The following is a 72,089-nucleotide window of genomic DNA, read 5'->3' on the forward strand; positions in this document are numbered from 1 at the left end:
TTTTTTCTCACTATAGTTTACCAACGCAACTCATCCTTTAGCCACTTGTAAATATTAATAAATTTTGAGGGAATCTACAGTGTGTGCGATTTGACTGATATTCGCCGTTTTTTTCTGTTTTTGTATTATAAGTCGATATGTATTGAATGCAACTACTTCCCCACAAATATTTTCTTGAGTGTATATGCATATATACAATATATAAATATATATATTTTAGCACAGACATATACAAATTTGTAAATACCAATAACTCAAAAGTGTCCTTGAAGTATTTATGAGTATTAAAAAACAAACATATAAATGAATTCAGAGCGCATGCTGCCCTTAAGGCGAATCTCAATTTCAAGTTGTCGGACCAGTTTTTCACTTCATATTTAAATATATGCACCTTAATGCGCGCTTCTGCATCTACCAGCTTAATTCTTATTGTCCTTTTTCAATACAATTTTTTTTTTATGTACAGTGCACTCGCGATAACAAGAACGCCGCTTAACGTGAACACTGCTATTTGACTTGGAATAGTCTATAACGTGAACACTAAGCTTAGGAAGCTTTGTAACCTGGCCGATGTCTCTGCTATCCACAACTTTGAAAATACCACCTTGATGAAAAAGTTCCCGGAATATATTCAGAGAGTTCAAAATGTAAGTTGATTCCTCAAAAGTGTTATTATCGTCTTCAAAGTACTTTTCATCAACTGCACCGAGCTTATGCCGGCGTTTAATCGAGCTCTCGAAACATTTCTGGAACTATCAAATATTTTCGGCTAGAATGCTAAGGGATCGATCAACGAGAAAGGCAGTACATCTTCGCGCATTTGGAGAAAGAAAAAGGGGACGCCCGAGGAAAAGGTAGCTAGAAGATGTGGGAGCTGATCTTAGGAAAATGCGAGTTAAATGTTGGAGGGAAGTGGCTGTAAATCGAGATCGATTGCGAGAGGCTAAGAAGGAAGCAATGTTCACCAAAGACTGCGACGCTAAGAAGAAGAAGAAGAAGATAAGAAGAAGAAGAAGAAGAAGAAGGAGAGGAGGAATAAGAGGAGAAGAAGAAGAAGAAAAAGAAGAGAAGAAGAAGAAGAGAAGAAGACGAATATTTTCGGTATGGCCATCAGAATCGTCTTGGATTGTTGCATTACTTCCTTTCGACTATTTCGGCTGTTAAAACGTGTTCGATCGATGAAACTGAAAAAAATCACAGGGAGCCATATCAGATGAATTCAATTGGATGGATGGTTTCGTTCTTGCTCCAAAATTCACAGAAAACGATGGTACTGTTCACGGTGCGTTATCATAGAGCAAAATCCACGAACTCCTTTCCCAAAAATCCTCTCTCTTTTTTTTGGCCAAATTGCTTCTCGTAAAAGTCTCATAAGGCCCAAATTTTTATTACATTGAAATATGTTTGGTATTGATTACTATATTTTTGTATACCCTGTTTATTTTATAATATTTTTTTATATCAAAAGTTGTACGTACATATGTAAAATCACGAAATGAAGAAAACACTTTTGCATTGGATTTGAACTCTCGTAAATGTGAATAATTTAGCAAACGTAGCCAGTCTTTGTTTTATTTAGTTCATGTTTTCGCAAGGTCGCTGTATTTTTTTTGCAACCATACATTTACATACTAAATAAAGCCAAGACACTACGCTTTTGCTATACAGATTAAAAAGTCTCTTGAACTCCCAACATTCTACGAAGATTAACTGATTACCCAGCCATCCCATTTCGTCATAAGAATTTTTCTACTCAAGCGCTTGAAAAAAAAAAAAATTATTACGGCTAAAAATGTGTGCTTTGTGAGCAGTATTAAAGCTTTTTCTAATTCATAAGCTTAAAGCTTAAAGCGATAAAGTAAAGTAGCATCCAGACGTGGTCAGCAAAATACTTTCAGCAAGTCTGTTAAGATGAAGATTTTGGAAAAGTAGTTGCAGGAGCTTATTGTGACTATGCATGTAAAGTAGATGTTTTGTGAAAGTGAGAAACTATTTTTAAAAACCAACTTTCTCCGTTTCTTTTTTGAATACTTCTTGGCTGTTTACGGTGCCATAGTCAATACTGTGATGTGAGAATGATTGTATATATTATTACGCACATTTTTTTAATTTTTATTTTCATTTTTATTATTTATATTTTATATTATATTATTATTTATAATTAATTTTTTTTCATTCGAATTGTTCGGAATAATTTTCCCTATTTATCGGATGTTCCAAACGCATTCCTTTAATGCTGTCTGTGATTTTGAATTAATAGGAAATATAAACTTTTATTATTTTCAGTTTCTTTCAGAAGAAGCACGATTTATTCTTTCTATTATGTTTTGAATGCGTAATGAATAAATAAACGCTGGAATTATAATGAAAAATAAAATGTTACTGCTGAAGATGTTTGCGGTTATGACACAAAAATTAGAATAAAATTATTCATGGGTAAATAAGTCAGTTTGGGGAAAAATTTTCTGGGGACTGCTAATAAAAGGCTTGCGAGGCGAAGGCGATACTTTTCAAAGTTTTGTCGACGTTTCTTAAGAGTATATGGATTTTCTTATGTGTGAATGTGTCACCGTTTCTCTCCACTCATATACGTACATTATTGAAGAAAAGATTTCACCTGCTAGAAATTACTTAGGAAATGGACATGTTGGTCAGATGCCAACATATTTTTCTTCTTCTTAACAAAGCGCGCCAGTTATTTCTTTCTCGTGCTAACCGGCGCCAATTGGATACACCAAGCGAAACCAAGTCCTTCTCCACCTGATCTTTTCATTGCAGAGGATATTTGTATTCTGAAAATTATAAGATAAAAACCCTAAAGTCAATATCGAGCCCGCCAAATTTGGAAAGAAATTGTCTTTACTTAATACGAAGTAATTAATATATCACTTACACAAAATTGGTCTCTCTGAGACCATCACCTGTCCATTCTGTGAAGTGGTCACTGAAAATTCCGAACAAATTCCTTGTGAATGTCCTGCACTAGGCAGAAAAAGACTACAATAACTTGGTGGTATTGCCATGTATTCATGTTCAGAGAGAACGTAGATTCGAATCTCGGTGAAACAACAAAATTAAGAAAACGTTTTTTCTAATAGCGATCGCCCCTCGGCAGGCAATGGCAAGCCTCCGAGTGTATTTCTGCCATGAAAAACTCCTCATAAAAAAATATCTGCCGTTCGGAGTCGGCTTGAAACTGTAAGTGCCTCCTTTTGTTGAACAACAACGACGCACGGAGAACTTTTGGTACGAAGAGTTTATTTTTGATACTTTTTATTTCAAGATGGCAGCACAAAGTAAATTACATGCAATTTTTTATTATTGTAACAGGTGACCGTATGTAATTTCTTTGCATTCGTAAATCAAACCAAAATTTCTAAAAAACCAAAAACAATTAAATTTTACAAAAATTTTAAAATCTACAATATTTTTGACATGTTTTGGTTTTTAATCAAACATTTTTTTTTTCAATTAAAAATCTTTATAGCCGTACTTCGCTCTCAATTTTTGTATTAATGAAATATAAATTCTTTTAAAATTTGGGGAACTCGAAATTTATTTTACATGCTTACTCTAATACATTTTTTTCTCATAATTTTCTATGGAATCCGGATCTGCTAGGAACGATGTCGAAAAAGTCGTTCCATAAAAATTGACCCACCCTAATATACATATACAGAATAATTGAGATATCGGGCTGAGAATTTTTTGCTGATGTAGATTTGTTTGCCATACATAAGGGCAACGATGGTATGAGGGTTGTCTTTTACATTTTGCGCTCAATTATAAAAATACAGTAAAATAATAATGGAAATAGCTTTATTGTTTTTCAAAATATTCTCCTTGGAGGTCAATACACTTCTGCTTTCACTTGAATCATTTTTTAAAGCACTTTTGCCACTCAGAAGTAGATACCTCCAAAACGAGGTTTTTAAACGCTTCAACCAGCTATAAAAGAAGTGTCTACGTAGCCAAATACGCATGACGTAAAAAAAATTAAATATGAGGTTCCCGTGTCGCACAGTGCTATCACAACGGATCTATAGTGTCAAGGTCGTACAAACCGACTACCCCCATAACCTAACCTAACCTGCATGGTCAAGAGACTTCACTTAGTTTGGCCAAGATATTTATACAAAATTCTACACAAAGTGAACTGAGAGATCTCCCCCTTTCTTCGAACTCCTTCGAAAGGTCTGTGAACAGAGCGAGCTCCTACATATGTATGTATATAACTCTCGATACAGAATTTCCGCAGTAATTAAAAAAAATTCTTTTGTGCACGCCCCTTGTTAAAAATATCCGCTCTGAATGATATTTTGGTATTGCCAGATCATTAAAAAATTTAAGTGTGCATTTTAATTAAATAAAAAATGCCCCTATTGAATCTTGCTTTACATTTATATATATAGGGGTTTTCAGTAAGAGCGCTTCAACTTTTGAACTTTTTTGAATAAAACACAAACGGTTTGACTTTTTTAACTAATTTTTTTTTTATTATCGAGTTTGAACATATACATTTAAGTATGAAATTCGATTTCTTTTGCATGACCACCGCGTGCACGTTTTATGAAGTCCAATCGTTGAACCCAATTTTCGACCACTCTTTTGCATAAATCGGCCGAAATTCCAGCAATTTCGCGTTCAATATTGGCTCTGAGCTCACAAATCGTCGCCGGCTTGTTACTGTAGAAAAATGACTTCACATAACCCCAAAACGGGACGGCTTGTTAAATGGACCGTAAAATGGCCGTAATGCTCTTAAAGTAGCAGCAACAGAACGATTATTTTCATAAAAAATTTGCACGATTTGCAATCGTTGCTCAAGTGTGTAGCGTTCCATGATGAAATGTATACTAATGAAGTTTACAAATGACAAGCGAAAAATAAAAAATATTGCGTCGTTCGCCCTCCCTATCGGAAAAAAGTTGAAGCGCACCTATTGAATAACCCTATACATATTAGGTGCGCAACTAAGTTCCCGCTGTTTGTCAATAGATGCCGCCAGCAGTGTGTGCTAGTCGATTCTAACATAACCTAAACGTCATAAACCAAGCTTAGACATATGGTAAACAAACTGCTTCGACATATTAGTGATTTTGTTTTGGTATCATACGAGTATACTTTTGATTTTGAGAAAATGTCTGATTTTCTGCCGAATAATCAAAATTTGCGGGAAGTATTGAGTTTCCTCTTTCATTCGAAAAAAAGCGGCAGCTGAAGCGCATCGAGAGCTACAAAAAGTTTAGGGAGATGCTGCTTTAAGTGAAAGAACGTGCCGAGATTGGTTCCGCCGCTTCAAAGACGGTGATTTTAGTGTTAACGACCGCCCGCGTGAAGGGAGGCCAAAAACCTTCAAAGCCGCTGAATTGGCTGAATTGGAGGCATTGCTCAATGAGGATCCGTGTCAAACGCAAGAAGAGCTTGCTTCAGTATTAAGAGTTACCCGCCAATCCATTTCCAAGCGATTGCATGCTTTGGGAATGATTCAGAAACAGGGGACTTGGGTTCCTTATGATGAGATGTTGAACGTCGTTTTTTCGCCTGTGAACAACTGCTTCAGCGCACAGTGCGGCCGATTCCCGAAAAGCTGGCGAAAACTCAAAAAATCAAGTAATTGATTCAAAATTTCTTACTCGGGGGTTGTCGGGGTCGCTGATTACGAATTTGATCTTAAAATTTTGGAAATCCACCCCCTTCCACCCCTATTGGCCACCCCCTCACGTGAAATAGCGTATATTCTAGAACATAATCAAGATGCATGTAAATTTATATGTTTTCGGGGTCGCAAGGTAGCAAGTGGTAGCAGCTGAATCTTGTTTTATTCAGTAACCATTACTTTTTTGAGTAACCTTTAATAGGTTTCAAAGCAGCATATGACGGCGTTGTATTACTATACAGTTTGAAAACTCAAATTTTATAAAAAAAATTGCAAAAAATGTATCTACGTATTGCTGCAGCTAAAAATTTTGTGTCGAGGTATTGATATGTACTAAAGATTTCTCGTATTTTACTAACCTTCCGAAGATGATTCCATTTGGTTTTGTTCAATTTACTCCATTACAAAATCTTTCAAATGTGTACAACTTTCACCATTCATCGACAGTAATACGATGCTCAAACGAAGGCCACGTTGCGACTGAAAATACAGAGGATACTTAGGGTACAGGACGTTGCTATGAACGGTTTTCACTACTCAAGGCATTACTGTAGCCAACCCAAAGACAAAAAAACTCTATCTAGAAACTTTTTTTTTTCGACTTTTGGCCAGCTTTTTGGGAATCGGCCGCACTGTGCAGCGTCAAAAAGGGAAGGGTTTTCTTTATTGCATCGTAAAGGATGATCAAAAATGGATTCATTACAGCAATCTAAAAAAGAGAAAGTCATAGGGACTGCCCGGTAATGCTTCTACGACGTCGTCTCGGCCGAATATTCACGCTGCGAAGGTTATGCTATGTATTTGGTGGGACCAACTTGGTGTTATTTATTATGAACTATTAAATCCAAGCGAAACCATCACTGGTGATCGGTATCGACTTCAATTGATGCGACTGAGCCGAGCACTGCGCGAGAAGTTTCCGCAATACGCCGAGAGGCATGAAAAAGTGATTCTACAGCATGACAACGTTCGGCCGCACTTTGCCAAACCCGTTAAAATCTACCGGGAAACACTGAAACGGAAAATTCTACCCCACCCGCCATATTCTCCAAATCTCCAGATATTGCGCCGTCCGATTATCACTTGTTCCGATCGATGGCACATGGTCTAGCTGACCAGCAGTTCCATCCATATGAAGACATCAAAAAATGGCTTGACCCGTGGATAGCCTCAAAAGATGAACAGTTTTACCGCGATGGACAATACTTTCAATGATTCACTTGTAACCATTTTTTCAGAATAAAGTTATATTTTCATGAAAAAAATCAGCAATAACTTAGTTGCATACCTAATATAATACAAATATAGTAAAATTCTGCTAATGCCTGAATTTTCTATTTTTAAATAATCCATAAAAAAATGGCTTTCTTACTTCAAATATTCCACAAAATTTACTTAAACTCTTTTCTTCGAAAAAAAAATTTTACATTTTATTAGTAATTTTTAATTAATTCTAATATCACTGTAATCCACCGGGTTAAGCAATCGTAAAGTACATCAGCTTAAAATTATTAAAGATCATAAATACATACATAAAATATGTATGCGCATACATACACAAGTAGTTATAAAAAACTTTAAAAAGTTATTCAAATTGATCACAAGTCGAAGATTTAGTTTTTATGGCAAAATAACTATTCTAAATACTTAAGTAGTATTTTATCAAAAATATTCTTTTTTTTTACTCTATGCTAACTACTCCCTCTCAAGCATTCCCTAAATTGTCATTTAGTCAATAACATAATAAATATTCTTTGTACAGCATTTAAGAAAAAATAATTAAATACATATTTATGCACCGTTAGTAATTATAAGAAGCAAAATTGAAATGCTTCACCAAGAATTGACTCGCATATTGGATGATCACATTGTTGGAGGATCGCAGCGAGAGACGATGACGTATCATAAGATATGCGGCGAGCGTAAAAATTATATAAAAAATCACCAAACAGCACACCGAGAACAGATAGTTGAGATTCTCGAAGCCAAGAATCATAAGCAAGAATTGCGATTTCCTAAACATACAAAATATTTCGGTATCTGGACAATGTAGATCCTCTCGATCGTAACCATACAGAGCGACTACCAGGCCTTCCATGCCGTGACGCAGATAGCTCAGTTGCATCAGATAGCGCATCAAAGGATGTATATAGACAGATTTGCCATAACCAATGCCATAGCAGGAGAGTAGAATGAGTGGCACCGCAACTACTGGACCCATGAACATGGCATTCTGAAAGAGAAATTTGTGATATGGATTGATAACTTGAATGATGAAGAAGTGCAGCGGCGAAGTTACTTACCACCAAACTTAGACGCGACGATATTAGTAGACCCAAGCTCTCCGAAGTCATGGCGGTTAGAAACGCGATTAAGAAAAGCATACAAAAACGGAACAGCTCTAACGGTTGACCGGACATTAGATACACCATGATGAGGTAGATGGTGGCCAGCAAGAACATAAAAGGCAATTTGGAACAGATCAAAGCGGCATAATAGGAACTGAGATTATACCACTGATTGAAGTATTCGCGTTTTAGAAATTTCATCTCTGTGGGAACTGGAGAAAAAAGAGGAGAGGCTTAGTTTGAGGTAAAGACGAACGAATAATCGTAGTCAAGTCACAAAAAAGCTCGACTTTAAAGTAACACCATGTTGAGTTTATTTCATAAAATGATGTGTAGGAGGAGAGGTGTATAGGAGGAGAGGTTAAAAAGTGCACGAAGTGGAGGCTTTGGAGAGATAATGACTGGGTTTTTCATGCTTGACGCTACTTGGTGATTAAATTCTACTATAGCTACTAAGTTTCAGTCAAATTGGCGCCTTCAACTTTGAGATATCGCCTGTTTAACAACTCAAGCGAAAATAAAACATTAACTATGGATAAAATGGAATTTCGTGCAAGGAAAAGAAGACAAATCATTCTGAAAGAGGTGCTATCTATTTACGGATACCGTTCTTCTTGATTAGCGCGATAGCCGCTTACGCGATTTTGGCCGACTTCGACAAAGCGCGCCAGCCGTTTGTTTCTTGCACTAACCGGCTCCAGTTGGAAACACCAAGTGAAGCCAAGTCCTGCTCCACCTGATCTTTCCAACGCAGAGGAGGCCTTCCTCTTCTTCTACTACCACCAGCTGGTACCGCACCGAATACATGAAAAATCGGAGCATTTGTATCCATTCGGACGATATGACCCAGCCAACGAAATCGTTGGATCTTTTCGCTGTGCTATGTCTATGTCGTCGTAAAGCTCATACCGCTTATCGTTCTATCGCATGCGTTATTCGCCGTTGCCAACGTGCAAAGTTCCACTAATCTTCGGATAAGGTCATCTTCCAAGATTCTGCCTTTTACGTTAGGGTCGGCATTATGTGAGCCTTGTAACGTGTTACTTTTGTTCGTTGAGAGAGGACTTTACTACTCAGTTGGCTACTCAGTGCAAAGTAGCACTTGTTGGCAAGAGAGATTCTCCGTTGGATTTCAAGGCTGACACTGTTATCGGTAGTGATACTGCTTTCTAGATACACAAAATCTCTTACAACCTCGAAATCATAACTGTTGTGGGTGCCGAAACGCAAGAGTGTCGATTGTTTGTTTGAGAACAGCAGGCACTTCGATTTGTCCTCGGTACGAGGAGCCTTACCCAGGAAATATATTGATTCATAACTGACACAAATCATTCAAGCAAGGCTGACACGCAACTGAAGTCGATCAGCGCCCAGGTCGTTCGATTGTGGTGGTGCTCTCAGTCGATATGGAAAAAACAGAGACCGAAGATGAAACTCGGGTTTCCGAAGCAGAAGTCCATGCAGTAGGACAAAAGAACACATCATCTAAGGAAAAAAGGTAACCCGCCCATTTCCAATAATCATGTTGCGAAGTCTGTCTTACCGAAGCATGGTTGACTGATCTGAGAAGAGTTACCTGTATTCATCTTCAACTTAACTATCCCTCCCCTTTCCACCTCATTCCCCAAACTTTTTTGCCGCCCTTCGCAAGCTTGATGATGTTACTTTTAAGTTCATACTTTATACAGACTATGCTAACTTTCTAGCTTAAAAGATGTCACCTACATTGTAACAATACAGGCATCATCGGCAGATATAAATACGCAATAATTATCGTAAAGACAAATCCAAAATTGAAGAACGCCTTAGAGGCATCATCGCCAATGCCTTTGTAAATTCCACCAACAATCAGCCCCAAGACGATATTCATGTAGAATTTCAGCTTCATGTAGGACTGGAATGAGTAGAGAATAGTTAATAATTGAAAGCTAACAGCTATCACTTCCCTTTACATACCTTATCGCGCCACATCTGCACCATCATGCGCATCAGCAGCAGCCGGTATTGCATCCACCACGTGGCTTTTTGCTTCAATAGCTTCGGATTGATTTCCTCTTCGAATTGTTCCAACTCATCGAAGGACGAGGCACCGGAGGTGGTATCTGATTTATTGGTGGCATTCGATGTGAGTTGCCGGTATTCTTGATGTAGCGACCAGCGATAAACCTTGCCATTTTTTACAGCAGCAACCATTGGTTCATGGTACTGGTTGCCATATTCATGGCAGGCAACTTCGATAACTGCAAAAGAGAAAGAATGAAAATATTTTTAACTTAGAAGCTAAACATTATTTAATAATTTGTATGGGCACTCATATTCCTAGCGCTCCAGATTAAAGTATGCTTTGAAACTCACCAAAGTCGGCAGGATTGTAAGTACGCGGACATGTCAGTCCAATTTGTTTCATGTAAGGCACAATATTTGCGCCCGCTCCCTGATAAATGCACTGCCCCTCGGCTAATATGTAAACCTTGTCGAACATATCGAACACTTTGGCGGACGGAGTGTGAATCGAGCAAATAACTGTACGTCCAGTGCGATGTGCAATGCCGCGAAGGAGTGTTATGCACTGAGAACTGGAGATGTCGTCGAGACCACTGGAAAGAGAGGACAAAAAAATAATAATAAACAAGTGTAGAAGAGCCTCGAGCGAAATCTTGTTTTAAATACCCGGCTAAAAATTGTAATAGATCTAAAGTTGGTGTCCAATGAGAACAATACATTAGGCGTGCCTTGAATAAGCTTTATGTGGTGTTCCTGTGAAGTGGGTACAAATTTGAACTGACTAAAATGAGAAATATCTTATGGCAAAAAACAAAACAAAAACATTTTTTTTTGGAAATTTGCCATTCCCTAGTGAGGAGCAGCCGCTACTAGAAGCAACTTCTTCGGTAAATTGATGATCTTATGTACGTAGTAGGTTTTGAATTCTGTGTTGAAAATTCATAAGGTGTGACCATCTTAAGACTACTTAACGATTTTTAAGAAATCAACTGATTTGCTGACGTAACAGGGGATGTGCTCACAACAGAGGTCGGTTCAAACTGCGATTGTGTTGCTGATATAAAAAAAATTCAACACAACCAGCGCTCACGTTATTTCCTTGCCTTTTGAGAAACGACTGATTGGAAGAGTTTAAGTTAAGTTAATGAGCTAACGCAATTCTTCTGCTGAGCTTCCTATGCGTGGCAGCTGGAGTGACTATTACAGTTTTGCTTCGCTTAGCAAGCCTACCGAAAACCTACCTTGCCCTTTGAACCTACCGAATCATGCTGAACCTATTCGGATGTGGGTGGTCACTACCTGCAATTTCCCTACTTACCGATCAATCGGTAAATCGAATAGCAAAATTTGTTTCGAAAGTGAAGCGATTACCATTAACAGGCTAAGCGTACATAATCGATTAGTTGCTTGCAGTCGATCAGTTGATGTATTCGCTTATTCAGATTGTGGTTTTCACTTTCACTTCTCTGGGTCCTGCTGCTTGTCTCTCTGGTGAATGAATTACCGGGTAGATGTATGCAACAGGTGGCGCTAAAGTAATCCTCCTATAAGAAAATGCTATAAATTTTGCGATTGGCCCCTAATGTCAGTTCTGTTTTGACATTTGTATAGTAAACACATGCGAAATACACGTTAATAAACAATGTTACGCTACACTGCTCCAGAACGCGGAATATTGCTGACTATTTATTTGACCAATAATCGGTCGGTGACTTTGGCACAACGTGAATTTCGTCGCAGATTTCCTCGCCGTCCAACGTCTACTGGTGAAACACTGCGACGTTTAGCCGCTCGCCTCGAAGAGACTGGCACAACACGAGATGCTGCCAGGCGTGGCTGACCCCGGAGTAGCCGTTCTGCAGAGAATATTGCTGCTGTAGCCGAGGATGTCATGGAAGCGTCGTTGACATCGACCAGACGACGTACCACGCAAATGGGTATCAGTCGACGGTCTTTACAGCGAATTTTGGTACAAGATTTGAAGATGTTTCCGTACAAAGTCCAGACGGTGCATCAGATGTTAGCTGCTGACCGCCAATCGCGTCTAACATACGCTCAAGCCATCCTTAATCACCACCAAGAGGAAGATGATTTTTCATTAAAAATAATCTCCCGTTTTGGCGATTTGCACTGGCCAGCAAGATCGCTCAAAGGGCTTAAATGGCAATCAACTGCGGCGGCGGCCATTTACATGACATCATATTCTCGACTTGATGTAAAAAAAGTTAAAAGACCAAATAAAAATAATCCACAAGAAGAATCAAAGTTTTTCATTTTTTTTTAAATTACCGCCAAAAAACATCGCAAGGTTACTTTTGCGACACCTTGTACATACATATGAGGAACTAAAAGTTTCTGCGCCATCTTTTGATGTTTATTGAATGTTGAATATTTTGGTATGGTGTTTTTTTTCAATTTATTTCTCAGGATAAAACGTGCTTAAAAAAATTTGTTTCGAATTTTGTTTTTTGATTCACAATTTTTTGGTTTTTATACAATAATTTGTGACAAATTTGTTTGTTAAAGTTTATTTAAAAAAAAAATATCCTTTAAACATTTTTTGTTTTGGAAAGGTTTTTTGGATTTTTTTTTCTAAGAAAATTGTTTTTGGCCCTTTTTTTGAGTTTTGATTTTACTGTCGTTTTTTTAGTAAAATCGCAGTCATTTTCCTGCTTTAAATTTTTTTATTCAACATTTTTGGAAAATTTGTTGCTTTTGTAATTTGTGACAATTTTATTTGTTAAAGTTAATCTTTTTTGTGAAAAATTTTCCTTAAAAATGGTTTTTGGAAATTTGGTTTTGTACTTTGACAATACTGTTTGTTAAAGTATATTTTTTAGAAAAAAAGTGTGAATAAAAAAAATTTTTTTTACTGGGTTTTTGAAAAATTCGTAATATATTCCAGCCTAATTTTTTTTTATTTATGGGTTCAGAATTTTTGAAAAATTTTTTGGTTTTTGTAATTTGTGACAATTTTTTTGTTAAAGATTTTTTGTTTTTTTTAAAAACTATCTGTAAAAAAGTGTTTTTTGGGAATGATGATTGGAAATTTGTTTTTGTAATTTGACAATTCTGTTTGTTAAAGAATATTTTTTAGAAAAATACTTTATATTTTTGTTTTTAATTTTTTTGGTAACTTTTTTTTAAAGTGACTTTTTTAGAAAATCACAGTATTTTTCATCTTAAAAGTTTTTATTAAAAATTTTTGGAAAATTTATTATCTTTAAAAACTGTTTTTGTTTTGGAAAGGTTTTTTGGAAATTGGAATAAGGGATACATTTATTTTTTTCTAGATTTTATTTATTTTTGAAAAAACGAATTATTTTGGAATTTAAAAAAAAATTGTATTCAACATTTTTGAGACTTTTATATATATATTTTTATTTAATTTTTATCTGAATAATAGCCGTATAGGTTATTTTAGTAAAATCGTAGTCATTTTCCAACCTTAAATTTCTGAATTTATTGAACCTTATAAGAGAATAATTCGAGTTCTTTACACAAAATTCTCATCAAATTTGTGCAACTAGCGTATGGGTCTGAGTATGAGTCTGGGATTCATGCGCCCATTATTGGCCACAGTACCAGTATACTCGTGTATACAGTGGACCGGACGAATATAAGACTAGTTTGTGTTGCCAGTTTTATTGAACGTTCAGTTTTAAATCATTTGGCAAGCAATAAAAAGTATGCCAAAGTTTTATTAAAACAAATAAATTTTTGATATGCATTGGCTAATAAGATCCGTGCACGTCATTGTAAAGATCAGATTAGTAACCACGGATCAGAATTTCTATTTAGTTGCCTCCAATTTAATTGACAATAGATAATCAAGATCAAAAGACGAAGATGATAAAGGATGTTTCCTTTTTTGCATTATTGAAAATTATCGTTACACGGAAGCAGGCTATAGTTAGTGTCCGATTTGGTTGATCTTCTTTACTAATTTACTTTACGTCAAGAGCAAATTGTCTATCAAGTTTTGTTTACTTATCTCACTTTTCACTCGGACTATCTTACACATGAACTCATGGATGGATAGGCAGACATGGGTGAATCGATTCCCCCCGTCATTCTGAATACCTTAGTATTTATTTGTTTTTAACTATCTCGATTTCTTTCGAATGCTACAAATAACCTCGAGGTAGTTATAATAGGCCTCTTCGATTTGCCAAGCGTTAGCATGGGACGAATAGATGAAGTAGCTGGTATAAATAAACACATATTGGTAACATTGGAAAAGAGCTGCCAAAAATTTCAAACTGTTTAGAAGCACTTAATGAGTGTTAGTAAGCCCGCGTTCATATGCGGAAACATTTGTTGCTGCAACTCGGACTAATGAAACTCTCTTCAAAGAGAGTTGGCAGCATTGAAAATAGTGATTTACTATAGGTATACCAGTTCCATGATTTATAATCGTAGGTTTAGCGAAGCCGTAGAGATCAATGGTGGCCTGTCTGAGAGGCAACATGGTTTTAGAAGCGGCAGATCTACCTTAGGAGCCATCTAAGATGTAATAGCTAGCGTAGAACATGTCCAGGCAGGTAATCGATACTCCAAACGCTTAGTATTACTAGCCACTCTGGATATTAGAAATGCTTTCAACAGTCTAAGTTGGGAAGACGCAATTGAAGCCCTAAAGGTAAAATTCAAGATCCCGAATAATCTACTGAAGATTATTCGTAGCTATCTAAGCAACCACGTGCTCTTCTACGAAAGGCGAGAAGGATGTATGACTAAACAAATTACAGCAGGCCCAAGGATCAATACTCGGGCCTGAACTTTGGAATATAAGCTCCGATGAAATCCTTCGCATTGAGATGTCTGAAGATGTGCACTTAGTGGGATACGCAGATGACATCGCAGCTGTAATAATCGCTCGAAACACCGACGAAGCCAAAAGGAAGGTAAATCAGGTGATGATTCGAGTTCAGACATGGCTAGAGGACCATGGATTAAAGCTGGCCACAGAGAAAACAGAGTTAATCCTTCTAACGAACAGACGTATCCCATTAGAAGTAGATATTGAAGTATTCGATGCCACTTTATCGACAAAAAGAGTGGTCAAATACCTAGGAGTGCAATTAGACTAACAAAAATTATGCTGCTATAAGAGCTGCCAAACCTTGCAGCGGCATGTTAAGTAAGCTCAAGGCAAACCTTGGAGGTCTAACGCAGACCAAGCGAAAACTTTTAATGGACACGACTAACTCGATTCTTTTATACGGATGCGAAATATGGGCAGATTCGCTAAGGGTGCAATGCCGGCGGAAAACTCTGTAATCTGTGCAACGCACCTGCGCTCTCAGAGTGGCTTCCTCATACAGAACAGTATCTGAGAAGCGGTTTTAGTTATCAGCGGAACCATCCCTATAGATATTCTAGCACAAGAGCGCAAACGGAGATGGGAGGCAAAAGACACAGGAATCCCAGTACCACGCTTCTCCGATATTAGAGTTCAAACGCTTATACATACATTGGCAGGCAAGATGGAACTCTGAACGGTACGGTAGATGGACAGCGAGACTAATACCCGATCGAAAAAAGTGGGTAGAAAGAAAGCACGGTGAGGTTAACTATTACCTCACACAATTTTTGTCCGGACATGGGTCCTTTCCCAAGTATATTGGCGAATGGGAAAAGTGAGCTTATCAAACTGCATATATGGAGATACTGAGTGTGATGAGCACACCTTTTTTAAATGCAAGAGGTGAAGAAATAATTGAGAAAATGATGATAGACGAAGAAAAATGGAATGCCGTCGCAAATTTCGGGGAGGATGTTATCCGAAAAAAGAAACGTGAAATGGAAAGTTATGCTGAAGAGCATTGCGCATAGGTTTCTTAAAACAGGCGACCCTGGACGCAGAGTGAGTAAGTAAGCGTCGTTCTTAGGACGCCGTCTTAGCACTCTACCTCGAAGCAATGCGGAAGCAGTCCCGAGGAGGAGGGAAAAATCCAAGAAAAATCCATCCGCACCAACCATCGCTGCGTTACTATATGGTGCGAAGACATTTTGAACCCAACCTCGCCGCCAAAAAAACAAAAACAAAAATGAGGTATAACCATGCTCGTTGGGGGCAAATCTTGCTCGATAACTATGTTGTTGCTTTCACATGCAAATTTTTCGGCAAGCGAGCAGAGCCAAAACATAGCAAGCAGAGACGTGGCGAATCGAAGGCACTTATTATCTATGTACCAGCGTCTTTCACCGCTGCATTCGGGTATAACAAATAATAAATATTATATTTAAAACTGATCAACTTACGTCGTGGGCTCATCGAGAAATAATACCGGTGGATTATTCACCAATTCCAATGCTATGCATAAACGTTTCTTTTCGCCACCTGACAGCCGCATTGTACTGGTATTTTCCGCTTTCTTCAAACCCAACATTCTGAGTATTTCATCGATCTGAAAGCGATTCCATTCACAATATATTTCATCCAGAAGTTATAGTCAACTCCAACTCACCACTTCCAGTTTTTGCTCGTTATTCAATTCGTTGCCCAACTTCAGATTGGCGGCCAACAACATCGCCTCCAGCACCGTGAAATGTGGATCCAGTATGTCGTTTTGCATGATATAGCGTGACATTTTGCGGAAAACTTTCATGTCGCGCGGACTGTTATTGACAAGTATTTCACCCGATGTTTTCTTTGCGCTGCCGATAAATACATAAATTATTAATTTACAAATTAGTACCCAATAAAGCAGAATGCAAATGTATGCGTGGCAGGTGAAATCATGCTATGTAATTAAGTTAACATTGCCTGATACATACCCATAGCCGGCTAGCAGATTCAATAATGTTGTCTTCCCCGCCCCCGATGGTCCCATAATGGCAGTTAGCTCGTGCGCACGAAATTGCCCGTTGATGCTGCGCAGCAACTGTTTACGACCTTTGTGTTGCATGTGTTGTTGTTGTTGTTATTATTACAAAGTCAATCGATGCGAATATGAAATATCAAAAAATAATTTATTGAAATATGCTAATTGCAATGCTGTTGCATTGTTGCAAGGGATAATAACAATAAGTAGTAAAGCGCGTAATTAAGGGGCGGTTAGCTATAAAATTAACCTTTTTTCATTTACGTGGCAGGGCAAAATTTTACGTTGATAAAACTGATAAAATAAATTTGCCATTCATATTCCGCAATTCCGCATAAATATAATAGTTCTGAGAATTTTCTTAGCAATAGCCGATGGTGGAAGTGCATTAGGCTTATAAGTTTATAGTTAATTTTATGGTAATAATAATTTATACCTAAGCTGAATGCTGAATGCTGATTTGCAAATAAGTTCCACGAATTGGACAATTTCATATATTGCGTTCAAAACTCCGTTCGACAGTTTTCAATGGCTTTTACTTCATTAGAAAGAGTAAACCTTTCCATCCCATTTGTGGGAAAGCATCAAGTTGCACATCACATATGTATGTACCTGTATAAGTGGAAGAGCCGGGCCAAGCACCTTATAAAGGGTGTAGGTGCCAATTGGTATTATTATTATTAAACCTTCCGATTCAATGTGAAATAAACTTAATTCAAATGGCTACCTTGGCTAGCGCAGCAGCTAGCAGCTCAACCGTTACCTATTTCAGAAATACATATGAGCGGTTCCATGTCATGTTGGACATTGTCGTAAATTCTGCTGAAATAGATTTATTTGTAAGCTTAAGCATAACAAGAAGCAAACTGATAGTATTTTGAAGAAATTTTACAATTTTGAGATTTTTAAAGTCAAATACTTTAATAAGTGTTTTTAGCATTTTAGCTTTTATTTTTTAGGATAAAACATAATTTAAAATATTTTTCGGAAAGTTTTTTAATTTTCAAAAATTAAAAAAATTTTTGTTTGGAATTTTTGTTTAAATTATAAAAAAAAAAAAATTTTTTTTATTCAATATGTTTGAACAAATCTTTTGTTTTTTGTAATTTGTGACAATTTCGTTTATCAGAGTTTATTTTGTATGATAAAATATATTTACTTAAAAAAATGTTTTGCTTGAAAAAATTTTTTATTTTATTTTTCAAAATGTTTCTAATTTGTAACAATTTGGTTTGTTAAAATAATCGCTGAGGTAAAAATGCATCTTATCTATGATTTTAAAAATGTAGTAATCTTGGCTAAAATTTACTTAAATTTTTTTTTTATTATTATATTAAAAATATTTGTTTTTTTAAATTGGGACAATTTCGTTGGTAGAAAACTATTGTTATTTGGAAAAAAGGAAACCTAAATTTATTTTATTTTGGAACTTTAAAAAAAATTTTAAATTAAAAAAAAATTTGAATTAAAAAAAAATGAAATTGAAAATTAAAAATTTTTGTGGACATTTTTCAGAATTTTTTGAAATTGAAAACTAAAAATTTTTTTGGAAATTTTTCAGAATTTTTTTTGATGCTAAAATATATTTACTTAAAACAATGTTTTGTTTCAAAACTTTGTATGAAAACTTTTTTTATTTTATTTTTCAAAATTTTGTTAAAATAATCGCTGAGGTAAAAATGCATCTTATCTGAATCTATGACTTTAAAAATTAGTAATCTTGGCTAAAATTTACTTAAATTTTTTTTTTTATTATTATATTACAAATTTTTGTTTTTTTAAATTGGGACAATTTCGTTTGTAGAAAACTATTGTTATTTGGAAAAAAGGATACCTAAATTTATTTTTTTTGGAACTTTAAAAAAAATTTTAAATTAAAAAAAAATTTGAATAAAAAAAAAATGAAATTGAAAATTAAAAATTTTTGTGGAAATTTTTCAGATTTTTTTGAAATTGAAAATTAAAAATTTTTTTGGAAATTTTTCAGAATTTTTTTTGATGATAAAATATATTTACTTAAAACAATGTTTTGTTTGAAAACTTTGTATGAAAACTTTTTTTATTTTATTTTTAAAAAATTTTTCTAATTTGCAACAATTTGGTTTGTTAAAATAATCGCTGAGGTAAAAATGCATCTTATCTGAATCTATGGCTTTAAAAATTTAGTAATCTTGGCTAAAATTTACTTAAATTTTTTTTTTTATTATTATATTAAAAATTTTTGGAAAGTTTTGGTTTTTTGTAAATTGGGACAATTTCGTTTTGTAGAAATTTATTGTTATTTGGAAAAAAACACTTATAATAATTTTTTTTGGAACGTTAAAAAAAAATTTTAGGTTAAAAAAAATTTTGAAAAAAAAAAAAACTGAAATTGAAAATTAAACATTTTTTTGGACATTTTTCAGAACTTTTTGAAATTAGAAATTAAAAAGTTTTTTGGAAATTTTTCAGAATTTGTTTTTGGAAGTTTTTTTTTTGATAAATTTCTTTTCGGAGAATTTATGTTTGGAAATTGTTTTTTTGTGATTTGTAACAATTTTGTTTTAGGATAAAATATATTTACTTAAAACAAATGTTTTCTTGAATTTTTTATATTTTTTTTTCAACATTTTTAAAGTTATTTTATTTGTTATTTGTGACAAGTCTAGCTTTGTTTACCAAACTATTCGCTGATATAAAAATGCATCTTATCCGAATATATGGCTTTAAAAAATTTTTAAATGTTGAGATTTATTGCATGTTGAATATTTTAGTATGAAGTTTTTAATATTTTTATGTTTTAGGATAAAATTACGATATTATTTGGAGTTTTTTAATATATATAATAGGACTATGAATAAGTTCGTGCGGTTTTACAACAGATGGCGTAACTTGATTATTATTCCATCGATCCACATTTCCAAACATTCATTGGAGAGCTACTGTCGTAAGGCACAAACGTCAGTATAAGTTTTTTATTTGAAGCGTAAACAACAATATTTTTACCACACTTGAAAATGTCGAATTTCGTGCCAAATAATGTGTTTTTGCGGGGAATTCTTCTTCATTATTTTAATATGAAGAAAAAAGCAGCCGAAAGTCATCGTATCTTGGTGGAAGTTTATGGTGAGCATGCTCTATCTGAGCGAACGTGCCAGAAGTGGTTTGCACGCTTTAAAAGTGGTGATTTTGGCTTGGAAGACGAAGAACGCGAGGGTGCGCCGCCAAAGTTCATGGATACCGAATTGGAGGAATTGCTCGATCAAGATCCGGCTCAAACGCAAGAAGAGGTTGCAAAAACTTTGGGAGTTGATCAATCAACCATTTCCAAACGTTTAAAAGCCATGGGAATGATCCGAAAGGTAGGCCATTGGGTGCCGTATGAATTGAAGCCAAGAGACGTTGAACGCCGTTTTATGGCATGCGAACAACTGCTTCAACGGCACAAAAGAAAGGGTTTTTTGCATCGAATTGTGACTGGCGATGAAAAGTGGGTCCATTACGACAATCCAAAACGTCGGGCAACGTATGGATACCCTGGCCATGCTTCAACATCGACGTCGGCGCAGAATATTCATGGCCTGAAGGTTATGCTGTGTATCTGGTGGGACCAGCTGGGTGTTGTGTATTATGAGCTACTGAAACCGAATGAAACGATTACGGGGGATGTCTACCGACGACAATTGATGCGTTTGAGCCGAGCACTGCGAGAAAAACGGCCGCAATACGCCGATAGACACGACAAAGTTATTTTGCAACATGACAATGTTCGGCCACATGTTGCACAAGTGGTCAAAACATACTTAGAAACGCTCAAATGGGATGTCCTACCCCACCCGCCGTATAGTCCAGACCTTGCGCCATCCGATTACTATCTCTTCCGATCGATGCAACATGGCCTGGCTGACCAGCACTTCCGTAATTACGATGAAGTCAAAAAATGGATCGATTCGTGGATTGCGGCAAAACCGACCGAATTTTTCACAAAGGGAATCCGTGAATTGCCAGAAAGATGGGAAAAAGTAGTAGTAAGCGATGGACAATATTTTGAATATTAAATTTGTAACCATTTTACGTCAATAAAGTTTCAAATTTCGAAAAAAACCGCACGAACTTATTCATAGTCCATTATATATTTTTTTTAATTTTTAGAACTATTTTTTTTTGTAATTCGGATCAATTTTATTTGCTAAAAATGTACTTTAGCCGAATATATGGCTTTAAAAAATTTTAAAATTTTGAAATTTATTGAATAATGTTTGAATGTTAATGAAAAAAAATTATTTGGAAATTTTTTGATTCATATTTTTTGGACAAATTTGTTCGTTAAAGTTTATTTTTTAGGAAAAAAGTATACTTAAAATAATTTTTTTGTTTGAAAGTTTAAAAAAAATTTAAGAAACACTAAGCAAGGCTTGAATTCATTTTAGTTGGGGATATATATGTCTATATATATTATATATATATAATTGGCGCGTACACCCTTTTTGGGTGTTTGGCCGAGCTCCTCCTCCTATTTGTGATGTGCGTCTTGATGTTGTTCCACAAAATGGAGGGACCTAGACTTTTAATCCGACTCTGAACGCCAGATATTTATATGAGGAGCTTTCTCATGGCAGAAATACACTCGGAGGTTTGCCATTGCCTGCAGAGGGGCAACCGCTATTAGAAAAATGTTTTTCTTTATTTTGGTGTTTCACCGAGATTTGAACCTAATATACGTTATCAGTGAACTCCGAATGGTAGTCACGCACCAACCTATTTGGCTACGGCGGCCGATGGGGATATAAGGAAAATAATTTTGGCCGAAAAGGTGTTGGTGTTATGTGAAATGAAATAATGTACCGCGGACGGAGCAGTGGATAGCATCTGGTATGATATGTAAATAAAACTATGCAAGTAGACCGGGCGTAATCCACAATAAATGTGCCGGTAGTTATTACAGGTGCAAAGCAGCAGTAAGTGGAGCACTAGTACTGATGGCCATTCCAAGTATATCTGAAGCATTTCGTGCTCTACATACATACATTCTGTCAATGCATAGCCATTTCCCTATGAGCACGTGCCTATGAGCATATGCATGTAGGCGTTACTTTTGCTGTCGCTACATTAGTAATCGCCGCAACTTAAATGTACGGCTAGTTGAAACTTTTTTATTAAATTTTTTGTTTTTTGCTAGAAATGGAACGTCATGAACAAAGGCTGCAAAAAACAGGCTGACTAATGACTGGTTATTCATTTATATTCGTAATTGTGGAATAATTGTACGTTCCTCAAAGATAAAATCGCTGTAAAGCGTTTTGAGTACCTTAGACTGCCAATAATAGTGAAAATAAACAAATTGCTGGGTGGAGAAAGGAAATATTCTCAAATCCAAATCAACACCGTACTTAGATCATCTAGTGACGTCAGCAAATAGTCAATAATAGGACGACTTACTGTGCAATCTTTATATAAATACTTGAACTTCGGATAGTAGTAAGTGGGAAGGTACTGTAATAATTTATAAGAGATTATTATTATTCCTATTGCGAGTGTTCTATCAGCAATAGTTGTGGGTTCGGGCTTTAAAAGAATAATTAAAAAAATAAAATGAAATAAATGTAAAAAAAATTGAAATTAAAAATAGTCCATAAATAAAGCGTAAAATTAATTATTTTACTCACGAACTGTATTGCTATGGCGGACGATAAGTCCTCCATTCGATCTCTACTGGTAACAAAATTGCCGCGGATGCAGCTAATAAGAAAATAATCTTAGCCTAAACACCGTTTACCGCATTATTCCTTGAACATTAAAACATTAGCACTCAGTCTCTGGGGAGCTGCACTAGTCTGAGGAAAATTCTGTGTAAAGTACCCCAAATATTTCAAAAATAAAAATAATCCAAAAAAATGTGCATAACAATTTTTTCTTTCAAATCGACATTGGTTTTTAATATACGAAAATATATTCGGAGTATGTAGGTTCGAATCACCGTGAAACACCAAAATGAAGAAACCTTTTTTTTCCAACGCCGAGTGTATTTCGCCATGAAAAAGTTCTTCATAAGCAAAAGAAATATCTGCCATTTGAAGACAACTTAAAATTGTAGGTGCCTCTAATTGTGGAAAATATCAAGAGACACACCATAAATTGGAGAAAGAGCTCGGCCAAACACCCAGAAAGGGTGTAAGCTCCAATTATATATACTTTTTTCTAAAAAGGAAATTTTAACAAACAAAATTATCACAAATTAGAAGAAAACAATTTCCAAAAAGGAATTTCCTAAACAGAAATTTCCCGAAAAAAAATTTTTTTAAAACCAATTTCCAAAACTATTTTTTTTCCTTTCAAAATTTGTTTATTTCTTTATTTTTTTTAAATTTACAAATAACAATTTCCAAAAAGAAATTTCCCAAAATAAACCTTTACAAAACAAAATTTCTTTTAATTTTTTTTTTAATTTTTAAAAATTCTTACTAATAAGAAAGAAAACAATTTCCAAAAACAATATTATTTTAACTTAAACTTAACTTAAACATTTCTTTAACTTTAAACATTTTTTTGAAGTTTAAACATTTTTTTAATTACTTAATTTTGTTTTCCAAAAAAATTTTTAATAACAAACGAAATTGACACAAATTACAATACAATAAGCAATTTCCAAAAGGAAAGTTCGAAAAATAAATATTTACAAACAAATTAAAAAAAGAGGTTGTCTGTAAAGTCGGTTTACTGACGATAGTTTAACGTGACAACGTCATAAGAAAATACTGATGGAATGGTTGCATTTTCCAAAAGAAAATTTTAATTTTATTTGTTTGATATATATTTTGTGTGGATATAGAGAAGGAGGTAAATGGAATCGCAATGGAATTGATCAAGTTACATTTACACAAACGTGAAAAATGACAAAACATTTATCAAATTCATGAAAGGTATGTTCAATTTCGATTGTGCATCAGACGTTAATAAGTTAACAACACCAAGAGGCAACATCATCGATAAGACTTTTTCAAGACACATTACACTTGAAACACTCCCTTTCATTTCCTACTTTTCCTATCATCGTCCTATTCTCAACAGAGAAATGGTTCATTACCAAGCACACAGGAAGAAGGCATATGCAAAACCAAATATGTGAATTCATATACATATGGGCATATACATATATATAGTATATGCTCACATAAGTAGGAGAGAGCCAGATGTCGAACGTTGCCGAACGCGGGGGCCGATTGTGCTCTTTGTCGTTCGTTCCGCGCTCTCGCTTGCAGTTCAAGCAAGGTAACGATGTATGAGCAAGATAACGACGGTTGAGCAAAATAACGCCGAATTTTTGGGTGTGTGCAGCCGGCTACATCGAATTATAAGATGTTATCACGTCAAAAAAAAACAATTTTCAAAATGAAATTTCCAAAACGAAATATCCCAAAAAAAAAAAAATTCCAGAAATCAATTTCCAAAAAAAATTTTTTAACTGAATTTTCTAAATATTATTATTAACAAACATAATTGTTACAAATTAGAAAAAAAATATTCCAAAAATTTTGTTTTTAATTTAAACATTTTTTTTTTTTTAATTTTTAAAAGTCCTCACGAGTTGGAAAAAAATAATGTCCAAAAAAATTTTTTTTTAAACTTCTAATTTTTTAAATTTCTAAATTTTGTTTTTAATTTCCAAAAGAAAATTATTATTAACAAACAAAATTTTCACAATTACAATATAACAATTTCCAAAAATAAATTTCCCAAAATAAAAATTTACAAACTCATTGCTTTTGTGTCAATTTTTTTTTTAATTTCCAAAAAAAAAAAAATGGTTTGCCCAAAGTTTTTAAGAAAAAACAATTATGTTTTCCTAAACATTTTGTTTCAAATTATTGCAAAAAAAAAATTATGAAAATGTTAAAAAGAATCGAAGATGTTTTACTTGAAAGAACTCTATATCAAAATTTTCAATAATACATGAATCTCAAAAATGTAGAACTTTTACAAAAAGTTTTCCAGTATAATTCGTTTTATTCTCAAGTTTACAAATAAAGACATTTTTAGAAGAATTGATTACAATGCCCAAAATACTTGGATCACTTGACATTGAGTCACTCCACATTTGCTAATAATCTTACTAATATAGCTTGACGTATAAAAGAAGTTAAAATACTATTTTTTCTGAGAATAAACTGCTTCCTTTGTATTTTTATTTTAATTGCATAATTTTATATGTAGTGATATTTTTTACGATAATCTGACAATTCATGTTCTTGATTGGCGCGATTACCGCTTACGCGACTTTGGCCGAGTTTAACAAAGGGCGTCAATCGTTTCTTTCCACAGTTGAACACTCCAAGTGAAGCGGTATTCCGATTAGATTCGATTTTTTCCTCTTTTAAAATATATTTGCTTTCTCAGATATAAATGAAAATACAAAAAGAAGTTTATTTGTTAAGATTTAATATTTAGACATTTTTTTAAGCAGCAAATGTTAAACAAAAATTTATTTAACGCACATTTCGCATCACCGTTTTGCAAAAATTTCCATTGAAAACAAAAAGTCCTTACAAACAATAGAAATTAGGAAAATTTCCAGCATAGAGTTGTATGTCTATAATAAAAAAAAATTTAAAAAAAAAAAAATTAAAAAAAAAATAAAAATAAAAAAAAAAAAAAATTATAAAAAAAACCAATTATTATATCCAGATAAATTTGCTGCCTTGCCTTCGACTACTCTACACATAGGCGCATACTAATAATTTTCACATTAACTAACTGCACATTAAATATTTCTTCGCCTACTCACCCTTTGTGTGGACATCTGGCACTTCGTACGTTAAATCGCGAAACTCCAAATTAATCGCCGGCCAAGTTGGCAGATACTTTAGGCCATTGCATGAAATATTATCACCGTCGCAACCGTTATTATCACCCAAATCGACACAAATCGCATTTATGTCGCTGCTGTAGTTGAGCGAAGTGCCGCTGGAGTGTGATTTGCCGTAGCTGTTGTAGGAATCACTGCACCCGGTGTCCGTTGTTGAATCCATCTTATTGTCGCTTGGCTGTGACTTGTCAGCGGCTGTGATTTAAGGTTGAAGTGACTGTAACGCCGCAAGCGTTAAGGTGGCGAACGCTTTTATGACTACGCTATTGTGGTTTGGTATTGTTATTGTAGTTGTTGCTGTTGTTTGATTGCTATGATTGCACTTTAATACGCGACTTCTTCTAAGCCAGCTTGCACACTGCTGATATGGCTGTTGATTGTTGCACTATTGCGCTTGATATGATTGAGTACGAGCACATATGTATGTTTATACACACACATACATACACGGTCACATATGTGATTTTTGTTGCTTATTGATAGTTGCCGACACTTTTCAATGCCTTGTCATAATTTCCTACAGCAACGTCGATTGCAGCGCGAATGGATTGCAGCACCCTGCTAGTTTCGCTTCGAAGTGACCTCTTTTGTTGTAATTGCTTATGTGCTAAAAAAAGGAGAAGCAGAAGAAACAATTCTGTATTGAAAACTGAAAAAATGCTATGCGCTGTTGAAAGAAATTGAGTTCTCATGCATTTATATTACTTTTCTAATTGCAGTCATTTAGTGTAAAAATCTGTGGAAGTGAAAGATTGCAAACCAGTGCTTTTGGCATTTATGTAAAGGGTGATCAGATTGGATCTACTTTTTCCAATAGGGTTTCTTTGAAAGATTACGCGTGTTTCCTATTAAACTAAAAACATTATTTTTTTCAGTATTTATTGACATTTCATCAGGGAAAGACTTTTACTACGAAAATCGACGTTGCTGACAACCTAATCGTCCTACCGAACGCACTATTCGCCAAACCAGCGGCAAAATTGAGAATAATTTTGCATTACTGAATGATACTCGACCGATTAGACCTCGTACAGTCAGAAGTGAAGATAATATTGCAGCTGTTAATCAGAGTTTTACTGAAAACCCGGAAGAATCGATTTGGCGCCGATCTCAACAACTTGTCCTATCGTATGGCACTACTTGGGCGATTTTACGCAAAGATCTTGGTTTGAGAGGGTATAAAATCTAGGTAGTCCCAGATTTGAAGCCGGCTGATTTTTCCCAAGTGCCATAATTTCAGTCGCTGGTCTCTTGAAAAACTCGCCGAAGATCCGCATTTTGGTACCCGAATTTTGTTCAGCCATGATGCCCATTTTTGGTTTAATGGCTACAGCAAAGTTGTCTTATTATGGCTGAAGATCAACCCAAAGAGATTTAAGAACAGCCATTAAATACATTGAAAAGAACCGTTTGGTGCGATCTATGGACTGAAGGAATCATCGGCTCATATTTTTTCAAGGGCGAAGCTGGCTTTAAGGTAAAAGTGAATGACGAAGGCCATCGCGCCATGATAAACGACTTTTTGATGCCGGATATAGGAAATTGAAAACCGTGGTCTCCACAATATTCGGTTCATTGGTGCCAACAAGACCGTGCTATTTGTTATTCGACCCGTGACACAGTGGATCAATGGATTTACTGCGTTGTCGTTTCGGTGAGGAATTTATCGCTCGTCTAGGAGCAGTGGATTGGTAACCAAGTTTGTGTGATATCATACCTTTGGAATTTTATTTGTGGGGTATGTAAAATGTAAACTCTTTGTGTTTAAACCAGCTTCGATTGAGGCATTGAGAGTCAACATTAGTAAAGTTATCCACGAGATACCGACCGAAGATCTCCAGCGAGTCATTCAAAATTGCTGTTTACGGATGGTCGAAATACGGCGCAGTTGCGGTGAGCATTTGAAAGGGATCATCTTTAAAAAATAAGTGTCAAATGAGTGGTTTTACACAAAAATAATAAAAATTGCCCAATCAATTTTCGTTCTTTTATATATATATAATTGGCGCGCACACCTTTTTGGGTGTTTGGCCGAGCTCCTCCTCCTATTTGTGGTGTGCGTCTTGATGTTGTTCCACAAATGGAGGGACCTACAGTTTTAAGCCGACTCCGAACGGCAGATATTTTTATGAGGAGCTTTTTCATGGCAGAACTTGAACTTAACTTAAAATGCGATACCTCTAAATTAATGACCCTTTGTATGAGTCCATTAAGGCGACTCGTTTTGTATGTTTCAAATAGTTTTTAAGCAAAAAAAAAAGAAAAAACTACGTGTATAATTTCAAATCACAATGAAACTACAGACCGAAAAACCTCTTTGTGAATGTGGATTTAAAAAAAAAAAAATCTTTCTATCAGCGAGTTATCTCAATCCAAAATAGATGTATTAAAAATGATTTTAATATAAAATTAAAACTTTTTAAATTAACATAAAAATTGCTAAAGCAAAACAATGATTTTGAGGTTATTTTAGGCTGTGAAGGATATTTCGCGTTCAGAAATACTATATGCATTATGCAATGCCAATCAAAAATCGACCCACACTATTGTATGGTATAATTGAAAATTTTTGCTTTCCCACTGTGAAGAGTATTTTGAGTTTCAAAACTCAGCGTGCACGATATTAATGCTATCACTTGATTTCTTCAACTGCTTTTTGCCTTAACAATCAAAAATCGGCCCATCCTATTATAAAATTGCACTTCGTCAATATAAACAAACAACCATAACTATGTATGAGCAAGTCAATTGTCGAGCGGAAATGCATTTCATTCTACTCCATATAATACACACAAACATATACATATATTTGGTATGACAATTAAAATTTGCGTGTTGATTTGCTAATAAAAAGCGAAATAATTGCTGTAATAAAACTTATACACATTTCTAAGCGAGTTCTGTAGTGGTGTAAGTGGCATTTGCTCTGGGGCTGCGCAGAGGTCAATAAACTTCTGTCGTTGAGTACTTTTCTTCTTTTTTCATATCAATTTTAATTGTATTTTGATAGATATTTGTTGCTCGCAATTTCAAATATTCTATGCAGCAATCTTCCTTCGGTTACGCATACGCCACGTAGCACACGCGACACGACTAACAATGTGCTGGTGTTAATATACAAATTATAAGCTCTGAGTTTTTATTATTTAGTCAGGAAAAATGTAGTTAATTTTTGTGGTGCAGGCTAGAGTTGTGAAATATGCGTCCGTATTTTCTTTTAAGTAGAAAATATGCTTAAAAGTGTGCTGTATGCAGCGTACTTCCCAATGGGTTGTAGTAGAGGTTTGTTGGAAATTGCCGCTAAGACATATAGTTTATAATATTTATCATAGTTTATCATTATGCAAATAATCCAGCATAATGTTAAATATAGAGCTTCTTAATGTTTTTACTACTGAGTCCTTGTCTGCCTTTATACCTTCGATTTTAGACAAACTTAAGAATAAACAACTTTTTGCTTTTCTGGACTCTGCGCTGTTAAGTCGGAATCATACGACTTGCATGCTAACTTAGCACTTAGAGATATTAAATTTTCAGTGATGATTTTTCTACCTACGCTATTGGCTTAATTTTTCATGCAAAACGAAGCCTTCTTAACCTAAATGCGAACCCTTTTAAGGGGACAGATACCTGTAAAATTTCGAAATAAAAAAATTTTTTTTCATAAAACGTTAATATAATCCTTTAAGAATAGTCAAAAAATATTTAGAGCGTAAATTTAAGTATTTCTTATATTATAGATCGTCAACTGTTACGACTCTGTTCTTTGCGTTCGAGCGCTGGGAGAGGTAGAATTTTCATGTATTCAAACTTTAAACGCGTTTTTCTCAAAACCATATCTATCTATATCTATAACTATCAAAAATATAATTTTGCACACATCTTTTATGATATTACTTTCTATGCGAATTTCAAGTTTTCGAAAAATTTTCGAAAAAATAATTTTTTCGAAGCAAAAATAGTAAACAAATTCGCCCCAAAATTCATTTTTTTTTAAGCATTTTATTCCGCGAATTTTTTTTTGATTTATTGTTAATTCATATAGAAATTCTGACATTAATAAACAAAAAAAAATGTTGTTTTTTTGTATTCAGGTCACTGACGTCGATGCTGTAATGCCCGCCGATTGAGAAGCCCAGCTGCGACCTTCCTGGAAAAATTGAGTGTAAGTCCGCCATTTTAAATGATTAAAATAAAAAAAAATTCTGATATTATTTTAATGTATAAATAAACTGTACGCCAATTTTGAAAAAAATATATTGACTTCTTCATTTTAAATAATTTTAATGAAAATCAGAGAAAATATGGCTTGTTGCAGGTATCTGTCCCCTTAAATAGTCTGTAAAAACATCTCTAGGGTCCATTCTATTAACAGTGCTACGTATTGGAGTTGAAAATATTCTTTATGCAATTCTTAATGCACGCCTTCGCGAGTTCTAACAAGTCGTTCAGCCTTTTGCTTCTAAGCAATATCAACCATCACTGAAGGGTAGGTTTTGATAAAAAACGAACGCAGTTCGAAGTCCATTGCATAGACTCATCTTAATAGCCGTTTGATAATTTTAATTGGTTGTCACGAGATTTCAATGTGCCCAAGGAACAGTCAATCGAACGAAGCTATATACGCCAATTATTCTTTGTATTTTTTAAAATGAGTTCAGCTAATTGCGTATAATTTTTAAGTTTATATTATTAATTTATTTTAAATTTTCTTATTTAAAATATTTATGAGAAGCGCGAAAAAGTAGATAAAACAGTTTTGAAGACCAGCGAATTTTTTTGTATTATTAACTAACTTGAGTAGAAAAATAAAACACAATTCAAATTCAATAAAAACACTCTTAAAAAAATCGTTCAGAAATTGCAGGTGACATTAATGCATTGCTTCTAAAGTGCCTTATAAATGGCAAAATTACGAGAAATACAGTACTGTTGTATCTACCTCTGCATCGCTGATTAATAGTTCTACTGCACTTTAAATGCATGTGAATTCTTGTTTTTTTTCTACCTTATTAATTTATTACTAAAGTGGTGTAAGAATCGAAAGTTCGCATATACTAATTACGTACGTTTCATTGTAATTGCTAAGTCAACTCGTTTAAGAATTTTAATAATTCGAAATCTCCCTCCCTTTCTCTCTCTATCTCTCTTTCCCTGTCGATTATGATTATATACATCAAATTAGCGTCGCGTGAATTGTCCATATTTTATGCAACATTGTAGCTGCCAATTAAACGAAACGCAAACGATGACTTTCAACAGGAAATTACTATTCTAAATTGAGTTTTCCGTTTAAAAAATTATCATTCTGTATTCTGAAAAAAGTTTGACAGACACGTGGAAAAAGTATCGCCGTCGCTAATGACGGGTACATTTTTGATTTATGGTGCGCATTAAGTGTCGATTGTTGAAGATATGCCTTCGTGACGTTCTATGGATTTTATATTACGTACAAATGAAAATGAAGCCATCAAAATTTTTGTCTAACCAAAAAGATTCTAAAATATTTTCCTATTAAAAATTCATAAAAAGCTTCTTTTTTTTGGTCATAAGCAGGTTATTTGTTATTATACGCGTCGACACTGTACTAAATCATTTTTGAATTTTATAGGGTTTTTATGACTCTTTGGAAGCCCTTTATTAATGGCATAAAAAGCTTTCTTTTGCGACAGAATTTAAATTTTTTAGTAATTTGTTGAAAAATATATGAAGAAGACTTATTTATGTAAAAATATTTGTGGCCAAAATATTTAACTTTTCTAGGGGGAAAAATATATATTGTAATATAAACATTTTTTTACATTTACTTGTTGGCTTATCGCATGAGATTACTTTTAACTATATAAAGTGTTACCAACTTCACACTGCTTGTATCTATAAAACAGCTAATGACATCAACGTCAAAATTGTTCTAATGACAGTTCAATATATTCTTTATAAGCCATCAAAAGCATTTGCGTCTCAGTTTTGTTGATTTTTTTTTTCTGTGATAGAATTCAAATGTAATAATGTGATTGCGTTATATTTTGCTGGAAAATCACAACCAGCCATTGTTCGTGAGCTCAGTCACCTCAAAGTGAATAAAATGTTTGTGTATCGCACTATAAAACATTACAATGATACTGGTAGCATTGCAAAACGTTATGGAGGTGGAGCAAAAAAAACAGCAACAACGAAATGGTTCGGAAAGTGAAGGCTCGACTTGAACGAAATCCACGTCGAAGTGGAAGAAAAATGGCCAAAGAACTGAAAATATCGCAAGACAGCAAGGTCAAGGCTTACAAGTTCCAAAAAGCACACGATATTTCACCCCAGCAAGAAAAAGGTTCGTTGCGAAAGAGCAAAGGAGTTGTTGCGCTTGTACGAACGTGGCGAATTTCCTAACATTGTGTTTTCTGATGAAAAAAATTCATAAACACTCAAAACGATCGTGTTTACTTGACCGAACGCTCATACGAGAATTTGAGTGACCGCTGATGGACGCTCTCCAATCGTTTTTATCGAGCCTAGTGTCAAAGTGAAAATGTTTTAGAAGCTGCTTTAGAGCCGTGGACACACAAACATTTCGGTCGTAGACCATGGACGTTCCAACAGGACTCGGCACCTTCTCATAAAGCTCGTGTGAACCAAGAATGGCTGACACACAATGGCTTCCGAATTGGCCAGACACAAATCCGATGGACTATTCCATCTGATCCATTTTGGAGAGCGAAGTGAGGGCTGAAAAATATGCCAGTATGGATGCGCTGAAAAAAAAAACGATTATACGAGAATGGGCCAAAATACCTCAAGATCACATTCGTGCAGCATGCAACTCATTTTCTGACCGTTTGAAGGCTATAGTCAAGGCAAAAGGTGGTCATATCAAGCTATAGTGAATATATGTATGTTAAAATTGTAATCATTTTTGAACAATTTTGTCTTTGAAATCAATAAAAACTAAGTTCACACAAAAAAGTTTTGAATAGGTAACACTTCACATCGTTCACCCTGTATTTCAACTTTTCTAACTATTTCTATTTTCTAACTACTTTTGAACTAAACCCCTTTCTAATTCCTCTTATGTATAATCACAATTAAAGCTCAAAAATACTTCATAACTTTCTTCTATCGGGTGTTTTTTAGCTGCATGAGAACTATCGATATCGATAACTATGGTTTGCCAGCTAACAAATGGCAAAATGTTTTGATATTTCTGTTCAGAAAAACGCTTCAAATTGTGGAAATTTATTGTGAAAAAAGAAATAAATAAGTCTGTTTGCGAAGTTCATGGAGCCAATGGCGGCAACATCAGCCCCTGTTTCTTTATTTTTATGTTTTTACCTTATTCACTTTACTCGGGAGCATAGGCCCTCGACAAGACTCAGTCTTGCGTTGGTTTCGTTAATCAATTTTGCTTTCTGATAGGGTAGGTGATTAGCCTGCCGCGATTTTTCTTTCTTTCTTTTTTCTTGGCCGTAATAAAAATATTCACTCTAACATAAGTTCAGTTTTGTATTATCATTTTAAGTTCTTAAGCTCATAAAAAAACACACGATAATTGAGCATTAATGTACATACTTATACATCGTCATCATTATCAAGTAGCGATTACAGCTCAGGGTAAGCCTCAACTTTGTCCACAATCCTCTTCCAATTGCACGGTTAACAGCAATATACTTTTAGCTCCTAACTCGTAGCTTTTTCAGCTCGGCTATGACTTGGTCAAACCAGGTTAACTTTGGACCTTCTCGGACGCGGGTCGTTAGAAAGTTTGTTGTTAAAACATGATTTTTGGGGACGGCTGTCCTCTATGCGCACAGTGTGACCTAACCATGGAAGCCTTTGAGATTTAATGTGTTTAACGACATCTTCGTATGAGCCCAAACACCCTTCGGAGCATTTTTTGCTCGAACACTCTCAAGTTTCTTTCGTCTTTGCTTGTCACTGTCCAGCACTCGCAGCCGTACGACAGCACCGGCAGTGTTATTGACTGGTAGAGGCGAAGTTTACCTTCACGTGTTAGCAGTTTAGACACTAACGCGGTCTTTGCTGCCCATATTCTATCTTGCATCGCGTCGTGATTATTTTATTAACACTTTCAAATATTTGAAAGGTCAAATGAAAATGTTCTGATTGTGATGCTTTGAGAATTTCGTCTCTTTTCGCTGCGCGAGATCTTGAGATATTTAGTTTTGTCATTTTTTTGCACGACTTTCAATGTTCAAACATATACCTTTCATTCCTTGGCACTATTGCGCTATCATCTGCATACTCGATTGTTATTCCTGAGCGACTAAGACGTTTCTAAATTTGACTTCATTTCTTATCGCATAGCGAAGAAGAAGATTAAAGATGGGTGTAGAAAGCGAGTTACCCTCTTTTACGCTACAGGAAATTTCAAAAGTCTTTGACACTGTTTGTTGCACAACTATTATACTTTTCCAGTATTGTTGGTCAGAGTTGCCATTACCAACTGAATGAGATTTCCCCTGACACCCAAGTCGGCGAGCGCTTCTGGGATTTTGTCTCGGAAAACACCGTCGAAAGCTAGCATGAAATCGACAAACAGGATGTGCACGTCTAAGTTGCATTCAAAGCACTTTTCAAGATTTTGCTTTAGCATAAAGATTTCGTCTGTTGTTGATCGACATACTTAATCTAAATAGACACATGTATTCTTTCAAGGCTCCAAAAAGCATCAAAAAGCAAAAGGATCATCCATGATTTGTGGAAATGACCAAATTTATACTTTAAAGAATGTTAACATCAGTTGAAAACCAAAAAGTCAAGCAATCGTTATATGGAAGAAATCAAACAAGAACGTCAGCAAAAAATTTTTAAAAAATCAAAGCGAATCAAAATCAAACTTGCACTTTATTATGCCAAAATTCAAGTAGCTATAAAACTGCATAACTAAAATTTTTCTACAAATTGTGATTGAAAAAAGGGATTTTTTTTTAATTTTTTTGTACAGGTTTCAAACTAGGGCGAATCTATTAAAGGTGGTGTTGGTAAATCAGCTGATTTGTTTTTTTTTTCTTTCGCTGTGCCCATGTAGCTGGCAGCACAGAATAAAACAAGGGGAATTCATTTTTTGTTTTCTACTTTTTCAATAGTTTGCCGTGAGAATCAAACATACAAAACATTGTTGTTGGTCTAGTGCGTGCCAGCTTTATTAAATGCGCCTTGTTTCAAACCTGATCCTTGAAGTTTTTCTAGGAGAAGAACCTAGTTTTCATAAAGAAATTATTTAAATTAATTAAGAAAATAAATAGTTCAAAGTTTTCAATAAGTCCCTGCGCTATAGTTATGAAACTATAACTTTGAGAGCGAAAAAATGTCCATATTTTACGATCAGGGATTTTTGTTTCTTTCATTTTACAATTTTGCTTATTCAGATTATGCAGTACTCATAGGCATACCTTTTTAATTATCATTTACATTCATATGTTAGTGTACACGACTAATAGCGAAGTTCACACATCTTCTTCTTGTTTGGCGTGATAATCGCTACGCGATTTTGGCCGAGTTTAACAAAGCGTGCCAGCCGTTTGTTTCTTGCGCTAACCGGCGCCAGTTGGATACAACAAGTGAAGTCAAGTCCTTCTCCACCTGATCTTTCCAACGCAGAGGAGGCCTTCCTCTTCTTCTACTACCACCCGCTGGTACCGCATCGAATACTTTCAGAGCCGGAGCGTTGGTATCCATTCGGACGACATGACCCAGCCACTGTAGCCGCTGGATCTTTATTCCCTGCGTTATGTCTATGTCGTCGTAAAGGATATTCGCCGTTGCCAACGTGCAAAGGTCCAAAAATCTTCCGCAGAATCTTTCTCTCAAACACTCCAAGCGTCGCTTCATCGGATGATGTCATCGTCCACGCTTCTGCGCCATACGTTAGGACGGGTATGATGAGAGTCTTGTAGAGTGTTAGTTTTGTTCGTCGAGAGAGGACTTTACTGCTCAGTTGCCTACTTAGTCCGAAGTAGCACCTGTTGGCAAAAGATATTCTACGTTGGATTTCAAGACTGACATTGTTATCGGTGTCAATGCTGGTTCCTAATTAAACGAAGTTTTTTACAACTTCAAAATTATAACTGTCTACAGTGACGTAGGTGATGATACGCGAGTGCGCCGCCTGTTTGTTTGATGACAGGAGGTACTTCCTACCAGACTACCATTCGCTTTGCCTTTTTATCCAGTTTGGAGAAGGCAGAACTAACAGCGCGGTTGTTAAGGCCGATGATGTCGATATCGTCGACATACGCTAACAATTGTACGCTCTTATAAAAAATTGTGCCGGAGCGATTAAGTTCTGCGGCTGGTACGATCCTCTCCAACATCAGATTAAAGAAGTCACACGACAGCGAGTCACCCTGTATGAAACATCGTGTGGTATCAAACGGCTCGGAGAGCACACTTAAATGCAAATAAATTGACATCGCAGCCAACAATTATGTTCACATATCCACACTCGCCATCCTGCCAGACCATTTGCACTTAATTGTGAACTTCGCTATTGCTTTCTTGCACTCGCGATTTATCCAGTAGTTACTCTGATTAGCATGTAAATTTGAAGTGATTATTCAATAGATTCTATACAGAGATTGTAATTCGAAGCAATTAAATTTATAATTTTAACTACGCCCTTTCACTTAAGAATTCAAATAAATTAAGTGCAACATATTTTATTCTAATTTACTCGTAAAGTAAGTATGCAGTTACGAGTACTGTTAATTACATATCAATCAGTTGTCAATTGCAGGATGCAGAAGAAACATCCCACTGAGGAAAATGTGGCATAAAATTTCTAAAAAAAAACGTATCAAATGGAATGAATAAAAATATTAATAAATAGTACGGGCCGTTGGATGTTGGTTTATGAATCACGGGCGCTTTATAAAGCCCCTAATAAAGCGCTCGAGGTGCTAGTCAACTTGCCTGCTCTAAATCTGGTAGGAAAACTGGTGGCCGCCGCTTCAGCGCTTAAACTTATTAGTATGGCGCTATGGAATACCCGGCTGTTCGGCCACGCTTCTATACTACACACTATGAGTGGTTCTAATCAAGAAATCGACTACTCTTTGCCTAAACCCATTTTCGACAGGCGTCGCTGTCAAGAAGAGAGTGGCCACGGATGAGTCTAAGCTAGCAAAAAAGTAGGCTATGGAGTTTTTTCAAAAAAATTACGATTAGAATTATTGTACGACTTCCGGACTACTGTAGCGTCTACCAGGCAAAAATTTTACCCATAAAGAAGGTAACTGTGTACCTTAACACACACGCCGTAATAAAAACCACGATTAATATCTTCTCGGACAGCCAGACGACCATCAAATCAATGGAGACAGTTATACAAAGATCAAAAGTTGCTCAGGAATGAATGACAGCTCTAAATTATATTAGCACTGTCTTCAAAGTCAGCTTCATATGCATTCCGGGATATAGAAATATTGAAAATATTGAAGAAAATTACAAGGTCTATGAGCTAACCAGAAAGGGTACTAATCTTCCATTGCTTGAAAACAGAGGCAAGCCGCCATATCGGCTGCATCAGCTCGCAACAACCGATAGGACATCAATAATTTGACCAATTTTGACAATGGTTTTGTTTTATTTTCAATATTAATTATTTTTTTTTTTTTAATTATAGTTCATTGTCTAACAAAAACTATATAAATCCAAACTTCAAGCTTTATAAAAAAAAATTTCGAAATTCCACAAACTTTGCATTCCGATCCTATGGTTTGTAATTGAATTTTTAAAAATTTTTGGTATGTATATTAGTTTAATAGCTTATTAAATTTTAATAAATAAAGCGAAAACTTCAAGTTGCTGCAAAATCCCGTAGATTTTTTATCATTTTTTTCCTTTGCTATATACATTTTTACAGCCTTCTGGCTCATACATAAAAAGTTCAAAGCTGCTATTAAATTAATTCACCTATTATTATAAAGAAGTAGCTAGTTGACATTCAGTTTAATAATAATAAAACAATTGTTTGAAATATATGAATGACTACTAAATAAAATCAATAAGGGTCTCCACTGTATTCAGTTAGCTTGAATGAAAGCGTTAACTTCTGCCCTTTGGATTTTTTATTCAAGTCACATTGCATACAAATTGCTTTGTTGCTTTAAAAAGTGAATGTAAAATATATTTTTTTACTTCAACACGTACACCGGAGTTCATAAAAATAGCAGCGTGACATATTGCAAAATTTTTGCTATTTTTTTTATTTTTAATTTTTTTGAAAAAAAATATTGTGCATACTACAACAAAAGTCAGTACAACGCAAAGTTTCAAACTTTGTAAAAAATTAAAATATCATGAAGATTTCAAACATTTTATTCAGAAAAAAAAACTGTTTTGTAAATATTAATATAACTCTAGGTTATCTGAACCACCCATTGTTCGCATAAGTAATTAAATTTTAAGATATATGAAGTACTTTGTTGCATGTATCAAGTCGGCCATCTTCTCGGTCTCTTTTCCTTTTTGTCTGGCAGCCGAGTAGATGGTCACGTAGGACGAGGATAAACAAGTCGAGCAATCCCATCTTAAATAAGTACAATAGGTCGTGCAGTTTTGCAGCTCATTCAATCTTGGTATAAATTCAGTTTAAGTGTCTCAAAATTAGGTTTGATTCTTGATTATTTTTATATTGAGAAAATGCAGCCAAAAAAAAGGTGACAAAAATCAAAACTATTTTGATCCACTTCCAACTTAAGTCCTTAAGGCTTTTTGTGATACCTGCATTTGATTTCCATCTTCTAACTAAGTTGCTTAAAGCACTTAGATTTTTTTAAGAAGGGACCAGTTCCTCCAGTGATGCATTTTATAAATTTCCCAGGCCTTCAAAGAAATAATCGCCAAGATACAGGGTGGCTGATGAATTTTGCTACATTAAGAAACTCAAATAACTTGTTTTTTAGTGTATGGAATTCATTTATTTTTTTTCAAGTTAAAGGTCATTAAATTTTATTAAATGTAGCTTAACTAGTTTTAAAAATAATTGAATTTAAATGCCCCCATGCTCGTTGACACAAGTGCGGCATCTTAGTAAAAAGTTGTTCATTGCTGCTTTGAGAGTTGCGACAGGAATAGCCGCAATTGTTGCCCGAATGGATTGTTTTAGTTCATCCAAATTTGTTGGCTTTGTTTTATAAACTTCTTGTTTACATAAACCCCACAAGAAAAAGTCAGGTGCAGTAAGGTCAGGCGACCTGGGGGGCCAACGAAATTCGGAGTTTCTTGAAATCAGTTTATTGGGAAATTTTCGTCGCAACTCTGTCATAACAGTCTGGGCTATGTGAGACGTTGCCCCATCTTGTTGAAACCACACAGAGTTGAAAGGAATTCTCTTTCGGCGTAGTTCTGGATAGAAAAATTCTTTCAGCATTTTCAAATAACGGTCTCCAGTAACCGTAACGGTGTGACCATTTTCTTCAAAAAAATAAGGCCCGACAATACAGCGTGAAGAAACCGCACACCACACTGTCACGCGAAGAGGATGCAATTCCGTCTCGTGTAGTATCTGTGGGTTAGAAGTACTCCATATTCGACAATTTTGTTTGTTCACATTGCCGTTTAAATCGAAATGAGCCTCATCAGACATGAAAAGGCAGTTTAACATATTTTGGTCTTCTTCCACCATTTGCAGGATCTTCTGGCAAAATTCCAAGCGAATCGGCAAGTCTGCTGCATTCAGTTTGATAACCATTTGAATTTTGTAGGGAAATAAGTCTAAATCTTTGTGCATTATTGACGTGATAACGTCTTATAATTCGATTTAACAGGCTTCACGCACGAAAAAATGTGTCGTTACCTTGCTCACTAGTGTTACCTTGCTCATATGTCGTTACCTTGCTCATTAGTGTTACCCTGCTCATATGTCGTTACCTTGCTCATTGCCGTTACCTTGCTCATTTGTCGTTACCTTGCTCATTGCATTGAATGAACTGCAAGCGAAAGCGCGGAACGAACAACAAAGTAAACAAAGCAAACGAAAAGCAACGTTCGACATCTTGCTCTCTCCTATTTAAGTGAGCGTATATATGTATGTATATGCGCATATGTACATATATAAATTCACGTATTTGTATTTGCATATGCCTTCTTATTGATTATTATTAATTTGATTTACTTGAAGAATTTAAAATAAAACCAAGTTTGTTAATAATACCTGTTGTTTTAATGTTATTATTATTAATTTTTTTATTATATATGAAGGAAAAAATTTATGGTAATATTTACCACATACCTTATAAGATATGTTGTATACTAATATATGTATATAAACATGCATCTACATATACAATTTCGCGCAATTTTCAAAAAGAACAAATCTATATGTAAAGATGCATATCGACATATCAAATATACGAATGTATTCCGTACGCAAGCAAATGTAAGCTAATGTGCTTGAACTGCAAGCGAGAGCGCGGAACGAACGACAAAGAGCACAATCGGCCCCTGCGTTCGGCAACGTTCGACATCTGGCTCTGTCCTACTTGAGTGAGCATATATATGTATGTATATGTATGTATATGCGCATTTGTATATAAATTCACATACTTGTATTTGCATATGCCTTCTTCCTGTGTGCATGGTAACGAACCAATTCTCTGTTGAGAATAAACGATGATAGGAAAAATAGGAAATGAAAGGGAGTGTTTCAAGTGTAATGTGTCTTGAGAAAGTCAAATCGATGATGATGCCTCTTAGTGTTGTTGACTTATTAACGTCTGATGCACAATCGAAATTGAAGATATCTTTCATGAATTTGATAAATGTTTCGTCATTTTTCACGTTTGTGTAAATGTAACTTGACCTATTCCATTGCAATTCCATTTACCTTCTCCTCTATATCCATACAAAATATCTATCAAACAAATAAAATTAAAATTTTGTTTTGAAAAGCGCAACCATTCCATCAATATTTTCTTATGACGTTGTCACGTTAAACTATCGTCAGTAAACCGACTTTACAGACAACCTCTTTTTGTTTGCAAAGACTGTCGGCTGACACCAAGTTGAGCAGATAAGCTTCTTGTTGAAACCCTTGCATTGCTTTGTATAGCTGCAGCTACAGCGGCGATCGTTTCCTCCGTCCGAACTGGTGGGTTTCGATGATATGGCCTTCTTGCGACTGTTCCTTGCTCAGCAAAATTATTCACCAGCCTCATTATGGTCCATCTGCTCGGGGGATCGCCGCCAAACATCCGCCTGTACTCTCTCTGTACCAAAACTACGGACTCCAGTGCGTGATAGCGGCGGACTATCCAAATTCTTGTTTGCGTGTCCCAGTTATCCATTTTAATAAATTTTAAAGATCAATCTGCAAATTAAAACAAAAATGGAACAGATAACTTAAAAAGAAAAAAAGTTATTCAATTTTTTTTGGTAGCGGCTTTCATCAGCCACCCTGTATTTTCCACAGCTTCTGTGAAGTGCAGAACATTCACAGAGGAGGTGTTGTACAGACTCAAATACTTCTTCATCTCCACAATTTCTGCAAAAGTCATTGTGAGGCACACTCATTCTACTGGCTAAGGTGCCAATAGTGCACTAACCCGTTATAATATCTTTGAGGACGCTGGTAGTTGATCTGTTGAATTCAAGCAGACATTTTGTCCTTTTAAGATTCAGTTTTGGCCAGAGCGCTTTGGAGACCCTGCTGTTAGTAGTCAGAGGCCACCTTCTGTCCGTTTCCGCGATTACGCTCAAATCAAAAGCCACTTCTAAATTACACTTTATTAAATAAAAATTCAATGGACTACAAAACTACAAGCTCGAAATTGGCAAAAGGGCAAAAGTTTAAGCATCTCACGGTCCGGCTATACGCTGCTCTTTGAATTTGACAGAGTCAGCTGTTGATATCTTGCTCTTCTAGATATTTGCTTGCAATGTTTGATTATAAACAACTTTTCTGCTTCTATTTTCACTTCCATTACATCCAATGTTTACATTAACATAACTAAATTTTCTTCGCTGTTCACAAACTGATCCTTATTTCACACTTTCCTTTTCCACTTCTCTCTATTAGCCCTCTAAAATGACATCACGGTAAAGATACTTTTAAAATTCTTCATCGATTTGCGTGATAGAATTTATCGCTCTTGACAAGGAAAGCATCAACTCCAAATGATTTCCGTCAGCTACTCTAAAATTTTAGGGGATAAATTGTCAAAAAAAATGTAAAATTAAAAAACAAGTGGAAGTAGAAAATGGTGAAAAATTGCGAAAATTGTTTACTCGTGATTCTGCTCATTTCAACTTTTTCTGCTTCTAGACGCAGTCTAATAATTTATACTAAATAAATGCGCACGTGTGCCTTTTTACAAATTAATTCACGCAAATTCAGTGCACCTGCAATTTTTTTTATTTCTATAATCGATAAGTTCTATTTGATTGGAAACGATTAAAATGTAGCATTTGAATTAAATAAAAGAGTAAAATGCACGTGTGAGGTCTTTCAAGTTTAATTTTATCTTCCAGATTTTTTCCAGTTGCCTTACTTCGATGATGTCTCTTTTGATATATCCGAGGTAGAAAATTAATAAATTACTAAAAAAAAAAACAACAACAATTATAATTTATTACGAAAACTTTGAATCTGTGTGAATCGCAACTACAATAAATTTTGGATATATTCGGTCATTGCGAGTGTAATGGAATGGAAGAGCCTGCAATGAAAAAATTTGAAAAATTGACTCAAATGGGTTTTTACCCAACAATCTTTCCGACAAAAAAACATGCCATCGAGATATGTGCGAGGGAATGTCTGCATAGAAAAATGAGAGCAACCCACATTTACATACTTTCGCATAGTCCGACGGCTTTGAACTGTAATAACCTCAAAAATGGTAAGTGAAATTCCTTAGGGAACTTCAACACAGAATTACTGGCTCTTGAGTTCCTGGATATGAATCATCTAGCTAAAAAGGGGCAAACATGCCTCTAATTGCCTCTAAGTCTTTATTTGGACATACAACATTTACGAATGCCTTAGAAAATGAGAGGAGAATAAATTCATTAAACACTGGCGAGATGCTATCGATCAACGACAAGCGAAACAACTCCTAATACCAAACAGAGAAACTACTTCAAGCTATTTTCGCTCAGTAGAGTAGATTTAAGACTTTTAACTGGTTACTTTACATGCCACAGACATTGGTTACTCTGAAACCATCATCTGTCAATTCTGTGAAATGGTCACTGAAAATTCAGAAGAAATTTTTTGTGAATGCCTTGCACTAGACAGAGACAGGCTACACCACCTTGGTAGTGCTGCCTTGCATTTAAAAAAATTATGGAACAATAAACCGGAAAATTTTCTAAAATCAAAAAAAAAAAAACCTTAAAGGGTACCTCAGCTAGTTTTGCGCAATAGATCTGTTTTGGTCGACATCCGCAGTAGCCTAATAATAATAACAACTTTACCTACCACTCTTAGTTTTTTCATTTTTATTTCATTCACTAAGATTGGATTACTTAGGCTAGTCAAAAAAAACATGTTTGTTTTTTCTTGATGCTATTCACTAAATTTAATTTTAATGACAAAGAATGAGTGACTTATATTTTTTGTATTTATTTGTTTTAACATTTACCTGAGCCGTCAACGCCTTGGAAATTTTAATTGGATTTCCATGGGAAAAATGCACTTTTCCGTAAAATTCACTTTAATCTATACTAATATTATAAAGAGGAAAACTTTGTTTGTTTGTTTGTTTGTAACGAATAGGCTCAACAACTACTGGACCGATTTTAAAAATTCTTTCACCATTCGAAAACTACATTATCCAAGAGTAACATGGATTACATTTTATTTTGGAAAAAAATAGGGTTCCGTAAGATATTTGGATTTTTCGGACACAAACTGAAAAAAAATCTTATATATAAAATAAAGTCAACTTTTTGTGTGTGTTCGCTAACCGGCCGTGTCTGCACCGAATTAAACCAAACTTACACACAATGTTAAGAAGGTATTGAAGATGGTTTCCGTATAGTTTGGATACCTATTGGTGGATAGGGCTCGAGATATAGGCCAAAACGTGGACCCGGGTAACCTTCGGATGTGTATGTACAATATGGGTATCAAATGGAAGCTGTTGGTGAATGCTTTAGTTCAGAGTATTTTTCATGCCGCTCCGTGACTAGGGTCTCGAGATAGAGACCAAAACGTGGACCCTAGAATGTGTTTGTACAATATGGATATCAAATTGAAGCTGTTGGTGAATGCTTTAGTACAGAGTATTTTTCATGCCGCTCCGTGACTGGGGTCTCGAGATATAGGTCAAAACGTGGACCCGGGTAACCTTTGGTTGTATATGTACAATATGGGTATCAAATGAAAGCTGTTGATAAGTGCTTTAATACGGGGTAATTTTCATACCTATTGATGACTAGGGTCTCGAAATATATGCCAAAACGTGGACCCGCCGTGTCTTTGCACCGAATTAAACCAAACTTATGCACATTGTTAAGTAAGTATTGAAAATGGGTTTCGTAAAGTTTGGTTGTAATTCGGAGCAGTGGCAACGGGTACAGCGTTCTTTTGAGCCAGCCATAATGTCGCTTACTTTTTTAACGCTTGGGGCGGAACTGAACTGTCAAATTGACAGTGTGAGTTACAATGTGTCAATATTTCTTTCTGATTTGGATGCCATAAGGAAAAAACGTAAGTGCAACATATAAAAATTGTTTGTGAATTTTTTTGGAGTGGATTTTGGAACAGTGAATAATTTCTTACGAAATTTGAGAATTTAATGTGAAATCCGAATGAAATTATGTGTTCGTGGAAAAAACAATTTTTTTCGTTTTTTTTTTTGAAAAATATAAATGGATAATGGTTAAAAAAGCTCCAATGCTTAATAAAACATATAAATTGATACGAAAAATTCATGGATGATCAGGAAAAAAGACGATTGTTTATTCATATGCGTTGATTTGAAATTTAAAAACAATCTTCTTTTTTCCTGATTTTCACTTTATATTTTATATTTACTCAAAAACAAATAGAAAAACAAAAAATATTGTACCATATCTATTCTATTTTAGTGTGCCCAGCGAAGGCGGCCGGGTTTGCTAGTATAAAATATTTTCAGATCGATATTAATTAATATCCTCTTTGAATTTATATCCATATGTCTACAAAATGATACTAAAAGAAAAACAAAAAAATTAAAAAAAAATTTTGTTTCTATTATTCATGCCCTCTTTTAATTTCCCTTCACAAATGTCCAAAAAATTAAAAAATTTAAAATATTTTTTTTTTTTAATTTTGTATAGTTTCCAGTAACCCTGCATATACTTGCACAAGGTGGCATAAAATTAATCGCCCTATCGGAAGATTTATAAGTTTTGCAAATGGTGTCGCATGCAATCCTATTTGACACTTCTGAACTAGAGCAACTGCAGTATATAAACAGTCAAGCAATGGAGCGCGTAAAGGTCTAATATAAAAATTTCCATCACACAAATAAGTTTTTTGTTTAGTAAAAAAGGGCACCGAAGGCCCAAACAACTAGTCTGCTCTTTTTTTAAGTTAGTGTAATATTTTATATTATTCTAATAAATAATATTAATAAAAACAAAATAGACGATTAATTTTGCGCCACCTTGTACTTATAAAAACTGCTTAATGACGTTTTAATACTAATTGCTGATTCATTCATTTATGTATTGCTTAGCCAACTTTTGTAGTTAATTCCTTTCAAAATAATTAACGGCGATGTTTATAGCTAATTTCTTTCCAAATAAAGTAACTGTAATTTCAAATAAAGTTTTTGAGCGGCGGTGTAATTTATTTTTAATGCCAAAATATAATTAAATGGGTATTTAAATCTTTGCAATGACTCCGCTAGGAAATTTTTAAACAATTGAATTTATTCAAGTGGCCAGCCTCAAGTATAGAAATGTAAGAAAGTTAAAAAAAAAATAAAAGATTTTTATCAATTTTATGTAGCGGTAAATGTTTGTTGACTGTATGAATTGAAAGGACACTTCAAACCTTCTAACGTTTTTCCCATAATGGGGCTATCTGTAGCGCGGCTTAACCAAATTGGAAGAAGTCTGCCGTAAATAGCAAACAAGCAAGCAAATCGAAAGAAAGAAGAAGCAGATCGAAGCAGGCAAAAGAAGATAGAAAATAAGGAATTTCAGAATTAGCTGGCGACATGTAAAAGCAAACTTCGTTTATTTGTAACTTTCTAATTGTATTATTTTTAAAAAGGTATTGGTTTTTCTTTACCCTTTCTGATATTAAAGTTCACTGAAGAATGTAAAACAATTTAGTTATTTAAAAGCCTTAACTTACGGCATTCCGCGACTGTTAAAACGCGAAAAAGTTAGCATCTGTTCTCTATACACTATTAATAAAAATATTAAATAAATAAAAAAAGGAATGAAAAAGAGTGAGTCTGTGGAAGTGTGGCCCTAAATTTATGTGATGTTTTCGGTATACGTACTATGTATTATACTAATATATATGTGTGCCCATGCGCAGATTGAATAAGTGATTTTATTTCGCCTTTTATGATTAATAATGACACTTAGAATATTTCAGCACGAATTTCTACACTGCAATTTTTTTATTCGTTATCGCTATTTCTTCGCTATAACTAAGTTAATTTATTCTGTTATTCTATTATTCTTTTTTATTAACTCTAATAAGTTCCTTGCCCCTTTCTAATCACGTATGCATGTACACGCTCATACGAGTACATACATATGTATGGGTGTATTTGAAATGTGTCCAAAGCGGCATAAATGACAGTAATTAGTGTAAAGCATGGAAGTACTTATTATGTATCATACCTACACACACTATGACAACTACATGACACTACGACAACTTGTGCATTTAACAGCATTTACGCCGATTTGTCATGCAGTCAGGCAAATGCACTTTTTCACACGAGTTTGCAAGTTTTTTCCTTAATCTGTAATTTTGCAGTAGCTGTTCACCTCCGAGCGTTTAAATTAGTGAGTCTGTCGAGTATTTCAAGAGCTTACAGTTGGAATGTTTATTTGCTTATTTCTGTTAAGTTTCTTTATTGACTTATAAGTCATAAGATACGTACGTGTCGGCTGGTAGGAGTGAGAGAAGGAGTGTTAGACGTAAGTCAAAATTGACAAATATTTCTATAAATTAAATGACACGAGTATTCAAACTTGACACTGTGTTACTGATGATTCGAACTAACTTTTTACAAAATTGCAAGATTGACTCATGCCAACTCGAAGAGTTAGCACCTCGCTCTGAGGATAATGTTAACTTGTTTTTAATTTCATATTTTTGTGGCACTTATTATTGTTAAGTTATCATTTTATTCCTGACTCACCAGGCTGTGATGAAGTCCATAAGGATTTTAAAACGCATCAGTCCCTCGTAAAAAATTAAAATTTCACGCAACATCAAGAAGTCAAATTGAAGGTATAAAAATGGGTATGAAAAGAAATATTCATTATGCTTCACATTTTCCACAACGAAACGGTTGTGGTCAAATTGATACAAGGCACTGATGTGTGTTAAGGGATAAGCTCATCATCTAAATATTCACAAAACTGAGATGGAGAGTAAATTTTGACATCGGTTTGAGAATAGGTAAGAGCGCAGGCAAGATGAAAGTATGAAAGCAAACTTTTTTGTTGCTGGTGAATCTTCTAAAATAAAAATGTTCGATTTTTTCCATTGTAAAAAAAATGCTGGCACCTGCTTGTAAATAAAGAATGAATTGACATAACAAAATAGAATTTTTTGTTTCTTCAAATGAAAGAGGAAATTTAAAAGTGACGCATACGTTTTTATTTCTCTACTGAAGAATAAGTGCCACTCTCAGTACAGTTCACCATGTATGAAATATTTTTTTTGTTGTTTTCAAAAAATTGCGCAAAATTTTTCAAAAATTTAGAATTTATTTTACGGATTCCCTAAAATAAATTTTTTTTTAAATAAGATATTTTCTGAATTTTTAGAATTTATACGCATTTTATACAATTACATATATTTTTTAAGAGGTAGACGTTTTAATTGAGAAGGGCATCTAAAGATTTTTGTCTTGCCGGCTTACCAATAAACAAATAAAATCATAGCTTTTATTTATTTTTGTGAGAGACTTACGCACAGTGTACAAACGAAAAGAAACATTACACTTAAGTTCAATTGCTTTAATACAGTAATCAGAGTATGAATATGCGGTACATTTGGAAGAAGTGGATACAAAGTAAATGAAAGGGCATGAGAGTTGCATTTGAATGCACTCATTGAGTAAGTATTAAGATAGAGTCACAATCACTAAATTTTGGCAAACGGGCATATTGATGCGGTCGGTCGGGTGAAAAGAAGAGGAAGAGAAAACATCGTGACGAGCTCTAATTGGCGAGAACCATGTCTTTACTCGTATAAACAAAGAGAATGCGACCCGAAGCAAGGGCATTGTCGATTTGTCTTTGCTTAAGCACTGAGCGAGCGTACCTTAAACGTACATCCTGAAGTACATACATATGTATATTCAAACATATCGCACCCTAAATACAAAAGGGTCACAATTCAAAATACTAAGATTTTCAGGAGATACGAAAAACGTTTTATGTAAAAATTATTGTAATATTTAAAGAAAATATTGTTCCATCATGAAAATATACAACATTGAAGAAGGTTCTACTATATTTTTTTTCAATTTTATATTATGTTTGCGAAAATAATACAAAATTTTGATTTATGACTCTTTAACTGAAATTTTTTCGATTAACTAGTGATATTATCTTAAGTTGTGCCTTTTTAACTGATAAAATCTTTTAATTTTATAAGTTTCCTAACCTAATTGAACTCACTTTTCACAACTAAAGAGGCACAATGCAAAATAATATACCACGAATTTTATCACTTTTTACAGTTATAGAGGCAGAACTCAAAATAAAACTCTTTATGTGTAATAAAAGTAATCAGCTGTTCTTGAGCCCATTAACGCAACTAAAAATAATTATCTTTAGTTGATCGTGCAAAAGCAACACACTTGACATAAAAATAGACATAACTGTATTTTTCCAGTTAAAGAAGATAGTTATGTGAACGAAATATTTGCAGCAGTTAGAAATGTGTACTCTGAATTACTTTATGCAAAAAACTCAATTTTGGAAAATTTTGAGTTGTGACCCTTTTGTATTTAGGGTGCGATATGTACATTTGTATGTACGCAGAAATGCAGCACATTTGATGATATGACAAAATTTTGATTTGCCTAGTTTTGATTTTTGGACAATTTTTATATCAAATATTTTATAGTTATTTTATTTAAGGGGTTAGGGGTAGTCAGAATTTTCAAAAAATTGAATTTTTTGCATTTTCTTAAATTATAATATCCTAAAAATATTGTGTGCAAATTTGAAATGAATATTATATTATATTATATATATTGAAATATTTATTTTTCGAGTTATTCAACAATTAACAAAGGGCGCTTCGGAGCGGATAGCAAAACTTTAAATGCATTTTTCTCAAAACTATGTTTTTTGGCGGCCGCCGTGGCCGAATGGGCTCGTGCGTTACTACCATTCGGAGTTCAGAGAGAACGTAGGTTCGAATCTCGGTGAAACCCCAAAATGAAGAAAAAAGTTTTTTCTAATAGCGGTCGCCCTCCGACAGGCAATGGCAAGCCTTCGAGTGTGTTTCTGCCACGAAAAAAGCGTCTCATAAATATCTGCCCTTCAGAGTCGGTTTGAAGACGCACATCACACATAAGAAGAGGAGCTCGGCCAAATACCCAAACAGGGTGTACGCTCCAATTTTATATATATGTATATAGTATATATATATTTTTTTTTGAACTGGTAGCTGGTCACTGTAATTTCAAAACCACTTGTAGATTTCAATAAAATTTGTACTGCTTAGAAAATGTTCCCTGAGGCCGTCATATTGTTAATTAAAAAAAAAAAGAAACTTCGATCGGGCACAAGATTATCTATTAATAAAACTAATTTCTCTTGTCCGATTGATTTTAGATGAATCTCCAAGGACTTGTGATGATCATCGCAAGGGACTTCTGGAGAAACGAGCTGCACATAAACAGCGATAGCTTTTACAATTATTAATTTTTTTTTTGAAATTTTGCTGAAGTCAAGTCGAAACATGATGTATTAATGCTATGTTTTTATTTTTGTAAAATAAAGCAAAAAAATATTTTTGAAAACCATGATTTTTTCGGACCTCTGACTATCCTTAAATACGCATTTATGTAGCATAAAAGTAGATAATTTTATACCCACCAGACATTACTATTTGACGTCCTATCCTTCAACTATGAGTTAGAGCATCTTATATACAGTATGTCAAGAATGAATATTGACATTGAAAATAAATTTAATTTTTTGACTTTAATAGCAAAAAATAGCATTCTTTATTTATCTTTGACTTTGTACTAATTTATATTTATTCACAGCATTAAAAGGGAATTAATGAAAAACTTCAAATTCTTTGGAAAAAACCACTAAAGCAACAAAAACAAATACCACACTATTTCGACATTGTCAATAAACTGAAAAACTAAAAAAAAAAACAAACCCGAATATCAAGGATTTGGCTTAGTTTAGCCCACTAAGGAACAAATTTGTATCAAAATTCATTCAATTCCATTTACTTTTTGACCATCATTGATCGCCTTTATTTCTCGACAGGGTGATTTGCGTATCCTCTTATTTTATACTCCCTACTCTATGTAAAAACGAGACAGGCAGTGTATTGGAGTGGAAACGGGGGCCAGTACATGGTTCTCGCCTATAAAAAATAATTCTATGTTATTATTTACTCAATGATGCATTCCAACATATTTGTCTATATTTCGAACTCAAATAGAAGTTAAATTCACTGTACGCTCACTCAACTCTACGCTGTGAAATTTACAAACACAAAAATGCCATTCAAGGGGTAGTGGAACTTTAGTTCTTTTTTTTTAATTATAATTGTTGTTGTTGCATTTGTTGTTGTGGTGATTTCTGTTGATGTTGTAGCAGCATAAACATTCGCCATACGTGTAAGAGGAATTCTGCTGGATTGACGGATATAAATCCGTGTCGTTCCGGTAAATTGACCGTCGTGGTGGCCTCGGAAAAATATGTCTCGATTTGTAAATTTGCATGTAAAACCGTTCCGTGCACTGCGTGCGCCGCTTGTGACCTTAAATGCATTCATGTCAAAACTGATTGTTTTTTTTAATTGGCTGGAAATATAACGCAAACAATTTTCAACCGTTTCACCAACACTTTTTTTAACTGCATCCTTAAAAATATGATACTTTTTCTAGAGAAGTGCTCAGAGTTTTTTAAGTTGCTTATTTAACTTTTTGATTTTTTTTTTTAATTTTTTCAGGGAACACCTGCTTGGATGTGTAGGTAGTTTTCATCCATTACCAAGCTTGAATAGGCGTTCTGGCAACCTACTTATTCGAATCTAAATTCCTAATGAATCGTCAAATTCATAGCCTCGGATAAATAATCGAAAACCCTCGTTGACAGCTTTTGGCTATCGTATAAGAAATTTTCAAAGGAGAAAATTAAATAAAAAACAAAAATAAATTTGTTGTTAGCTGATGATTCTTAAATAAATGTATATTAAAATTATATATACAATAATTTAATATGGGATTGCATTTAAACTGGGTATGAACCTTATAAAGTAATATTTTTTAATTTTCAAATGCAATTAAATATCAAGGCCAGCTAATGCCGAAAAGTTTTCTTACAAAAAACGTCTAACTTTGCCATTAGCGCAATTAAAATATTATAAAATACTGGTTGGGTGACAATAAAAAAATCTTGTGATAATAAATTTGTATTAAAAATTTCAATGTAAATCACCGAGAAACAGGATTTCGAAAGTTTTTTTTTCTGTAATAATGCGTATTTTAAATTATTGTTACAATTCTAGACAACAACTGAAATTTATATTCAAAACGAACCAGTCGCATAAGTCAGTTTAATGCCAAAAATGCACAAAAGCCCTAATGCACCTTTTTATGTCTTACAAGAGTAGCTAAAAATATCTTAAAACTTGAACAAGAGATATTTTTCGTAAAATATGAAGTCATTATTTTGACTTAATGCTTTAATTGCTTCTTCTTTTTCCAGACATATTTTAATGCGCAGGGCCAGAAATTATAAAAAAAAAAGGTTTTTTCTAAAAAATTGCTAGCGATCTGAGTTTTGGTAATGACTTATAGGAGCTTAAAGGGCGCTTCGAAAATATGTAAGTAAAATTGGTTTAAATCAAATCAGTAGTTCTTTATAACTTTATTAGAACACAATTTCGTGATTAACACTAGAAAGGCGAGCAGTGGTCATGCGATTTATTTTGATATCTTACTCGCTTTGCCTTTGTATAAAAAAATACTTCTTTGGCATAAAGAAATCACCTCAGAAATAGTTTTTTGATTAATTTGTAGAATTAATAACCACCATCGAAGCGGGCTTAGATGCTATTATTAAAATAGAAATTTTAGTTTCCTTCTAAACTGCATTTTTTATGTGTCAGCCAGCTGCCAGAGTTTGAGCCATATTATTTGCACTACAAGGCGAATATATACTCGTATAAGGAAAGTCACTAGAGTAACAACAACATTCACATATATTTAGTTTTTAAAATTTGGAGGTTTGAAAGTTAGAATTTCAACCGCAATGTGAACAAACAACCAAAGCAACAATAAGTACCAGCGGATTTTGACATTTAAACCATCAAATCGTAAAAAAAAATCGGATGCTTCAGGGACAACACCTTGCGAATACAAAAGATCTTACCTAGGGTTTACACCAAGCACTACTCCGAAGACAATTGAAAATACGCCAAAAAGGAAAACAATTGTTTGTGTTATAGGTTAGGTTGGTATGGTTGCCCAAGGAATGAGCACACTTGGACGAAGAAAAAAACGGGTTCGTCCTTTGCGATATGAAGGAGGTGAGGTGAAAGAGGAAGACCGATTGGATACAGGGAGAGGGTGGGGAGAGGGGGTGCTGGGATGGTTAGGAAGGTGGGTTTAGAGTGTATGGACTGCGAACGATGACTGTGCTGCGTTTGCGTCAACCGCTTTGTGCTGCTGATGAAATTCATCAGATTTCTAATGTCAACGCCAACTATATCAGCAGGCGTAGCAAAGAAGTAAGAGCCAAGATGCCTGGATCTTAGCCTCGGCAGAACAGGGCAGCTAAGGAGAAGGTGCTGCGATGATTCCTCCTCATCCTCCATACATCCAGCGCAAAAAGGACTCGAGGTGATTTCAAGTCTCACAGCATGCATTCCTCGCGCATAGTGACCTGTGGGAAAACCCACGAGATTCGAGAGCTGATATTTTGTCAACCTCAGAAGCTCGCCCGAGCGCCCCCGGTCCACACGTGGCCAGAAGGATTTCGAGACCTCACAAGTTTGTGTACTTGCCCAATGCTCGCTGAGTTGGCGCGATGCCGATCTTTCCAGGAGCAGACTGCAGGTAGTCAGGGGGATCCCAATTGCATTATAGAGGCAATACACTTTTAAGCAATCGCCGTTAGTGTCGTTTCTTATAAATTACTTGCGCTAACTGCGATTCTTTCGCGAATCACAACGAAACGTCGCCGATTTAGCCAGTTACATCCAATCATTTGCCAAACTTACTGCCTTTAAAAAATCAGAGACAATGAGATAAATGTGAATGTATTAGTAAAAAGTGTGAATGGATTGGCATTGTCTTTGCAAAACTGTCCCGCGTAAACGCCATGTTAAGGTCGAAGTGTGATGCTCCCTTTTTTTACTCTATTTACCCTCTTCTATTCCACTTTTTTGTAGCAATCGTGTAAAGAAAACAACTTTTCAGTTTGGGTGAAAATAAAAAAAGAAGAATTTCATGTAGTAATCGAATCTTTGAATCGTTCCCACGACAGTCGGTTCTACATTACCGGAACGACTTGGACTTATATCCGGCCAAGGACTGTCAGTCTAGCAGCATTCTTCGTATATATGGGTAAACATTATCCAGTTTATGATTGCCCAACAACAACTTATAAAAGTTAAAAAACCGAAAAAACCAAAGGGTGGTTGGATAAAGTTCATGGCACAAATGCACCATTATTACGAGTATTATTGTTATTATGAGGAGATTTAGAACTGGGACCTGAGAGATCTATTGTGCGCTCCTCTTGGATTTAGAGCATTTCGCTGAGCCCATTTTCCTCAATAAATTTGTATCATTTCATTGAGTTATATTTCCTTCTCTGGTAAAATATGTTTACTCAGGTGTTTGTGCCGCTTTCGCATCAGTGCTGGGGCAATGCCAGCACATGCGTAGCGGTTTCATCTTCCTTTATACAGAACCGGCAAATTTCTAAAATTTTCTAACGACTCTAAGTTTAATTAAAATTAAATTTAATTTAATTCCATGCAATCTTTAAATTTGTGTAGGTTACCTATCATAGATTTTGATTGTGATAAAGCCGTTAGATTGTCCCAAAAATATATTCTTCGCCTTTCCTCTACTTCCTGTGTAAGAGAGAAGAAGTTACGTACTTTTTTAAGCCATTCAACTGCTCTGGACCTATGAACGGGAGACTGGCCTATGCTTGGCTAATTTCTCTGCCATTTCGTTCTCAGTTATTACTATGTGCCTTGGAATCCATAGCATACCTATATTACTTGTCTGTTCTGGCCTAAGATATTCAGGTTATCAAGACATTCCAGCGCCACAATTAGTTTTTTTTTGTCGGAAAAATATACCTAAACGGAGTCATATGTGTACAAACAATGAAACCCAATGAAACCAATGAAATTCACATGAGTGTTGTAAAAAATCGAAGAATGAAAGTGCACGAGCTAGTTGGCATTCCAAAGATCTTAGGAGAACGTATGCGAACGCGTTACAGTCAAAAATTTTATACGAAGAAGCTACCCATCCACTATGTGGGTAAGACGTTTGCTCATTGTGGACCAAACACATAAACGCTTCTTCATCCACAGTCTCCAAAGCTGGCCTCTTGCAATTTTTGTCTGTCGCCAAAGTTTGTAAAATTTTACAAATAAATTTAAAAAAGCTGGTACTAACAGCTAAGACTTTCGGGTTATTTTTTCAAATTGTAAAAATAAACTGTATTTAATATTAATATCAATATCTCGAAACATGGTGGTAACACATGGGAACTGAAGCATATTTTGAATAGATGAGAAAAAAATATTATTTTTTAAATTTATTTTTTTAATTTTTTATTCTCTTTAAATTGTAGATAAAAATAGTACTTATTGTTATTGTTATGACAGATTATATGAAAAAAATGGAGATCTAAACAAAAAAAAATTTTTTTGGAATGCACTCAAAAGTTGAACACGATTGGTACAAATGTATAGCGCCGAAAGACTTCGATGAAAAATAAAAAACAAATTACCAAAAAATTTTTTAATCAACTTATCAGTCTGCCCTTGTTTATACAGATAACGTGTACACTAATATATTCGTATAAAAATTAATCTTCAAGCTAGAAATGTTCTTTTATGACTCTGCCCTACTTAAATTTCACTGAAAATCGGCGCTTAGCTTAGGTATATAAAGTTCGTTGTCCGATTAGTTTATTTTGCAGTAGAGGTTACGTAAATTTATGTATTTTTATTTTTTTATTTCATATTTTCTCCTAGTTAGTTCATAACTTTAAGTTTTATTTTGTTTTCGTTTACATATTCCTCAACGCGATTTTTTGCCTCACTACATGGCTGCTAATTTTGCAAGAGTTTTTATTCACTTAATTACCTAATTTTTTTGAAGAAAATATATACAAAATATTTACGTAAAATTTATAAAATGTATAAAACTGCTTGGTTTAACTTAGTATTTATTTGAAATACCTTAATTGGCTGTTACCACAAATCACAAATCACAAAAAACACTTAAGTGCTAATATTTTTAGTTTTTAAACGGATGTTCTTAGCCGTAGTATTTTCCTATACCCGTTTGGCAATTTTTTAATTGCTGTTGATTTTGGTAGTTTTTGCTTGCCAAGATTTCAATGTGAAGGAACGTGATTTTAACACTTTTTTCTTTACTTTCGCGTCAACGTTGTTTGTCGGAAGTTTAGCTCTGTTGTAGTTTGTTTATATAAATTTGCATATATTTACTTGCAAATCATTGGCTGCTGATTGTCTATGGCGTCACTACTCTTCTATTTATGTAAATCTAGACGTGGCTACAAATATGTGCCTGTTGTATAAAAATTCCCTTAATTCAAAATGCTAAGGTTTGGCAGTGATTCCTCCATTTCCTAGAGTACCACGAAATGCCTGCTCATTCTTCTGGCGAACCCCTTTTGACGCATGAAATGACTACTGATAATTAAGATTAGTAATCTTTGTTCGATTTGTGTTTATACGCAATTTTGAAAAATTTGAAAATTCAATTAAATGAACACGAAAATGTTCACGATGATTTGTCTATGTAAATTTGAGCATCCAATTCGCACCTTTTGGCCTCGAAGTGCGTTCTTTCTAGTAAAGTGAAATAGTTATTTTGAGAAAATAAATGCCTTTTTGTGTTATACATTTGAAAGCTATTACATACATACACACATACATATGTACATAAATGTGCTTTGTCATACTTGGCATATTTTCCTTGTGAAGTGCTAACGAAATTGGTATGCCACTACATGCAAACGTGCGTATATGTATAGTATATGTATGTACATTGGAGTAATTTATTGTATTTTTTCGACATCAGAAATATCGTTTGTTTGTTCATGAAAAGAATACCTTTCGCGTTATAAAATATTAGCGAGAGAGGATTAGTGGAAGGAGTATTCCACAGAATTATGAAAGATATAATGAATCACCAATTCGATAAGTGTTCAGCATTGTCGAAAAATGTTGTTATTTTAAACAATTTCTTTGTAATTTAAAAAAAAATGTATTTAACATATTTTTTTTATAAAGAATTTTTTTTTTCAAAATATCCTTTTGTAAAAAAAATTGTTTTTTCTATTTGTTGCGTGTTTGTTTTTTTTTTCAAAACATTTATCGCTAATACCTTTTTTCGAAAAATTTTTGTTTCAAAACATTTTTTGTCAAACATTTTTTTTTTATTTGCTTCGTTTTTGTTTTTTTTTTCCAAACCATTATCGCTAATACCTTCTGGCAAACAACTTTTCTCAAAAATATTTGTTTCTTTTTGTTTATAATTAAATCGATTTTTTTTTAATATTTTCAAACATTTTCGCTCACTAGTATTTTCTGCCCAAAACTTTTTTTTATGTTTTTTTTTATATCTTATTGAAAAAATTTTCTTAATATTTTTATTCAATTATATTTTTTGCCGAAGTTCTTTAGTCGAAAAAATTTTTTAATGGTTTTTTTTTTAAAACATGTTTTGCTTAACAAATTTTGTTTTTTAATTTGTATATTTTATTTCAACACATTTTTCGCTAATTTCTTTAGGCAAAAATTTCTCCTTAAAATTTTTTTTTGTAATTTTTCCAAGAATCATTTTTGTAATTTAATTTAAATTGTTTTTGTTTTTTCAAAAGTTTTTGGTTTTTTTTAACATTTTTTTTTTATTAAATTTTTTTTGCCGAAATTCGTTAGCAAAAAAAAAATGTAATGTTTTTTTTTCAAAACATGTTTTGTTAAACAATTTTTTTTTTAATTTGTATTTTTTATTTCAACACATTTTTCGCTAAAATTTTCAGGCAACATTTTTTCCTTAAAATGTTTTTTTTTCAACACATTTTTCGCTAACATTTTTAGGCAAACATTTTTCCTTAATCATTTGTTTTTTTATTTTTGTTGTGCCGAAACTGTTTTTTTCAGAAATGTTACTTTTATATCTTATTAAAAAAATTCTTAATATTTTTATCCAATTACATATTTTTCCCAAATTCTTTTCTTAAAAACATTTTTTTTAATGTGCATTGAGTTTTGGCTAAAATAAAATAATGTGATATATAAAAAATTTAAACTTCAGTTTACAGTTATGATTGATTTAATTTACATTTCGGTTATTTTTATACATTTTTTAATTGTTAATATTTTAAAATATTATTTTATTCATTTTATATATTGTAATTATTTATTTTTTATCTTAGGCATTTATTTTTAATTATTATAATGGACTATGAATAAGTTCGTGCTGTTTTTTTTCGAAATTTGAAACTTTATTGACGTAAAATGGTTACAAATTTAATATTCAAAATATTGTCCATCGCTTACTACTACTTTTTCCCATCTTTCTGGCAATTCACGGATTCCCTTTGTGAAAAATTCGGTCGGTTTTACCGCAATCCACGAATCGATCCATTTTTTGACTTCATCGTAATTACGGAAGTGCTGGTCAGCCAGGCCATGTTGCATCGATCGGAAGAGATAGTAATCGGATGGCGCAAGGTCTGGACTATACGGCGGGTGGGGTAGGACATCCCATTTGAGCGTTTCTAAGTATGTTTTGACCACTTGTGCAACATGTGGCCGAGCATTGTCATGTTGCAAAATAACTTTGTCGTGTCTATCGGCGTATTGCGGCCGTTTTTCTCGCAGTGCTCGGCTCAAACGCATCAATTGTCGTCGGTAGACATCCCCCGTAATCGTTTCATTCGGTTTCAGTAGCTCATAATACACAACACCCAGCTGGTCCCACCAGATACACAGCATAACCTTCAGGCCATGAATATTCTGCGCCGACGTCGATGTTGAAGCATGGCCAGGGTATCCATACGTTGCCCGACGTTTTGGATTGTCGTAATGGACCCACTTTTCATCGCCAGTCACAATTCGATGCAAAAAACCCTTTCTTTTGTGCCGTTGAAGCAGTTGTTCGCATGCCATAAAACGGCGTTCAACGTCTCTTGGCTTCAATTCATACGGCACCCAATGGCCTACCTTTCGGATCATTCCCATGGCTTTTAAACGTTTGGAAATGGTTGATTGATCAACTCCCAAAGTTTTTGCAACCTCTTCTTGCGTTTGAGCCGGATCTTGATCGAGCAATTCCTCCAATTCGGTATCCATGAACTTTGGCGGCGCACCCTCGCGTTCTTCGTCTTCCAAGCCAAAATCACCACTTTTAAAGCGTGCAAACCACTTCTGGCACGTTCGCTCAGATAGAGCATGCTCACCATAAACTTCCACCAAGATACGATGACTTTCGGCTGCTTTTTTCTTCATATTAAAATAATGAAGAAGAATTCCCCGCAAAAACACATTATTTGGCACGAAATTCGACATTTTCAAGTGTGGTAAAAATATTGTTGTTTACGCTTCAAATAAAAAACTTATACTGACGTTTGTGCCTTACGACAGTAGCTCTCCAATGAATGTTTGGAAATGTGGATCGATGGAATAATAATCAAGTTACGCCATCTGTTGTAAAACCGCACGAACTTATAAATAGACCTATTAACATTTTAAATATTTAAGTATTTATGTTTTAGTTTAATTATTTATTTTTTATTATTCTTAACATTTTAAAATATTATTTTATTTAATTATTTATTTCTTATTTTATTATTTATTAGTTATTATTAACATTTTAAAATATAATTTTATTTATTTCTAATAATTTTTATTTTATTTACTTAATTATTTATTTGTATATTTTAAATGTTGACTTGATATTTTTTTTATTTTAACTATTTATTTTTTTAATATTAACATTTTGTAATATTATTTTATTGTTTTCATTTCTCTTTTAATTGCACACCACTGCGAAGTAAGATAATTTAATACGAAAAGTGGCCTCTTTAAATTAATTAAACGCATAAAATAAAAAAAAATTCGCTGCTTCACTTACTCGACTCAGAGAAAGCACAGCACGAAAGGGTCTGCATAGAGATTGCAGTTCCGTTTATTGTTTGTTTGTTTAGAGTTATTTCACTACGAAATTTACATATGTCATAAGCGCTCTTGGAGTGTTGTTGTTTTTTGCAATTCTATGAGAAACCTTTTGTATTCAAATAAACCATTGTACAGCTTAGGAACAGAAACTGGATACTATATTTGCATGACTGTGTCTTTTTTTAAACTTATTTTTGCACTATTGAGAACACTGAGTTCAGCTTAGGCAGACTTGCTGATAATAAAAAGCCACAGACATAATAAGAGTTGAATGTTTTCTTTGTTTCATAAACATTTGCATGCCCTAACGCACTTACATATGTATGCATGTATGCATGTGCAGATGTCAAGTGATGATCCATTTTTTACCTTTATCAAGTTTTGTTCACTCCAACGCTCTTATCACACAACACTGAATTCTGCTTATCTTCATATTACGGAAGTAAATGAATATGTAAACAGTAGGCAAGAGTTAAGTTCAGTTGTACCCGAAAAGAAGCGCGCTTTGTGGACGCTACACTCTGGAGATACAGATACGAATAAAATATTGACTGTGGCGCGTATCAATTTATTATCGGTCAGCTAAGTCACAAAACTAAATGCTAACAGTTAGTCGGTCGGTGGGTCGATTGGTGACGCAGTGCCTTGTCAAGCGCGTTCACTCGTTGCGCGTTGAAAAATCAAACTGAAAAGCTCGCTTATTTAGTATCTTTTCCAACTGCCAATTGAAGCGGCAGCAGCGGCTGCAGCGGCAACAGCAATGGGAACCGTAATGGCAGCAACAAAATCAACGGGAATGAGTAATCACAATTACCCAGTAAGCCGAAGGGAGGCTTTTGTGACGTTAACTTTTGAGTTTAAGTTTTAGGTGTAAAAAAAAAGAAACAAACTTGTCATACCTTGTAGATATTTTCCTGAACAGCTGGGACGTATGAAAATAGAGCAATAAAAAAAAACTACCTTTTATTTTTTATTTATATTTTTATTTATTTAACAGTTGAAAGCAAAAACTATGGGAGTTCATGAGTTTATTCACCAAAACTATTCTCAATGTTTTTCTTTTAAATAAGAAAATATTTTTCTTTCGTTCTATTTGATTTTCTGCAGGGTGCGGCACTCGAAGTGTAACCAATTAAAAAGGCCATAAATTTAGTTTGAAAAAGTATTTGTATTCAATTCTAAGTAAAAAATGTGTAAACAATTAAGAATCAATTACTTTTGCTCGATATGACCAGAAATATACCTGTGAATCTCCTTTCTGAAAATGGAACTAGCTCTGGACAATCAGTCGATACGGGAACACTCAACATCTTACAAAATTGCTAAAGTTATGCTAAAGACTTGGAGTACGAAAACTACTGAGTTTTATCACTCTCTAGAAAATACTGCAAAATATTGGTTGGAGTACTATGGGACACTGTGCCACCCTGCATCACGCAGCCAAAATAGGATTAGTTCAGAGCGATGCGTGTAACACATGCAACGAAGCAAATGCTAGGGATACTTCATACCACCTACTTTACCACTGCCTTGGTTTTAGTTGGACTAGAGAAATACGACTAGGATTAGCATATTTTTCATGAATGACAAATCGTCGTCTGCTTTTGAGCTACGAAGAAGATTCATTTGACAAACGCCTGTCCCTCTTAGGTTACTTAGATTTATTTTTGTAGGTAGAACTTAAGACGCACGCTAGAGATTCACGACACACGAACTCGATAAAAAGCTCGATTCCTATGTTAAAGGGAGAGGGTGTAATATATCTACTTATATATATATATATATATATGTACATATATACTCGTATGTACTATATATAATATGTATATGGAAAAAATGCTCAAACTGACGAGAGCAACCGATTTAACCATGTTCGTCTGTCCGTGCGTACGTGTGTATTTCAGTGAAATTTGGTACTCATCATTCTGTCTTCAAGGTAGTTTGCTATTGAAAATAGGTAATAACCAAGCCCACCTGCTATATAACGGTATTTTTGAAAAAAAAGCATGATATCTTTTCTATAAATAAAGTAAAATTATTTAAATTTAGTACCCAAAAAAATTTAATAATAATTAAATATTAATTACAATAAAACGCGTACTGCTTCCCGCCTCATTTATATACGCCGTAAATATTAAACAGATTCGATAAAAATCCCTTCAGCTGTCTCTCTGATTTTACAAGTTATAACCCCACAGTTTATGAGTTTTTTTTGATTGCAAAAATTAACATCCCGCCTAAATAAAATTTTACTAAAATGTGCGCTGGACCAAATTTACCCCCCCTTACTTTTTGATAACTGGGTTAATCTCACTCGCAAATGTTAGTGGTCGTACAAACACGTACATACATAGAAATATATGAGTCTGACTACTCAAGGAAATTATCAACAACTGTGCGCTCTACTTTAATAAAATAAAATAAAAATCACAAATAAAAGAAAATTAAGCCAAGACATACCAAACAATTTTCTAGCACAAAATAAAAAAATTCGTTCGCGCGTGTTCTTTTGGCATACGATTCTCTCATTTGCATGTGACGTAGCAGCGTCGGCGCTTAGCATAGCATGCAATGCACATCCATTCGGAGTGTAGCCATATGTATGCATGTGTGTACGCGTACTCGCAGAATGATCTTGCTCACTAACGGAGTATACAGATAGGGGTGTATGCAAGAAAACGGCGTGTTATCAGACGAAAGCCAGCCGAATGCGAATATGAAATTATGTAGTGAATTTGTATTTAATAAAAATCAGTTGCACAGTGCAAAAACTGCATAGACACACACGTACATATATACAGACGTGTGCAAGTAAACACAAAGGCTACCGCTATCATTACCACGGAAAGCTTAAATGTTCTACTTGCGACTTTCCGCTCCATTAATGCTAAGTATTTTATTATTGAATAGTTGTAAATATGTAGTTCTAGATTCCGCGCTACAAAAATAATTGTTTGCACGAACATACTTACATATAAATACTCCTATATACATATGTATGTACATATGTACATAGCAAGACGGATTAATGAGATTTCAAACATATGGAAGCTGTTTATCGTTCTGAAAAATAATATAACTAAGAAAATGTGGTATTTTATTGACAGAAAAAATGTGCAAGCCAATCATTTCATGTGAATGCTCCCTAAGAATACTGCGAGTACGAGTAAATGAGATCCGGAGCGGTTTTCTCATTTAACCAACAAAGTGAAGTTTACTAAACAAGACGGTAAATTTATACTAACTTTATCTATTAAGCTTTTAATTTGTTATAAGTTTAAACATTTTTTTTATTATACTTATAATTCATCGAATACATGTTACAAATATTTGATTACATTTAAAAGTGACTTTGATTTTATTGTTAAAGGTATATTTCCTGTGAAATATCCTTTCTAGTAAATAAAATTAATGAAAAATAATAACAATAATAATAACTTTAAAGTGACCTTTACCACTATTCATTTTCTCAACTACTATACTGAAACAAATTTGTTAGTTCAAAACTACAGACTTGTGTTCCAACTTGAAACTCCAGAAATTGATGATGAAAACTACTGCAAGGATAGGAAAGCCTTTACTCAACTATTTTCAAGGCTAGTAATACCATTTTACTCTAACTACAACTGCTCAATCAACTTCACATCACTTTACAAAACTTATATCACCTTAAATTTTACTTCAAATAAAGCGTACATTAACTAACCATTAAATATAACAAGAACCCGTTCTTTTTGAGGGTAGTTTTATTAATAAATCTCAGGTTAGATAATTCTCACAACTAAGTTAACAAATATGAGCTTAAAAATTAATAGTGAGAGTCAAAATGTAAATTGTTGTTGTTATGTAACAAAGAGAAATAGATTGGATTAGCTAATGTCATTAAAGAAAGATCTGTTAGTAAGGGAGTAAATTAAGAAACGTGAAGAAGAGATGTGAGAATAGTGAGTAAGAAGTAAGGAAGTGTGTGTTGTTGGTAGTGGGAGCATGGTTATGTGACTATGTAATATATCGGCCAGAGAGTTTAAAAAGTTGCTTGGAGTTGTGTTTGTCGACATGAAAAAGTGAGGTTGGCTGAGAAAACGATCCTAAGGCGGAGCTCAAACAGGCACTTAATTGGCAATTAACAACATTTCAACAATTTAAGCTTTAATTGTAACCCAATTTGCCAAAAAAAACTGTAAGTTATTAATTGCGAGGTTAATTCAAAGATCTCGTGGGTCTAGAGCTCGAACATTTTGGGTATTTTCAGGAATTCTGTTTTACAATAAAAATATGAAAAATGATATTTACATTTTTTAGGTTTTATTTGCATACAAAAATGAGAAAAAATTTTTTTTAAATTGTAATAATTTTAAAAACAGCGCTGAAGTTCACCCTCCCGAAAGTTGGATCTTTGCGATGTTGTCCATTTTGGTTCTTCTATTTATCCGAAACACAAAAACCAAAAAAAAGTTAATAATAAATATAACTGTAGCTATGTCTAGTACTAGAATAAAAAAAACAAATTTGACAAAATGGCGCGGTTTTGAATTTGACACTCTAAAAATCGAGTTTTTTTCAGTTTTTTATTAAAAAAATTATGAAATAATTGAAATAATAATATAAATCTAGTACGGGCGAAAATTTCAGACGATTCGGTTGAATAGTTTTTAGGCCGAAAAAGTAGTTTTGAGAGAATTGAGTTTAAAGTTCTGAGAGTGGATATTTTATAGTCAGAGTGGATATTCTTGATAGCGGCAGACTAATCACCTATCCCGTCAGAAATCAAATAGATTAACGAAACCAACGCAAGACAAGTTTGGTCGATGCCCTATGCTCCCGAGAGGAGTGAAGAAGAAGAAAAACATTCTATTGACGCCGCCACGTAACGAATCTGACGCTACTTGCTAACACGGCTGTAGAAACGAAAATACTGGGAATATCGTTCCAAAAATTTGACAGTATATTCTCAAAAACCTATACCTTCGAAATATCAGAAAAAAAGCTACGATTTTTTAAAAATTTTAGACCACCGTGAACCCTTCATACTTAATTTGTGTCGGATTTTCTATGCAACCCTGGGAAGTCTGTTTAATGAGGAAAGTAAAGTGCCTCTCCGACACATCATGAAAACAAAATGTCATGGATTTACTTATAAATGAAGAAAAACCAAACAACGATGGCGTACAAAATTTTTAGTGAGCAAATTTAAACGAATTCTCTAATAAGGGAAACGTTATTGATTAGAACAAAACTTATTTTAATTTCATTTACCAGCTCCATAAAGTTAATTTGCTATAAAACCATGTCCGGCAGGACTTTCATGTCTAGCAAAGAGGAGACCATTTTTAATGAATGAATGATATAGTAAAGAGGTGGCCAAGCTCCTTGATGGTAATGGTTGTACTGGTTAGGCCTTCAGGCACTGCGACCAGATTGATCCATTGTGCGCCCTTAATTACTTAATAATTATTTAGTATACCGAAGAATCGAACCAGCTCCTTAGGAGGGAGCAATTGTAAGTCTTCCTCCTCTAGTAGGCACAAGTAGGATTCTGTGTCTCCTGTGGCCTAATGCCTCGCAGTTGGCGTTCCATAGACTCCTCTTCATCACAGCAGAATCTACATAAACTAGTGCCAGATAGTCCTATTGTGTTAAAGTGTTTAGTATAGGCAAAGTGGCCTGTAAGTGCTCCACAAACTAATCTGAGGCCCTTTATACCTAACAGATTTTGCTCTGTTGGCATTGTTGGCATCAAGAACTTTTTGTAGTGATTAAGGTCGCTTGTGTCGTTCCAGTGTTCCCTGATTTTAGTTTGGATACATTTTTTGGTTTCTTGTTTGATATTATTTTTGTTAATCCCGAAAATTGGGGTTGGTCCAATAAATAGTCCTTCTGCCCCTTTTTTGGCATAAGAGTCTGCCTTCTCGTTTCCTTCGTGTCCCTCATGTCCTGGTACCCAAGTCAGTGAGACCTGATTATGAGTGGCCAGTTTGTTGAGTGCATTGTTACACTCTATCAGGACTTTTGACTTAAATGTGAAGCTATTTAAGGCTTTGAGAACCGATTGGCTGTCCGAAAGTATTTTAGTTTTTACTTTCTCGAACCCTCTTTTGGATATGATTCCCACTGTTTCCATCATGACGAAGAGCTCCACAAAGAAAATCGTGGTATCTGTACTTAGTGTTAGAGATTTGTGTGCTCTAAGCTCTTTGATAGTCCGAGCCAGTTTTCAATTCAATTTGAAGTTGTTCGTAAGCCTCAATTAAATTCGTATTTAAAAGGTATGCAAAGAAGGTATTAAAAAAATTTACAGAAATTATATTTATTGAAAATATATAAATAAAAGTTTCACATATTGTATTGAATTTCAATATTCTCAGTAATTCTTTGAGAAGCTGGTTAGCTAATATTGGGATGTGAAACATTTTATTTGGATAAAAAGGTAACAAATTCGCCATAATGTTATAAGCCAAAAATGAAAAGAGAGTTTGGATACATTTATCCATCTAAGAGCCGCAGGTTGGCTCCCTCTCTAATAGTAACTTAAGTTGATATCCGAGTATGTGTAAGTTGGCTGTTTTGCCTCGTAGCAGTGCGGCCGCAGAGCAGTCATTTCCGTTATGAAAATTATAAAAACCGAAAGCAGAAGTCGCCGCAAAGCTGAATCCATATGCGATAAGAGAAAATGTTATGCTCAGGAATTGTGTATTCACAGCTTATTTCGTGTGTTCAGTTACATATTTCAAAGAAAATGTATGACGTGTGTTACATATATTTGAATAATAAACACCCACAAATAAATACGAAAGTAGCTTTAAAAAATTTAAAAAGAAGATTTACAACTAAAATTAAAAACAACGTACTCGTGAAACGGCCTCACAGCTTATTTCGTGCTTTTACATAAATTTAAAAATTCATACAAATCTAATGAAGATTTTTACTAACTAAAATATTAATATCTTTATGGTACGAAATATTTTATTATTATATTATTTCATATGGTACGAAAACTAAATTTTCATTTTTTATAAATGTTGCGTGCGTATTTATATTATTGTTTTTGGTGAATGAATGAAAATCTACCACATTTTACTCGAATCTACCGCAATTTGTTCTCAATTCTAATGCATAAAAAAAATAAAACGAAATTTCCCATTTTAGTGAGCAGAAAAGTCATATGAAAATTTAAGCATGCAAATGACCACAAGAAGTCTCCCACCATCATTTGATTTAGTTTAAGCGGTTGTCGCCAATGAGAGTGAGTAGACCTTTCAATAAGTCACACGAAGCACGCGCTGATCAACAGTGCCTGAGTGCCAATGCGCCACATCTCATTGGAGCAACCGCGGTTACCAACGGTGTGCGGCGTAAACGAAAAAAATGATTTGTCCATTACTCTTTCGGCTTTGTGATTAAATACTGAGGTGGAGCTATGCTTATTACATTTTTACTTTTTACTACAAATGAACTTGAAAAGTTGTGCAATTTGCCGTTTTGTGGAGAAATATAAACCTTAGCTTAAGTCAAAAGGTCAATCCCTAAAGAAGAGAAAATTCTATTGTGATGTCCAGAAAAGCATATCGCTTTTTATTTTTGGTAAACCATTTAATTTTTAAGGAAAATCCAAAGGGGCCTAATCGCAACTGATTATTGTAATTCTTTTCAGTTATCAGTAAGTTTGTATAATAAAGTCAAATTTCATTATCGGTAAAACCTCACTGATTGCTGCTATTTTTAACGCACTTCATATTATATATAGCGCAGTATTACCCATGTATGACACTTATCGCTTCCTAAACGCAGTGTTGCCAATTTAGCGGCTTTGTCGCTAGAACTGACGACTTTTGCTTGAGTCTTGGCGACAAAAAAAAAGTTTTGACGGCAAAAATGATTTAGCGACTTATCTGGCGACTTTTGGCAATAGATATTTTTTTTAGGGAATAGATACTTTTCTGTCAACTTGGTTACCCGTGAATGCCCTTTACCGTCCATACTCTAGAGTAACAATTTACTGACTATAGATAAAATAAAGCAGTACCTATTGGTGTGTTATCGTTGATAAATTATCGATCTATAATTGAAATTTTAAATTTATTTTTACCTTAAAATTGTTTATGAAATTAACAAAAATCATACGTTGTATTAAGGCCGGCGGGCCAATTAAAAGGTCAAAAAAATCGATTTTTTTTTTCCTGAAATCAATAGCTTAGATATTCAAGAACATGAGACACAAATTTTCAGAGTTAAATTCCAAGTATTTGCAGAGCTACAGAGCCGAGCGTAGTGCGGCGTCGAGCAACCGTGCGCTTATTGTTGTAGTTTGAAGCGCGTTTTCTCGGCTTTTCATTTTCACGATTTTACCTAATTTATGTACACGATTGCAAAAAAACTAAACGAGCTATCCATTTCATTCAAAATGCGTTATCTTCAGTATTGTTTTTTCTTCTATGTGAACTAAAAAAAACATCGAAACACTTTTTTTAAGCGACTTTTTTACCCAGTTGAAGAGTTTTTTTTTCCTTGAAAAACCACTTTTTTTTCTACCTTCCCCAAAAATTCGAATTTTACGTGTTTCTTCCAATTTTCTTAGTTCACATCGAAGATAATTACATCAAAATTAGTAATCTTTTTTTTTTTGTTTTCAGATGAAAATTGCAAGTTGTATCTTGTACAGAAGTTGGATACTTCAGTGGCAAGGCGCTCTGGGAATCTATTGATAACTCGGCTTACAATATATTGTTGGAGATTGTACACATTTTTGTTTTTTAGTTCAAATATATATTAAACTATCCCCAAAACTTCATTTGGCTAATTGTTTTTTTTCTCATCCTACAACGCTTCGCGAAAACTACTGAATTTAGGACATCTAATTGGCCCGCCGGCCTTAAGAAATAATAAAATATATTCCAATTCAATTACTCCTTGTTTCACATAATTGTAATGAGTAACCAAATTATTTTTACTACTGATCACATAAGAGCAATGCGGTCGGGGAGTCCCCGGATTTTATTATGTTCTGTACGTGAAACAATTGAATTGATATCGGCTCAGTTGATTGTTTACTATCCTCTAGCTTACTTACTTTTTAATTCATTTTAAGTAAATATAAAATATTTAAATTTATCTCGAGGTTGCTTAAATAATGGATTTACCTCTAAAAAAAGCAGTATTTTAGGAGATTGAAACTTCCGTTGATCTCAAAATTTCAGTAGAGTTGGTATTACTGGTTTAATTATTATTCATCTAAAAATTTTAAGTCCGCAGCTGGCCTCTTGTGCATCTCTCAGAATTAAATTTAGGATCCGCCACTGAGGGAGTTACCGACTTTCTAGCGACTTTTGATATTGGCCCTAGCGACTCAGATTTATTGGCATTGGCAACACTGGTTTCCAGTAGCATTTGTGAAATAAATAGCCAATGATGTAATCGTTCCAAAATCGTTACGCTAAGGCATGTCTTGGCGATCTCGTGTTGGTTTCTCCATTATCGGGTACGGCTACTATTAATAAAACCAACCAGATTTATGTAAATGCGCCTTATTTAAAACTTACTCCAAATAAACGCACTGTTTCGGTAATACGGTATCCGCTTTAGACATAATTTTTCACTAATTCGAGGCGCTGTTCATACGGAATGCTTGGTCCAATTCATATTGCCAATTTTTTGCGCATGAAACACCCGCTGGTGCCAAAGTCACCAGCGATTTAAAAGAAATTGTAGTTAACGGAACACCTCTTATATATTTTTTATGAATGTCAATCCTGAAATTTTCGGGATCTGATTCTTACGAAGAATATGAAATGAAGGCAGAAAGTTTTTTTTGTTTAGGAAAAAGCCAAAATTGACCTTAATTTTTTAGCAAATATGATTGTTTTTGATTTAAAAAATAATAATAAAAAATTAAAATAAAAAAAAAATTGTCAAAATTCTTTCTAATAAAAAACGCAATACATATGTTGTAAAAAGTTGCATGACTGGACTTTTTACCTCAACATAAATGAAATTGAATTCAAATGAAACGTCGAAATTCGTATGAATAATCCAGCCGTTATTTATCAATTCACTACTCGTTTTGCTTTAGAATCATTTTTCAAACGAACCAATTACTATCCCTGGTAATATTTTAGTCAACCAATCAACCGGTGCCGATACTCTTACAGCGAAGAGGGATTGTCGTCTTTGTCTACAAGGTAGCGAAAAGCTTCGTCGAAAAAATCGTTTCTATTTTATTGTATGCAGGAATCCAATTTGTCAACAGCACTCAAAAATCTCGTATACATCTTTTGCCTGTCTTCCACCGAATCCATAAATAAAGATCATTTCATATTTTACCATAAATTTCGGTAACTCGCGTTTTGTTTCTGGATGGGAAAAATGCGAGGAGATAAAAGCAAAGTTGGATGCTGTCTATGGGGACGCTTCACCATCTATGACCACAGTTAGATATTGGTTCGACGAATTTAAATGTGAGCGAACATCCGTGTTTGATGAGGAACGACCAAGACGCTCGGCAGATGTGGTTGCCGAGGAAATCATTCAAAAAATCCACGACACGATGTTCGCTGATCGACGAACGAAAGTGTGCGAAGTAACAGAGGCCCTAGGTGTGTCGACCGGAAGGACAATTCATATTTTACATAATAAGTTGGCGATTAAAAAAAAAATAGTCGACCTGGTGGGTGCCGCGATTGCTCACTACAAGCGGATTTGGCTGTTAACTCCGAAGCAGTGTTTGAATCAATTTAAGCGAGATCCGAAGGAATTTTTTCATCGAGTTGTCACCGTTGATGAAATCTAAAATCATCATTACACACCAGAAACTATATTAAGTAACAATCAAAATAGTGGATTTCTCCCGGTGAATCTGCTCCAAAGAAGGCGAAGGCAGTCCCATCGACCGGAAAAGTCATGGCGACGATCTTTTGTGATGCGAACGGGGTCAGAAAAAGAAAGAACGATCACTGGATAATATCAAGGAGACTTGGCCGCATTTGGCGAAAAAGAAGGTGCTGTTTCATCACGATAACGCATCAGCACTTTCATCCGGAGTTGTCTGAATTGCGTTATGAATTGCTGCCGCACGGACTCTTGTTACCTAACTTGAAGAAATGGCTCGCGGGGAAAAAAATTTAGTTTAAACGAGGAAGTCATCGCCGAGAGTTCGAAAAATCCTATTTTTTGAGGGATTAAAAATGACCGGAGTGTTGCTATCTTGCTAAAAGGATTAATGTTGAAAAAAATTTCTTTTTTTTTAAAATTGGCGTCTTTGTTTCTAACACGGGGTTGAATCTCCCCCGTAATTAATTTCACGGTACTGGAAAATTAAGCTCAACGTCGAACGCCCAGTGCCTAACATTCGGTGGACACAACTTTGGAGCCCATTGCGGAAAAAAGATATCAAATTATTGAAAGACGTTCTTTCGAATGGCGGTTGCTATCGGCAGGGGATGCCAAGCCTTCAAGTATATTTTTACCATTAAAAAACTTCTTATGCCTTTTGGGGTCATTTATAACTACAGCACAGGGACTCATTAAAAAGTCTTGATAATGTACATTTTTGTTTCTCATTTAAGTTGAATAATTTTTTGTATGAAAATATAGTTTATTGTACACACAAAAACCACAAAAGCTAATATATATAAATTGAAGTTTGACATTTTAGGTATATTTAAGGAAAATTAAAAAAAAAAATTCAACATTTTAATCAGAATTTTTAGAAAAACTTCAGTATGCAGAGTTATTATCGATTAAATTTTCATATATTGAAGTATATTTTATATTTTATATTTGATATTTGATATTTGATATTTTATGTTTTATTTTTATATTTCATTTTTTATATTTTATATTTCATGCTTTACATTTTATATTCTTATTCCATATTCTATTATTTATTTTAGTTTAAGTTGATTTTAAAACCTTTCTTAACTAGAACTAACTACTCGCATGCACTGTACGAACTGCCTGTAAAAGCAAATTCACTCAAATTTTCAAACCAAACATGAGCGCTCTCTCAGCTGACCCAATGTACATATGTACATATGCGTATATAAGTACAATAACGCTATGGACTAGCCGGCTTTTTGACGTGAGTAAGCTCACATACACAAACATTCATAATCGTAGCTGGGTGGTAGTAAGTAACGAGTATTTGTGCGCCCAATTTTGCCGGTTGCTTTTGTTGCTGCTGCATGGGTTGGGTTTGTTATTATGCTTTTGGCGGAAACGTTGTTGCATGCAACAAGCGACGCAAATTGTCTACACCCATCAATCCACTCACTCACCTACAGTTTGATGTATTCAAAAAAGGCTCTCAAATTTGCTTTTATGATAGTTTCTTGCTTTTTTGCAATAAAGGCGAATACATGTCCGCGTGTGTGTGCGACGTTGTAGAGGTAAGCAAAGTGGACTGGAATTTGAATTGAATTATGACAATTAAATGATGATAATCATCTCGCTTGTAAAATTATTATTTTGAAAACACTTGGCGGGAATTGCTTTTGCGTATCGGCTTTTCGCTTTTATCGCTAAATAGTAAACAATAATCGCCTACACACACAAGTGCATATGCTTTTGCGTATGTGGATACATGCAAGTACGTATGTCTGCGTTT

The 72,089-nt window shown here is 34.4% G+C and overlaps 1 protein-coding gene across 3 annotated transcripts; it reads right to left on the minus strand.

Moving 5' to 3' along the window:
* Window positions 1-7,073: 7,073 nt before the first annotated feature.
* On the minus strand, window positions 7,074-60,226 carry LOC128862824 (ATP-binding cassette subfamily G member 4). 3 transcript variants are annotated; one of them, XM_054101582.1, is made up of 10 exons: window positions 59,861-60,226; window positions 25,603-26,290; window positions 16,795-16,912; window positions 16,485-16,674; window positions 16,279-16,424; window positions 10,363-10,604; window positions 9,964-10,247; window positions 9,733-9,901; window positions 7,963-8,219; window positions 7,074-7,892 (listed from the first exon to the last, which is right to left on the minus strand). In XM_054101582.1, exons 2-10 carry the CDS (start codon window positions 25,844-25,846, stop codon window positions 7,461-7,463), a joined length of 2,082 nt encoding a protein of 693 aa, XP_053957557.1. In that variant the 5' UTR covers window positions 25,847-26,290; window positions 59,861-60,226; the 3' UTR covers window positions 7,074-7,460. The 3 variants fall into 3 exon arrangements, with proteins under 3 accessions (XP_053957557.1, XP_053957558.1, XP_053957559.1); XM_054101583.1 differs by having other exon boundaries at window positions 59,809-60,226; XM_054101584.1 differs by lacking the exon at window positions 59,861-60,226 and adding an exon at window positions 59,448-59,741.
* Between the last annotated feature and the right edge of the window lie 11,863 nt (window positions 60,227-72,089).

This window comes from Anastrepha ludens, chromosome 5 (assembly GCF_028408465.1).
Source record: "Anastrepha ludens isolate Willacy chromosome 5, idAnaLude1.1, whole genome shotgun sequence".
In the NCBI taxonomy this organism is placed as follows: Eukaryota; Metazoa; Arthropoda; class Insecta; order Diptera; family Tephritidae; genus Anastrepha; species Anastrepha ludens.

Excerpts from the sequence above, each read along its gene's own strand:
- LOC128862824 (XM_054101582.1), bottom strand. The coding sequence starts at position 25,846 with ATGGATTCAACAACGGACACCGGGTGCAGTGATTCCTACAACAGCTAC. Across the intron at positions 16,675-16,794 it reads AATCTGCTAGCCGGCTATGG|CGCAAAGAAAACATCGGGTG; the intron begins GTATGTATCAGG and ends ATTTATCGGCAG. Across the intron at positions 10,605-16,278 it reads TTTCTCGATGAGCCCACGAC|TGGTCTCGACGACATCTCCA; the intron begins GTAAGTTGATCA and ends CTCTCTTTCCAG.